Raw genomic sequence first — 72089 nt, 5'->3', positions numbered from 1 at the left:
GTCCCCATGTCTCTCTGCTTGCTTCTCTCTTTTCTTTCTCAAAAGCGATTGGTTTAAAACACAATCTAATCTTGCAGATTGAGTCCTGCCTCATTAACATAACTTCCACTAATTCCACTTCATTAGCATCATAGAGGTAGGATTTACAAAAAAGTAGGAAAATCACGTTAGATGACAAAATGGTGGACAATCACACAATACTGAGAATCATGGGCTAGCCAAGTTGATAGATATTTTGGGGTGACACAATTCAATCTATGACATTGAATATTGGAGTAACTTTGAAATTTCTGTTTTCAAGTTTAATTATATAGCACTGGTTTTCTAGGGTTATAATAACGTAAACCAAGGCCAAAGAAGAAGGTTTTCTCTACATCAATTCATAATACTTAGTCAACCTGTGGGGCACTTGACACTTAAGAGCTAGGAGAAAAGTAGAGATTGCTTCTTAGGAATATTAAATATGAACAAAAAGAGCAACAGTTATAGGTATCATAAAAAACCATGGCAATTCTAATTCTCAGGGTCACTGTCTTAGATCTACAAATTTTAAATAAAAAATTAATTTAAGAACATAAAACATATTTCAAAAAATCTGTAACTTAAAAGAATTGGATTTTAAAGGTGTGTAGTATTGTAAATAAAATTGTAAAAATAAAACCATCTATAGAATAGTCGGAAACCCTGGTGGTGTAGTGGTTAGGTGCTATGGCTGCTAACCAAGAGGTTGGCAGTTCGAATCCACCAGGCGCTCCTTGGAAACTCTATCAGGCAGTTCTACTCTGTCCTATAGGGTCGCTATGAGTCGGAATCGACTCAACAGCAGAGGGTTTGATTTTTGGTTTTTATAGAATTGTCTAGAAAATTGAAAGAAATTAAGCTACAGCACTATGGAAATATTTTGGGAAAAAAATGACAGAGAAATTACTTGAAATCCAAGCTCTAATTTTTTCGCCAGTGAGTTTATAAATTCAGTGATTATATTTTTTACCTCAAAGTTTCTTTGTTCTTCTCAGACTATCCTAGCCTGCTCTTATTTTATGAGTATAAATACTCTTATGTCTCTTTTATTTTAAGAAATAATATTGTTGTTGTTGTTAGGCACTGTCGAATGGGTTCTGACTCATAGCAACCCTATGTACAACAGAACGAAACACTCTCTCATCTTGCACCATCCTCACAATCATCGTTATGCTTGAACCCATTGTTGCAGCCAGCACGTCAATGCATCTCATTGAGGGTCTTCCCCTCTTTCACTGACTCTGTACCAAACATGAAGTCCTTCTCCTGGGACTGGTCCCACCTGATAACATCTCCAAAGTATGTGTGACGTAGTCTCATCATCCTTGCTTCCAATGAACTTTCTGGTTGTACGTCCTCCAAGACAGTTTGTTCTTTTGGAAATTCATGGTATGGTCAATGTTCTTCTCCAACACCATAATTCAAAGGCATGAATTCATCTTCAGTCTTTCTTATTTGTTGTCAAGCTTTCGCATGCATATAAGGCAATTGAAAACACCATGGCTTGGGTTCAGCATACTTTTGCCCTCAAAGTGATATCTTTGCTTTTTAATACTTAAAAGAGATCTTTTGCAGCTAATTTACCCAATGCAATGCGAAGTTTGATTTCTTGACTGCTGCTTCCATGGACATTATTTGTGGATTCAAATAAAATGAAACCTTTGACAACTTCAATCTGTTCTCCATTTATCATGATGTTGCATTTTCTTTGTTCTTTGTTCTTAACTTTATTCCAATAATGCGTAGTAGTATGCCAATGGGGTGTGTGTGTATATATAATATATATGGAGCCTGGTGGTGTAATGGTTAAGACATTGGCTGCTAACCAAAAGGTCAGCAGTTGGGATCCACCAGCCACTCCTTGGAATCCACTGGGGCAGTTCCACTCTGTCTTATAGGGTTGGTATGAGTTGGAATCCATTCAATAGCAACTGGTTTGGTATAAATTATATATATATATATTTGTTGTTGTCATTAGGTGCTATCTTAGTCAACTGTGCTGCAATAACAGAAATACCACAAACGGATGGCTTTAACAAAAAGAAATTTATTCTCTCAGTCTAGCAGGCTAGAAGTTCAAATTCAGGGCGTTAGATCCAGGGGTGGCTTTTTCTCTCTGTTGGCTCTGGAGGAAGATGCTTATCATCAATCTTCCCATGGTGTAGGAGCTTCTCTGCACAGGAACCCCAAGTCCAAAGGACGTGCTTTGCTTCTGCCATTGCTTTCTTGGTGTTATGAGGTCCCCAACTCTCTGCTCACTTCCCCTTACTTTTATCTCTTGTAAGATAAAAGGTGATACAGGCCACACCCCAAGGAAACTCCCTTTACATTGGATCAGGGAAGTGACCTGAGTAAGGGTGTTATATCCCACACTAATCCTCTTTAACATAACTTAATCTTGCCTCATTAACCACAGACAGAGATTAGGATTTACATCACACAGGAAAATTATATCAATCACGTCAATTACATCAAAATGGAGGATAATCACGCAATACTGAGAATCACGGCCTAATCTAGTTGACGCATACTTTTGTGGGACACAATTCAATCCATGACAGGTGCTATCAAGTTGGTTCCGACTCACAGGGTCGCTATGAGTTGGAATCCACTTAATGGCATTGTTGTTGTTAGGTTGCAACTCATAGCAACCCTATGTACAAGAGAACAAAAAATTGCCTTGTCCTGTACCATCCTCACAATCATTGTTATGCTTGAACCCGTTGTCGCAGCCACCATGTCAATCCATCTCATTGAGGGTCTTCTTCTTTTTTGCTCACCCTCTATGTTACCAAGCATGATGTCCTTCTCCAGGGACTGGTCCTTCCTGATAACATGTCCAAAGTACATGAGACGAAATCTCACCATCATTTCTTCTAAGGAACATTTATTTTGTACTTCTTCCAAGACAGATTTGTTCATTCTTTTGGCAGTCTATGGTACATTCAGTATTCTTTGCCAACACCACAATTCAAAGGCGTCAATTCTTCTTTGGTTTTCCTTATTCATCCTCTAGCTTTTGCATGCCTATAAGGTGATTGAAAACACTATGGCTTGGGTCAAAACTATCTATCTATATATATTTAATTTTAATATATATTAAATTATATAAATTAAATATATAATTTTCTTTTTTGTTGTTGTTGCTTTCCCAGTACAAAGTAGATAAGTAAACTCCATGGGACTAAGGAGACATCATGGGAGTAGGGACATTTCGATCACTACCTGTTGTTGTTAGGTGCTGTCAAGTCAGCTCCAACTTAAAGCGACACTATGTATAACAAAACGAAACCACAGCCTGATACTGCACCATCCTCACAGTCATTGTTACATTTGATCACTGCTTAGATCATAGTAAGTGCTCAATTAAATATTTGTTTAATAAATGAATGAATTCTGCACAAAATCCTTTAGCTATTTTGGATCACAGATTTATGTTCTTAGGCAATAAACTCCACTGGTTTTAAATATTATAAGGTGTTTTAGTATTACAGGATTTGTTTTATGTTTTTAAATATACACTAAATATAAGCAACCCATTCTTTTAGAGAAATATAGTTAGCAATGAAAGGTGGAAGTCTTCCTTATATAAAGTTAAATTTGTGTCTGCTTGTCTGTTGGCCTATAAACTAATCACATGAAATTTCAATAAATTTTCAGGGCATGTTTAAGATGTACTAATTTACAGTACAGACTGTGATGTATGGATTGCACAGACATTACCATCCTCTACAGCAGCTGGCCCAGAGGTACAAAGAGCTTATGTGAGATGTCATCCACAGTGAGATGATGTGGAGAGAGAAAAAACAATGAATTTCAAATAAAAGCACAAAATTGAAAGTCAGAGGGAAGACACTAAACTACCAGGCTTATCTTGTCTAGGCTTAATTTCATGGTCACTTTTATGCAGCATGCTCCAGGAGGAGTAAAGTCAGATTTATTTAAGAAGAGTTAACAAGTCTCTTAAACCCTATTGAGGAAGCCAGATAGTCCAGAATAATTTGGTTAGCTAATTTTTTCATAAAGTAAAATTGACATTTGCTGAAAATTATATAGCCATGATTCTAATTGTATTGTAAAAGTTGGATTTTATGCCTTTAAATGATTTTTTTTTTTATATCTTATTTGGTACCAGAATGTAAGTACTCACGAAGCATCTAAGCAATTAAAACTGTCTTAATCACTTTTATATTTAATATTGCCTCTTTTTTTCTTGTAGCTTAAAATGGCTATTTGAATTTTTCAAAAATCTTATTTATGTTGAATTTTTGAAAATCTTTTGAATTATTCTAATGGCTTTTAAAAACATAACCTTGAAAGAGTTTCAACTTATTAGAATTCCTTCATATTAACTACACAAGGTCTGTGATTGTTCAGGGTTAGAAAAACCTAATTATTAATAATTCAACCCACTGATAATAATTACCTCCCAAATAATAATACCAAAAAATAATACCAAGTAATAATAATTATCTACCAAAAAAACCAAACCCAGTGCCGTCGAGTCGATTCCTACTCATAGCGACCCTATAGGACAGAGTAGAACTGCCCCATAGAGTTTCCAAGGAGTGCCTGGTGAATTCGAACTGCCCACCCCTTGGTTAGCAGCTGTAGCACTTAACCACTACGCCACCAGGGTTTCCAATAATTACCTACAAATACTCTAATTTACATATGATTTCGTGGTATTTAGTACAGAATTTTCAAAAGTTCGACACCAACCTTTTCAGAGTGAATGAGCAAAATTGCATGTATTATTGATTATATCTGTAACTGGCTAATTAGTAACATAAAATAATTGGCTGATTATACTGAAATTAATCAATAGAAAGTAAAATTCACATAAGATTATTTAGGTCTAGCTCAGAGCTTTTCAATCATCAGCAGGTATACGCATCATAGGGATCTTGTTAAATTGCAGATTCTTAGTAGTTCAGTGAGCCCTGGACATCTACACCTGTAAGGGGTTCCCAGGTGATGTCAGGCACTGCACATTGACTGACTAGGGTTAGAGTTTCTCCTGCTCTGGCTTCCTCACTAAAAGTTGATAAATATATAGTATGAAATCCAAGTAATTATTCAGGTATTTTCCAAATTATTAATGGTTTAATATCATCTAAAAAAAAAAGGAATTCATCATTTCATCCAGCTATTTAGTGTAAGTTAGATATAGTTATGCCCATTCATCTAGACCTTGCTGCCTCATTTCTCTTTCCCAGGAGGAAACACACACTTTTTCTTCAAATTGAAAAAGAAGCGAATGTGTAAGTTATCAGCATTTTCCTCTTTATATTCTAGTATTTAGAGCTATTTTTATGGTATAGCAGAAAATGCAAACAGCATTACAATTTATATTCATAAGTAGGTTGGTGGTTTATTTGGCTGGGATGAAAATAAGGAGCGTCCAGGGAATATAGCTATTCGAAAGTTGAATTTTTCATGGGGCCTGATGCATAAAAGCGCTAAGCACCTTTCAATATATGCTAATTGAATTGAACCTACAAAAATGTTTCAGGAATAAAAAATATATGTAGACATCCAACATGCGATTCCCTTCAGATGCCACTCATTTCACAATCTTACCCTAGAAAATATACCTAAAAAAAAAAAAAAAAAGTTGGTGAATTCATTTTCATAATAAGCCTACATAAGATGATGGTATGAAAACCATCAACACAAGCACTGTCTTAAGGTCTTATTTTTACAGACAATACATGCATAGAAAAAAATATTAACTGTATTGAAATGCTAGTGGTTTGCCAATCATTTCTTGATAGCTATAAAATGTATTTTCTTTGGTGTATTTACATTTTTCTGATATTTTCAATGAATAATTACAAGGCTGTCATTCCTTTCCTAAAAAAACCTACCATTAAAGAACCAAAGATCTACCAATGCTTTGTTGACACAGAGTTAACTGAGGATACTTGAAATGATTTCAACAAAGGCACCTTTTGCTATTTAAAAGCAATTACTGTGTTGTTGCTATAGCAATTGCTAGAATATGCACATTTGCCCTATTAACAGCTTATGGGTCAAAGATATGTCACAGATGTTCTTGATTTTCATTTCTAAAGCTGTTAAAGCACCCTTTTCACTAATAAGTCTCAGATATAAACAATGTGCTACAAGTAGAGTGTTAAGGATGGCCCCCTATGCTTGAAGTGGGTAGTTAATCACTGCTTTATTTTTATATACTTTATGTAGAAAATTTTAAATAATACCTATGATACTGTCAGTGTAAAGATAAATTTGATGTGCGATATCAATAGGCGGTTGATGAATTGAAACTACAATTGCCTATTATGCTAATAATAAATATGAAGCTCCCTGGTGGAGCAGTGGTTAAGAGCTCTGCTGCTAACAAAAAGGTCAACAGTTGAGTCAACCAGCCACTCCTTGGAAACCCAATGGAGTAGTTCTATTCTCTCCTATATGGTAGCTATGAGTGGAAATCAACTCAATGGCAATGGGTTTGGTTTGGTTTTTGGTTTGGGCAATTTTTTGTTAATGCTTTACATTTCCTGATTTTTTTTTTTTTAATCTAGGTTTATTTGGTATGCACATAGTCAGAAAAATAAGTCATCAGATGTGAATCAACAGTTACTAAACATCCTAAAACCAGTTTCTCCCTTCCACCTCAGCAATTGGTTGTTGGATTCCTCTGCCATTGCAAAAAAAAAAAAAAAGGTGCTTTTTTTTTTTTTTTAATGCAATCACTTAAAAATAGAATAAAACCAAATTGAGTTATGAGGAAGCTACCACATAAAATCAGTTGTCATTGAGTTATTGGGTCGACTCCGACTCATGGGGACATTATGTGTGTGAGAGTAGAACTGTGCTCCACAGGATTTTCAATGGCTGATTTTTTCAGAAGTATAACACTAGGACTTTCTTTCAAGATGCCTCTGGGTGAACTCAAACCTCCAACATTTCAGTTAGTAGCCAAGCAAGTTAACCATTTTCACCATCCAGGGACTCCATCTATTGCACAGATATTTTAAAAATCTATATTCTTTTTTTTTTTCATATTCAAAATATGCCTTAAAATGCCTACAAATAGAAAAACAAATTGTGACTCTACCATGGAAAGACTCTTCTGCTAAGCACTTTAGTCCAAATTTTTGGACTGACTAGGATTGGCAGTTATCAGTAGCGATGAGGGCAGTATTAAGATATTTAGTATGCTGTAGGAAGGCTTGAGGCGTACTCGTTGGACCTTTCCTATTTGTACATTTGGAATCACTCGAAAAAGGTCAGGCATATTTTGAGAACTTTTATTTTCCATGACTAGCCATGAGACCTCAGAAGAAGGAAATAAGAATTTGCCAGTGGGCAGGAGATGTTTATCCAGGCATGTCAAACGTGTGGGGAGCCCTCATGGCACCGTGGTTAACAACTACACCGAGCTATGACTGCTAATCAAAATGTCGGCAGTTCAAATCTACCAGCGACTCCCTGGAAACCCTAGGGGACATCGCTACTCTGTCTCATAGGTCACTATGAGTCGGAATTGACTTGACGGCAACTTTTTTTTATTTTTTTAAATAAAAGGTGTGTAATTGGTGTAGAGGGCATCTGTCACATGTGGCACCTTGAGCATGGGGAAGAGAGGAGGGATTGCTTATTTAAAAATTTGTGATGGAAAACAAAATGACACTGTAAAAAATGAACTAATTGGGAGACATGACTTGAAGTTTTATTTGTTCTATAACTATGGTTACATTGTTTAAAATAATAATTATAGTAGTGCCATTGACAGTATTGCACTAAGGTGTCAGGGTTTCCCTCTTCATTTGAGAGTCCTCTGCTGGTGATACGGGGATGGTGATGGCAGGTCAGATCTTATGCTTTGAGTGCATCAGTGCCTATGTATGAGAGTCTGTGTTAAGAGGGTATGATTATGGATATCACCCACCCCAATAAAGAAAAGTAAGCTACTCATTCTGCCTTTGGAGAGTATTTGTTACAGCTGTGGAGTGCTTCATACTTCATTAGCAAAAGTAAGCTCCTATTTTGGTATACTGGATGAGTAAGTGATCTGAGTGAGGCAGTGGTGGTTCAGTGGTGGAATTCTCACCTTCCATACAGGAGACCTGGGTTTGATCCCCGGCCAGTGCACCTCGTGCAATCACCAGTCATCTGTCGGTGATGGATTGCATGTTGCTATGATGCCGATGAGGTTTAAACGCAGCTTCCATAATAAGACAGACTAGAAAGAAAAAAGAAAGAAAGGAAAGCCTAGTTATCTACTTCTGAAAATCAGCCAGTGGAAACCCTATGGATCACAATAGTCTGATCTGCAACGATCGTAAGGATGGTACAGGACTGTTCCTTCCATTGTACATGGGGTCAGCCTGAGTCAGGTGTCAACTCCATAGCAGCTAACAGCAACAACAGCAAAGGTGATCCGAGGGCTTCTCATATCAAATATGTATGGAACAACAATCGTAAATTAAGGAGGCTGACTCAGCCTCCCAGCTCCCCTGTTTCCTGAGTTCAGCACATGAGAGATCATGGTTGGAACTGGCAGGACAGAGGGAAACACTGAGTTATTTTTCCAACTCCCTTTCTACACTGAAGCCCTGGTGGGACAGTGGTTAAGAGCTTCACTGAGGTTGGTAGTTTGAATCTACCAGCTGTTCCTTGGAAACCCTATGGGGTGGTTCTACTCTGCCCTGTAGGGTCACTATGAGTTGGAATTGACCCTACAGCAATGGGTTTGGTTTTTTGGTTTTCTCTGCCTTAGCAACTGCTCTAGGAGGAGCTGCATATCCTCCATGGCTCCAACACCCACCAGATAGGCTCACTAGGGCTCCAGCTTCCACCCAGGGACTGGTCTTATTTTAAGTGACACCATCATTTCCCTTTCTCTCTCCAGACTGGGAGTGGTAGTAGGTAATTTCCTTCTGTTACTAATCTCTGGGCATTCTTAACTTCCTCTGGTTTGTTTTCAGCTCCTTCTTTACCTCTGTAGCCAAATCCTTGAATTGGATTTCCTTTGTTGCTACCCTTTCCTCTCCTGAATATTCTATCACTGAAACAGTGAAAGCTCAACTAGTTATAGTATCATGCCTGCTTCTATAAATTGGTTCCAAATGTATTTTCTCTCAGTTAATATATGGATTAAAAGGAAAAAAAAAAAAAAAAAACTCAAATTGAGTGGAATGCTGTGGTTTGATCTGAGTCTCAAATGGTCATACCCAGCAAGAGTTACATTAACAGGTCAATAATGCAAAACAATTCAACATATTATGATAGTTATTAGAGTTTCAAATGTAGTTTTAAAGACAATAATCAGTGTATAGGAGACATCACTTACATGTCCAGTGTATTCTAGTCATGAATGAGGAATTAAGAAATCTAAGTGGCGTAGTGGTTAAGTGCTACGGCTGTTAACCAAAAGCTCGGCAGTTCAAATCCACCAGGCGCTCCTTGGAAACCCTATGGGGCAGTTCAACTCTGTCCTATGAGTCAGAATCGACTCAATGGCAATGGGTTTGGTTTTGGATTCGGGTAAGCCACTATAAGTGACTATGTGCTTATAAAGTATTATAACGTAAAGAACGTGGAATATAAAGTAGAATTCCATGAGTCTGAATCCTAAACCTATGACATTCTCTTTGTGATATCTTAGATCACTTAGCCTCTCTAGACTTTGATTTTATAGAAACAGAACAAAGATCATTTCTACGAGGTCCTATGATACGACTGTTATTATTCCATTTATGGACTAGAAAACTGACAAATTATTTTATTCTCTGAACCTCAAAGTCCAATAACTAGTGTATAGCAGTTTTGATTTTTAATGGAGATTTATACAACTCCAAGATTCTTGCATGTATAAATGTTTATTTGAAAATACTGTTTTCTAAAATTATTTAACTAGTGTTCTTTTTTTTTTCTCTGCTGCCTATTTTGTTATTCCTATTAATTTTATAAGGAAATATTGTGTCATAGACCCTTCAAGCCATTTTCAGAGGAAGAAATATTTCAAATAAATACAGTCCAAATTTATGATCCCATAAATGTCATTTCAATTTTGGAAAAAAAAAAATCACAGATTCAAATAAACTTTGTCCAATGAGATTATTTTTCTATAAAAAAGAATTATTACAATTCTAGGAATAAGCCAGTTTCTTAAGTGACTATAATCGAGTCCTTACAAAGTAGATAAAGATGACTGGCATGTATTTTAGCAGCAAGTCCTTAAAAGCCTGTTTTTTTCATAATTAATAGTAGATTTTATTTTCTCAATTCTTTCCTTGTCTGAATATATGTCAAGATTTAGATGATGCTGAGCATTCACAGCAGAAGCTAATACTTAAAAAAATAAAATAAATCTGGTAGTAACTTATCATTCTCCTCTGAAACTTAAAGCTGTAAATTAATGGCAATAAAAAATAAATAAATTACCTGTTCTTTATGGTGATGTGTCAGTTGGTGGACTTTAAAGGACAGAATGGTGAAAGCCAAAATCTACTCAACCATGGAAATTATATGACTCAATTAAAGAGCCATTACAGCATTTCCTTTTGAACTAAGACATCAATTTCTTAGACAGAGAGGTGCTTATATCTAAAGCAGTTAATTGTTGTAGTCTATAATTGTAAGTACAATGCTTTCTTGGTAAGAAGGTGAAAGTAAAGAATGAGCCAGAAATCTTGCCTCAGAACTTTTCTAAAATATGAAAATATGATAGTGAAATCATCTTTAAGGAAATTGCTTTGGGGAACTGTTATCATGTACCTCCTTAGAAGTATAGGAACAATGTCTCTTTCATGAAGAATGTTCTTCCATCCCATTCAATAAATGTTGATGTTCTTGATAAGTGCTTGATTATTTTTCTGTCTTTTTATATATATTTATTCATCTTAAATGTGAAAATGGACACTGCTTTAATCTCACTTTTGGAATGGCAAAGGGGACAATTACTCTGATAATGCTTATATCCCAAGTCAAATTAATATGAGTATTCAGCAGTAAATCTTATGTGTCTAAAATCCCCCATTGAACTATGTCTTCCTATTCCAAGGCTTTATATTCAGGTTTTTAAATGCTAGAGTTCATGTCTTAGCTAATAATACAATATAATTGTAAGGCTTTTCTTCCCTAAGGGAAAAAGCATCATATAAACATGGGAAATGCTAAGATTTCTAAATAGAAAAATAAATTGGTAAGCATGGAACACTGTTCTGGGGTACATTTTGGTAGATGATGTTTACATATGTTGCTTTAAGATTCAGTGATAAAGGTCACTGTGACAGCAATATTAATTTAGTCATATCAATGGGGGAAAAGTGTTTGAGAAAGCTCTTTTTCTTTCTTGATAGAAAACTGAACATGTTGATTTGCTCATCAAAATTCATAGGTGAACTATTTCATTATTTTTCACAATAAACAGTTGAAGCTTTCAATTTTCTATTTATCTTTGCTTTTTGACAAACTATGAGTACAGGCTCAAAGAATGTATTTCTTACTGGGAAAAAAGTGATGACACTCTTTAAAATGGTGCATGACTAGGCAAATATAAATGCAAAAATCTTTCTGAGAGCAGTTCACTTTTTAGTAACTGGTTTCTTACTGTAAAAATGAAAACAGGATAGATCTCTAGGAAATACATAAAACTTTACAATTTCTAAATGCCTTTTTTTTTTTCAAATACACATTACTGTATTCTATTCTTACAAATGCAAATGAAGTAAAAAATGTGAATGTTGAGGTGGGACCAAGTTGGCGGAGTAGTCAGACGATTCCAGTGAACCCTCTTACAACAAAGACCCAAAAAAACAAGTGAAATGATTATACTTATGACAAGCTAGGAGCCCTGAACATCAAAGACAAAGTTAGAAAATGGACTGAATGGCAGGGGGAGAGAGAGACAGTTCAGAAGCAGAGAGGAGTTGCCAGATCTGAATCACTGGGAACCCTCAGGTGCCATTTCACAGAGCGACTTAATTGGGCTGGTAGTAGCGTTCAGCCACAGTTTCCTCAGGGAGAAACAGCCAACTGCACAGCCTACTCAAAAAACACACCTCTGAAATCAGAGAAGAACAGTGCTCTTGGCAAAAGCTAAGTACTTGCATAAATTTTACTGCACCCCCAGCCCTCAAGATGGCTTCAGTGACTGTTGATTCCCTGGGACTGAGATAGGACCTGCTGTGCACTCTGAGCCATTCTCCCAGCCCTGGAGAAGGAATAAATTCACAGTTGGGGGAAAAGATAATCTGCCAGCTCCACTAACCTGGGGAGCTCAAGACAAAAGCGGCTCCTGTCCAGGCATAAATGGTCCGTGGACTTTGAATACCTTTCCCCCATGCATGGACCTGTGTGGGCCTATTTCAGGACAATAGGCACTTGCTGGCAGACTGCAACCATTTCAGCTGTGCAGTAGAGAGGTGGATGTTTGATGTTTGACACAACTTTCCCTCCTAAAAACAGGATCTTCACCTACCCACATCAGGGGCCTAAGGAATGGTGGCTCCACTCAGGTCACCCAGCCACCTGCAACAGGGGTCCGAGGATAACTGGTACCTCCCAGTCCTTACAACCAAAACATTGGGTGCCCATAGTCCATTTGCAGAACCCACCTAATTGTGTGCTCTAGGGAACAGGGACACACTTTCCTCACAGACATTTGGGAGACGGTTGTCAGCCCCCTGCCTTGTTCGGAGCATGAACCTCTGCTGCAACCAGATACCAGTGCCTACATCAATCACCCCTGCCCCTTTAAGGCTGTAGGACAGAGCCTGTACCACACACTCGATGACCAACTACCTCGACACCTGAGCATATGAGAAAAGTGAATGGACTTCTAGGCCCATATACTGGATAACAGCCCTAGCTATCTAGTGACAGGATGTTAGAGCTTCAAAGGTAAAAATTATCAAGGTAGCTCACTCAAGCTACCTATTTGGGCATAACACAACAAAACAAAGCAAGAAGGTATGACACAGTAAGCAAACATAAAATAAACTAACACAATAACTTATTGATGGCTCAGAGACAACAGTTGATATCAAATCACATAAAGAAGTAGAGCATGATTGCTTCAACAAGCTCTCAAAACAAAGAATCAAGGAATCTTCTGGATGAAGGTGCCCCCCTGGAATTACTGGATGCAGAAGACAGAAGATTAACATACAGAACTCTTCAAGACATCAAGAACAAGATCAGGAAGGAGGTAAGGCAATGTGTAGAAAAAGCCAAGGAACACACAGATAAAACAGTTGAAGAAATTAAAAAGGTTATTCAAGAGCATAATGAAAAATTCAATAAGCTGCAAGAATCCACAGAGAGACAGCAATCAGATATTCAAAAGATTAACAATAAAATTACAAAATTAGACAACTCCATAGAAAGTCAGAGGAGCAGAATTGAGCCAGTGGAGGGCAGAATTGGTGAGTTTGGGGATAAAGCACATAGCACCAATATATTTGAAGAAAAATCAGATAAAAGAATTAAAAAAAAATGAAGAAACCCTAAGAATCACATGGACTCTATCAAGAGAAATAATGTACGAATGATTGGAGTATGAGAGCAAGGAGGAATAACAGAAAATACAGAGAAAATTGTTGAATATTTGTCAGCAAGAAACTTCCTTGGTATCGTAGAAGATGAGAAGATATCTATCCAAGATGCTCATTGAACTCCATGTAAGGCAGATTTTAAAAGAAAGTCACCAAGACATATTATAATCAAACTTGCCAAAACCAAAGATAAAGAGAGAATTTTAAGATCAGCTAGGGATAAAGGAAAAGTCACCTACAAAGGGGAGTCAATAAGAATAACCTTGGACTACTCAGCAGAAACCATGCAGGGAGGAAGGCAATGGGATGACTTATATAAAGCACTGAAGGAAAAAAATTGCCAGTCAAGAATCATATATCCAACAATACTGTCTCTCAAATATGAAGGCAACACTAGGACATTTTCAGATAAACAGAATTATAGGGAATTCGTAAAAACCAAACCAAAACTAGAAAAAATGCCAAAGGGAGTTCTCTGGTTAGAAAATCAATATCAGCTATCAACCCAAGACTAGAACACTGAACAGAGCAATCAGATGTCAACCCAGAAAAGAAAGTCACAAAAATAAATCAAGATAAAAAAATGCTCAAAACAGGGAAACAGCGATATCATTATGTAAAAGAAGACAACATTAAAACAATAAAGAGGGGCTAAGAAAAGTAGTCATAGATCTTCCATCTGGAGAGGAAGACAAAATGATATAAAGAAATAAAAGTTAGGTTTAAACATAGAAAAATAGGAGTGAATATTAAGGTAACCCACAAAGGAGACTAACTATCCTAATCATCAAAATAAAATACAAGAAAAAAAAAAAAAACTCAGCAGAAACAAAATCAACAATAACGAATAAGAGAAAAAGACAATATGTAAAGATAAACTACTCAACACAAAAAATTAAGTGGGAAAAAGAAACTGTCAACAACACACAAAAAAACACATTGAAATGACAGCACTAAACTCATACCTATCCATAATTACGCTGAATATAAATGGACTAAATGCACCACTAAAGGGACAGAGAGTGGCAGAATGGATTAAAAAAAAAAAGAATACGATCTGTCTATATGCTGCCTACAAGAGACATGTCTTAGACTTACAGACACAAACAAACTAAAAGTCAAGGGATGGAAAAATACATATAAAGCAAACAATCAAAAAAGAGCAGGAGTGCCAATATTAATTTCTGACAAAATAGACTTTAAAGTTAAATCCACCACAAAGGATAAGGAAGGACACTGTATAATGATTAAAGGGATAATATACCAGATGGATATAACTGTGTTAAATATTGATGCACCCAATGACAGGGCTCCAAGATACATAAAACAAACTCTAACAGCATTAAAAAGTGAGATTGATAGCTCCACAGTTATAGTAGGAGACTGCAACACACCACTTTCGGTGAAGGAAAGTACATAAAGACAGAAGATCAATAAAGACACAGAAGACCTAAATGCCACAATAAACCAACGTGACCTCATAGACATGTACAGAACACTCTACCCAACAGCAGCCAAGTATACTTTCTTTCTTAGTGCATATGGAACTTTCTCTAGAATAGACCACATATTAGGTCATAAAGCAAGCCTTAGCAGAATCAAAAACATTGAAATATTACAAAGGATCTTCTCTGACCATAAGGCCATAAAAGTGGAAATTAATAAACAGAAAAAGCAGGGAAAAGAAATCAAACACTTGGAAGCGGAACAATACCCTGCTCAAAAAAACTGGATTATAGAAGACATTAAGGATGGAATAAAGAAATTCATAGAATCCAATGAGAATGAAAACACTTCCTATCAGAACCTTTGGGACACAGCGAAAGCAGTGCTCAGAGGTCAATTTATGTCAATAAATGCACACACCCAAAAAGAAGAAAGGGCCAAAATCAAAGAACTATCCCTGCAACTTGAACAAATAGAAAGAGAGCAACAAAAGATAACCTCAGACGCCAGAAGAAAGGAAATAATAAAAATTAGAGCAGAACTAAATGAAATAGAAAACAGAACAATAGAACAAGGCCAAAAGATGGTTCTCTGACAAAATTAACAGAATTGACAAACCGTTGGCCAAACTGACAAAAGAAAAATAGGAAGCAAAGAACCCAAAGAAGAAATGAGATGGGTGATATTACAACAGACCCAACTGAAATTAAAAGAATCCTATCAGATTACTAAAAAAAGTGTATTCTAACAAATTTGAAAACCTAGAAGAAATGGATGAATTTCTAGAAACACACCACCTACCTAAACTAACACAAACAGAGATAGAACAAATAAACAAACCCATAACAAAAGAACAGATTGAAAAGGTAGTCCAAAAACTCCCAACAACAACAACAAAAAAGCCCTGGCCCGGATGGCTTCACTGCACAGTTCTACCAAACTTTCTGAGAAGTTACCACCACTACTACTAAAGGTATTACAGAGCATAGAAAAGGACACAGTATTCCCAAACTCATTCCATGAAGCCAGCATATCCCTGATACCAAAACCAGGTAAAGACACCACAAAAAAAGAAAATTACAGATCAATATCCCTCATGAACTTAGATGCAAAAATCCTCAAAAAAATTCTAGCCAATAGAATTCAACAACTTATCAAAAAAATAATTCACCACGACCAAGTGGGATTCACACCAGGTATGCAGGGATGGTCCAACATTAGAAAAACAATTAATGTAATCCATCATATAAATAAAACAAAAGACTAGAACCACATGACCTTACCAATTGTTGCAGAAAAGGCATTTGACAAAGTTCAACATTCATTCATGATAAAAAGTCTCAGCAAAATAAGAATAGAAGAAAAATTCCTCAACATAGTAAAGGGCATTTATACAAAGCCAACAGCCAACATCATCCTAAATGGAGAGAGTCTGGAAGCACTCCCTTGAGATCAGGAACCACACAAGGATGCTCTTTATCACCACTCTTATTCAACATTGTGCTGGAAGTCCTAGTCAGAGCAATTAGGCTACATAAAGAAATAAAGGCATCCAGATTGGTAAGGAAGAATTAATAGTATCTCTATTTGCAGATGACATGATCTCATACACAGAAAACCCTAAAGAATCCTCAAGAAAACTACTGAAACTAATAGTTCAGCAGAGTATTGGGATACAAGATAAACATACAAAAATCAGTTGGATTCCTCTACACCAACAAAAAGAACATTGAAGGGGAAATCATCAAATCAATACCATTTTCAGTAGCCCCCAAGAAGATACAATACTTAGGAATAAATCCTAGCAGAGATGTAAGAGAATTATACAAAGAGAACTACTATACACTTCTGCAAGAAACCAAAAGAGACCTACATAAGTGGAAGAACATACCTTGCTCATGGATAGGAAGACTTAACATAAAAACGTCTATTCTACCAAAAGCAATCTATACATTTAAAGCAATTTCAATCCCAAATCCAACAACATTCTTTAATGAGATGGAGAAACAAATCACTAACTTCGTATGGAAGGGGAAGAGGCCCTGGGTAAGTGAAGTATTACTGAAAAAAAAGAACAAAGTGGGAGGCCTCACTCTACCTGATTTTAGAACCTATTATACAGCCACAGTAGTCAAAACAGCCTGGTACTGGTACAACAACATATACATAGACCAATGGAACAGAATTGAGAATCTATACATAAATCCATCCACATATGAGCAGCTGATATTTGACAAAGGCTCAAAGTCAGTTACATGGGGAAAAGACAGTCTTTTTAACAAATGGTGCTGGCATAACTGGATACGCATCTTCAAAAAAATGAAACATGACCTATACCTCACACCATGCAGAAAAACAAACTCAAAATGGATCAAAGACCTAAATATAAAATCTAAGATGATAGAGATCATGGAAGAAAAAATAGGAACAATGCTAGAGCTCTAATACTTGGCATAAACAGTATACAAAACATTAAAACAATGCAGAAGAAAAACTAGATAACTGGGAGCTCCTAAAAATCAAACACCTATGCTCATCCAAAGACTTCACCAAAAGAGTAAAAAGATTACCTACAGACTGGGAAAAAGTTTTTAGCTATGACATTTCCAATCAGGGACTGATCTCTAGAATCTACATGATACTGCAAAAACTCGACTACAAAAGAACAAATAACCCAATTAAAAAATTGGCAAAAGATATGAACGGACACTTCCCTAAACAAGACATTCGGGTGGTTAACAGATACATAAGGAAATGCTCACGATCATTAGCCATTAGAGAAATGCAAATCAAAACTACAATGAGATTCCATCTCTCTCCAAAAGGCTGGCATTAACGCAAAAAACACAAAATAATAAATGTTGGAGAGGTTGTGGTGAGATTGGAACACTTCTACACTGCTGGCGGGATTGTAAAATGGTACAACCACTTTGGAAATCAATTTGGCACTTCCTTAAAAAACTAGAACTACCATATAATCCAGCAATCCACTACTTGGAATATATCCTAGAGAAATAAGAGCCTTTACACGAACAGATATACGCACGCCCGTGTTCATTGCAGCACTGTTTACAATAGCAAAAAGATGGAAGCAACCAAGGTGCCCATCGAAGGGTGAATGGATAAATAAATCATGGTATATTCACACAATGGAATACTATGCATTGATACAGAAAAATGATGAATCTGTGAAACATTTCATAACATGCAGGAATTTGGAAGGTGTTACAGTGAGTGAAATCAGTGATTTGAAAAAGGACAAGTATGGTTTAAGACCACTATTATAAGAACTCAAGAAGTAGTTTAAACAAAGAAAACACACTTTGATGGTTACGAGAGTTGGGAGGGAAGGTGGGAGAGGGGTTTTCACTAATTAGATAGTAGGCAAGAACTATTTTAGGTGAAGGGAAAGACAACACACAATACAGGATAGGTCAGCACAACTGGACTAAACCAAAAGCAAAGAAGTTTCCTGAAAAACTGAATGCTTCAAAGGCTAGCGTAGCAGGGGTGGTGGTTTGGGGACCATGGTTTCAGCAGACATCTAGGTCAACTGGCATAATAAAATTTATTAAGAAAACATTCTGCATCCCACTTTGGAGAGTGGAGTCTGGGGTCTTAAACACTAGCAAGTGGCCATCTAAGATGCATCAATTGGTCTCAACCCAACTGGAGCAAAGGAGAATGAAGAACACCAAAGACACAAGGTAATTATGAGCCCAAGAGACAGAAAGGGCCACATAAACCAGAGACTATGTCAGCCTGAGACCAGAAGAACTAGATGGTGCCCAGCTACAACTGATGACTGTCCTAACAGGGAACACAGCAGAGAACCCCTGAGGCAGCAGGAGAGCAGTGGGATGCAGGCTTCAAATTCTCCTAAAAAGACCAGACTTAATGGTCTGACTGAGACTAGATGGAGCCCATAGGTCGTAGTCCCCAGACCTTCTGTTGGCCCAAGACAGGAACCATTCCCAAAGCCAACTCTTCAGACAGGGATTAGACTGGACTATGTGGTAGAAAATGATACTGGTGAAGAGTGAGCTTCTTGGATCAAGTAGACACATGAGACTATGTGGGCAGCTTCTGTATGGAGAGGAGGTAAGAGGGCAGAGGGGTTCAGAAGCTGGCCAAATGGACACGAAAATAGACATTGGAGGGAAGGATTGTGCTGTCTCATTAGAGGGAGAGCAACTAGGCATATACAGCAAGTTGTATATAAATGTTTGTGTGGGAAACTGACTTGATTTGTAAACTTTCACTTGATGTACAATAAAAAACTTTAATGTGAATGTTTTTAATTCCTATTTGTAAATGTAATAACTATGGTTCAGTAGTAGGGAGTCACATGCCACATGGTAGAAAATAGCAGAAATGGGGTAAGAACCCAACTCTTCTGAAATATCAGGGGCTGAGAATGCTAAGGACAACGTTGAAAGTTTAGAAAGCAAATATAGAAGAAAAGGAAAAAGATAGGATGGTAATTTGAGAAGGAAGAATAGAGAACTCAGGATGTTTGAAGCCTCTGAAAGTATGCAGTGGAAAAGGAGAGATTGCTCATTGGTAAATCAGAGATATAGGTTAAAAGCACCGTGGTGGTGGGGTACAGTTTAGAGAGATGGAAGACAACTATTTTCCTTAAGCAAATAAGTGGGAAAACTAGGTAAATTTAAATGTTCTCAAGAGTTACCTTTTTGATTAGATAAGCATACAATCAAAAAAGAAAATACTTCCATAGACCTATGTAATATGAATAATTAAGCCTAGTATTTGAAATTTCTTCTTGAAAATGAAGTACTCCTACCTATCTACAAAACAGAGTGGCCCTTGCGTACAGGTGCCATGAACACTTGACGGATTACTTAATCAGAGATCTGGCTTCAGCCTCTGTGGTCAGCTCTGACTCATCATTGGCAGAGATCATAGCTTTAGTTTGAACCAGACACTGTCAGATTTATTAAGACTCTATAAACACAAAAGACTGTGTGAATTAGGCATTTTCGTGTTGCAAGAAGTCAAGATTCACTCAGATTATTTCAGTTAATGGGAATATATTAGAAAAACACATAGGAAATTAAAGAAGAATAAGAAACTCAACGGCCACAGAGCAAGGTTTTACCTTCAGGGCCAGTGTAGCTCTAGAAATAGAATTAGCTCTTCATTTTGTTAACAGTGGGCATCACTTGTTTCTCTACCATTCTATGGACTCTCTTTTCATTATATTCACACTTCCCCAGTCAGAGGATATTGTTGATAGGATTCTTGACCATGTGATGTAGAAGAACTTTCAGGTGAAGTCACCTCAGTGGATACTGGAAAACTTGTGGATAGCCTTTGGCATGATTTTTTATCAAATATTAGTAAGTTGAGGTTTACAAGCCAGAACAGATTATCTGTAAATAATGACCTGAAATTGCCTCCCGAATAAGTACCAGTTAGCATGGTTTCCTCAGAAGAAAATTATGGGAGTGCCAGTTACAGTGAGAGCTATAGGTCCTGCTAAGTTTTGGCATGCTACTTGAGCACCAGTAAACAGTTAGTGTCAAGTCGATTCTGACTCATGGTGACCCCATGTGTGCCAGAGTGGTACAGTGCTCCATGAGATTTTTGATGTCTGATTTTTCAGAAGCAGGTGACTAGCCTTTTCTTCTGAGGTGCCTCTGTATGGACTTGAACCTCCAGCCTTTTGGTTAGGAGCCAATTATGTTAACTGTTTGTACCATCCAGGGGCTTCACTATTTGAACAGAGGCAAGAAAAATAAACACATGAGGCAGAAGCTTGGAACCTTCTGGACTTGGACTGAGACAACAGTAGAAAATTCTCCCCCCAGGTTTAGTTGCTTCTTCAGTTGCAGGCAGCTGACAGTAGCCTTTTATCTGGAAAAGATTTTGCCTGATGTTTTCTTAAACTCTGGAAAATTATTCAACTTGTCAGTGAAGCTGAAAAGACAGGCTCTTTGATATATAGCAGCAGCTTGGAGACTGTTCCTCTCTTCTGAGCTGTCAGGGTGGAAGGAAACTTTTCAATGTGTATCATAACAGAAAATATTTCAGGACCCGATTATCTTAGATGTTTAAGATAAAGATGCTCCCAGGCCAAAGGTATTAGATTTGAAAGCGTTAGTGAATCGAAGGGCATCAGAAGCAAAAAACATACACTTTTTGCCCATTCATTCTGGGGACGTGCACATCAGTTAACAATGCTGTATGATGCAGGGAAGAGTTTTACAAAGGGTTTTGTCTCACATGCCAATTCAAATCTAATGGCAGTGGCTTCTTTTGCGGAGGGGTAGGGGAAGTGCTGATGGATATGTTTATTATTTTGAATTTGGTTCATGATTTTATAACCAGTTAACCATTTGCCATTGAGTTGTTTCTAACTCATGGCAACCCCATGTGTGTCAGAGTAGAACTGTGCTCCATAGAGTTTTCTTTTTTAATTTGATTTGTTTGTGTTGTTGCTGTTGTTGAGAATTAATGGAGGAGGAATAACTCAGAAAAGGACAGTGAGAACGGTTGCACAACTTGAAGAATGTCACTGAATTGTATATGCAGAAACTCTTGAATTGGCAGTAGCTTCTTAAAAAAAATTTTTTTTTTTTTTTCTTAGAGGTCCTCCTTGAGAAAAATATCTATGATCTTGTTATTTAAGTGGTGGTTTGTGAACCGGCACCACCAGCATCGCCTATTACACATACAAAATCATATACCTCACCCCAGACTACTGAATGAGTATCTGTATTTTAAAAATATCCCCAGATGACTTGTTTGAACATTGGAATTCAACAAGCGCTAATCTGGCCCACATCTGGGCCCTGTAAGAATGAGCGTCACATATGGGAACAGCACAATTACAAGGCATTTTATCCCCCACAGGGTAGAAGGAAGAGGACATTGGTAGTTCAGTGGTAGAATCTCACCTCCCATGTGAGAGACCAAGGTTTAATTCCTGACTAATGCACCTCATGTGCAGCCATCATGTCTGTCAGTTGAGGCCAGCATGTTGCTATGATGCTGAACAGGTTTCAGCAGAGCTTCCAGACTAAGAAAGACTAAAAAGAAAGGCCTGGTTATCTACCTCCAAAAATCAGCCAATAAAAACACTGTGTATCACAACAACTGATCCACAATCGATCATGGAGATGGTGCAGGACCAGGAAGAATTTCATTCCATTGTACATTTCATTCCATTGTACATTTCATTCCATTATACAACTCAAAGGCAGCTAACAACAACAACAGGTAGGAGGAATATGAGTTTGGAGTTCACATAGACCTGTGTTATAATGCTTACTAGCCATTTGATAATGGGAAGTTCTTTACAATGTCTAAGTCTCTATTTTTTATAATCTGTAAAATTGCTATAATAAAAACCCAAGTCTTTTCTCTCACTGATTGACTGGTGGATTCAAACCACTGAACTTTGATTAGCAGCTGAGTGCTTAACCATTGTACTACCAGGGATCATATTTTAGAAATTAGTGCTGTAATTATTCCCATAATAAATAAAACTATAATTCATTCTTTAATCCCTATAGTGCTAAGCAAGTAAGAGATGTCCAATAAATATTGAATTAGACTTCAGTCACTTATTTAACTAATACACATATATTAAATACCACTGATCTTGGAATTTATTAGTTTCTGTGGATTACAAACATGCATAATCCAGTTCTTAACTTCATAATTAATTCTGGGATAATGACACAAACAGGATAATGACTGCTTTTCCTAGAGGGTGGGTATATATCAGGCCATGATCAAGTGCGTGGATTTTCTATGAATTAGTCTGTAATCATATGCAGATATGCAGTAGACTGCTAAGATGAATTTAATTATTCTAAGCAAAGGAGGCAAAGAGGCGGAAATCACAAAGTTTCGTGCACCCAGACCGTAGAATGAAGTACGTAAGCAGAGTAAGAGGAGGTAGGCAGGGGTTTCTTTGTAGATTGCCTTCCAGGCTACACAAAGCAGTTCAGCTTCCAGTCCTGACCTAATGTTCTGTGTGGTGCTTCACAGAACCACAAACTAATTTTTAAAAAACCCTGTGTACTATATCTTGCAATTAGAGACACAGAGCATATAAATATATTAAAAGTTTTTAGAAACACTGAGGCAAAAGGAACTTTCTGTTGTTGTTTAACACAACAATATCTATATTTATTTGAGCACAGAACACATTTTGAGTAATTTGTTTAATATCCGTAGAACAGTTTTGAGGGAGCAATGTCGTAAAATATTCACTGAAGTTGTGTCACATGATCTGACTAGTATTCTAGAAGGATATGCATGGTGGCAGTGTAGAGACAGATTGAAATTGGCAAGGTAATAGGCAGGGAGAGTAGTAGGAGTTATTTCCTCATTAGGTCCCCAGGAATAATCACCAAGGGAGAGACGCTGAGGGCTATCTAAGGTGACTGAGATGGATGGGAGAGATACTTTTAAAATACACAGCACACAGCATTTAGAAGTAGAAAAAGAAAATAAAAGAGGCAAGCAATAACTCTCAGATTTTTTACTTGAATGACTAGATGGATCTTTTGCAATAAATGAAGGTAGGAAATTCAGGGTAAACCACATTATAGAAAAAATAAAATGATTAAATATTGACATATGAATATGCATCTATGTCGAACATCTAGGTAAAGCAATTCAACTGGCTCTAAAGGAGTGAGTGAGGTCACTCAAGGGAGAAATAATAGAAGAATTTTAGAATTTAGAGCTATAAAGGAGGCTATCCAGTGGCAGCTCATAACATCAAAAGAGGTGCAAGAACTTGTCTTGACAAAGAAACAAGGAAGGAGAGGGTTTCTGAGTCAATGATGCTGGGATAATTAAGGGCTGGAAAGTCCTGGTATCTAGATGTCATTGAGGAGAAATTCTGGGAGGAGTAAGGCATGGTCCTTGTCTGTTAATGAGTGTAAGCTGTGAAAGTGAAAACATGGAAGAACTTGAAACATGTAGCAATCTATTTCTGTACTTAAGAAAAATATATTCAGGATTATTTCTTAGAATCGTTCAAATTGCTGATATTCTATAGTTGAATCTATTTGTTACCACATGACCTAATTTTTCGTTCGTTGTAGGCCTATAGTTCTGTGAGCTTCTATGTGCTTATATCCATAAAAAAAAAAAAAAAACCAAAAAAACCAAACCCAGTGCAGTCGAATCAATTCCAACTCATAGTGACCCTACAGGACAGAGTAGAACTGCCCCATAGAGTTTCCAGGGAGTGCTTGGTGGATTCAAACTGCCAACTCTTTGGTTAGCAGCTGTAGCACTTAACCACTATGGCATATAGTCGATATTTGGGAAGTCCATCTTGCCTAAAGATTCCCTATATGAAAGAGTTCTCAACTTTTAGGCAAACAGTATGTTTTGCTCTAAACTATTCATTTTCAGTAAATGGGTATTCTCCTTGTGATCCTTTCTCTTTTTTCCAGTCTTTACACTTATTCACTTATCTATATGTGTGTGTGTGGGTGTGGGTGTGTATACATAAATGAGATACAGGTAAAATTTTGCACATATATTTTCATTTTCCTTTAAATCTTTATTTTTGGTTTCTGTTCCTCATTAAATATCATATACAAAATGAAATGTACTTGTTCTATGACATTTTTTATGTACGGGAAATATTAGAATATTCAACGTGAAAGTCCTTCTTGATTACTGTAAACATTTATTTCATAATTATATTTTTATTCATAGCTCACAACAGATTTTTTTTTTAGTTAAAAGAAAAATGTACCTTCTCAGGGTAAGTATTGAGATATCAAGACTAGCTGTATAAACCATAAAGTGTTCAAAATATATGTAGTTCGGAAAGTAAAAATGCCTCCAATAGTCTATAGTTAGGACAGTTCAAACCTACATTTTTATTTGCAGAAGTTGGCTTGCGGGCATCATCCTATTTTATTAAAACCATTGCATAAAAAAGGAACAGAAGAAAGCCCCTGGGCCTGGCATATTTACTTCATTTTGTTTTGCTCATTTCCATTTTTCTATTCCCCTTTTGTTTGTTATTTAAAACAGACAAGAGAACCCTGCCATACGTTGAACCCATGAGCTCTCACTGAAATGTGCTTCTGTTTCAAATATAAGATCATTGTTTGACTACTGAAATAGTTAGTAAATCTCTAGATTTTATGTAGCTCCTGGTCTTCTTGTAGCTATTTCCTTTTAATCTAGGTATTTTCATTTATCTCTAGCAAGAGTATCCAAAAATTCATCAGAGAAAGACTTTTTTTTTTTTTGCTTTGCTCAAAGGGTGATCAGGTATCCTTGAACTATGATCCCCAGCATGGAATCTGTTTCTTTTATGTCTTATTTATAGATGGTAGTCTAAAAATATAACAAATTTGATCACTTAGAACTTAAGAGTAAGTCAAAATAGTATATAACAGAGTATTTGTACACTTTAAGAAATATCCTCTACTAATAGGGAGTAGAAGAGAAGCTTGTAAATTGGGAAACTTGGCTACAATAATTGATTAAATAAACATTTTATTTCCTTTCCTTTATTTAGAGACCTAAACTGACAAAGAGAAACAATTATATCTGCCTTCACTTCTTACTTCCCAGATCTTCTTTTCTTTCCTTACATCTTCCCAAGGATTATCTGACTGGAAGTAGGATAAAATTTCAGGTATAATACCATGAAAAACAAAATTAACAACCTTTATAAAATTTAGGATCCTATGAATACCATATACACATAAAATAATGTGATAGACACAGTACACCACACATTAAATTGTCAATATGCAATTTGGCCAGCATCAATTTTTAAGTGACTACAAAAATATATGTTTTTAAATGAATTAGTTAAATATATTTGATTTTTATCTTAGCATTTTTTAACCTTGAATGAATTTTAAAGATATCATAGCTAAACCCAAATATATGGAACCATTGTAATTGTATTTTTACATATTTTTTAATAATTTAGGCCACTATGGCAAAAATTTTTTTTTTTTTTTGGTACAAAGCATGTATTTATATTATCTGTAAATTAGGAAAGCTATTTTCTTAGCCCTTGTTATATTTATATCTCAAAGTTAAGGTTTTATAAACCTACCAATAGCTGGGTATCTCTTTTACCATGTTTCCCGGAATGTAAAAAAAGAAAACAGTTGCACACATAACAGAAAAAAAAAAAGAGGTATAAACACTAAACAGAAAAATAAATAATCAACCACCCAATCAGGGCAATCTGTTCTGTTTAACGAAATAAAAAATTTTGATCTCATTAATTGGCTCAACTCTTAAATGGATGGTTTCCTAAAGACTTCACTGGGAGAAAGGATGAGAGCCTCTTTGAATCATCACAAACAACAAACAGAATAATATTTACCACTATTTTAAACCTGGTTTTTGGAGGCTTTTCATTCAAGGAGTTTCACCTGACCTGGATACCGCATCTCTTCCTTCTCCTGGGTCCTTTCCCCCTTTATTCCCTTTCCTTCTAATCCATCCTCTCTGAAGAAGCAAATAAATTGTTTTTCTTGTCTTACACAGAATAATAGCTTTTGCCCTCCTTAATCAAACCTGGAAACCAGATAACACTCATGACTGTTGAATCATGCCTTTTATCTCAAGTATTTAACAAAGTCATTTTCTAAATACAATGTAACTTCCCTGAATAAAAATGAAGAAATATCCTGGTTTTTTAATAATTGTGTAAAAAAGAAGTAACAAATGAAATCCTACTATCACATGGCTTTATATGTAGATGTAAATCTCAGTATAAATTTCAGAAACTTTAATTACAAAAAACTGACAAAGTGAAAACATTATTTGATTTAATCAGGTCAAAGGGTTGAGCTGAAAGGAGATAGAAAATTGCAAATTAACTTAAAAAAAAATGAGATCCTTACCGATATTCTTATATGTTGGAATGCATTTTAAATTCTCATAACATACCTGTTTTAATGAATCAGTTTCTTGGTAGACCAGAACTATCACAAGTAAAACAAGAACTTCATGTCAAGAGATTTAGTTATAAGCTAATGAAAAAAAAAAAAAGAAAGAAAAAGAAATTTACTATCGAGTGGATTCCAACTCATAGCACCCCTATAGGACAGAGGAGAACTGCCCCACAGGGTTTCCAAGGACCAGCTTGTAGATTTGAACTGCCGACCTTTTGGTTAGCAGCCAAGTCTTAACCACTATACCACCAGGCCTCCAAAAGCTCACATAGTCCTGTTTAAATGCTAAAACTGTTAACCATTTTTCCTGTAAGAAATAACCAACTTACACATTTAACTAAAAGTACATGTCATGCCCTGACATTTTGTTCCTTTAAAAAAGCACTACAAAAGAAATATCTTCTAGGTTTAAATATGTAATTGATCATCCAGATATTCCTTTGATCACCCAAATAACTGAGCTATTTTCTTTTCATCTTTAAAATGTGCTCTTCACATCACTGTCACCTGAAAAACTTAGCGTTCAGATATACTTAATGATATATTGTACTTTCCTTTGACATTTGTTTTGTTTATAAATTGTGCTTTACATTTTAACCTTCAGAGATCAAGTATATTTGAAAATGAAAATACCTGAATATCTGAAGAAAACAGTAATTCTGGTGAGGGTCAATCAGAACATAGTGTGAATGAGACTTATTAGTGGGGCCCAGACACCTCCTGCCCATTATCTAACCCCTAGGTCCCTGCTGTCCACGTAAGTACTGAGTTGAAATATTTAAGGAGGCCTTGGGGTTATTGTGAATTTTTTTATCAAGCTGGCTTCACAAAGGACCTGAAGCTCATACAGATACATTCAATTTGTCATTAAGCACTAAGCTGCCCTCCTTCCAGCACACTTAGTTTCTCTGGCTACATGTTGAACTTTGGGGGTTTCTTTCTACTCTACCCCATCATTTATTCAAGTCAGAGTTTTTGTCTTTTTTGTAATGTGCCCACGGTAGTTGCAAGTGGTGGGTTAGAACATGCTCTTAGCTGCCATTGACTTGGCCCCCTACTAACGGCCACCCCATGCCCAATGGAACAAAATGCTGTGCGGCCTGCAGTATCTCCCTGATTTTTTGTTAATCAAACAACTGTAACCCATAGGGTTTTCATTAGCGGATTTTTGGCAGTAGATTTCCAGTCCTTTCTTCTTAGTCTTGGAGCTCTGCTGACACCTGCTCAGCATCAAAGCAACAGGCCAGCCTCCATTGACAAATAGGTAGCTGTTGCATATGAGTTGCATTAGCGAGAAATCAAGCCCAGGTCTCCCACACAGAAGGTGAGAATTCTACCATTGAACAACCACTGTCCCCCACTTCCCACAGTATGACTTATTCGAGTTCTATTGCTCTGAGACATAATCATGGTTCACATAGGCTTTGATATGTGCTATATTATGGTATCTCCCCTTTGAATGGGCAGAAAATGAAATTACTTTTCCTTAACTCTAAACAACCAGCATCACCAATTGCAAATGAACACTTGAAAAAAAAAGAAAGAAAAAGAAATTGTGCAGCACATATGTGCCCCATATGTGAATTTATGGTCTCAATTTTTCAGCTTCTGCATTCTGTACACTGATGAGAGTATCTTGCCCCAAACATCTTCCTGAATGAAAAGTTACAACATTCTCCTGTTCCAGAGATATATGATTGTTCACTGCCTACATATGAAAAATATGTGATTATGTATTTGTTTATGTATTTATTCACTCATGGACTCTTTCAATATATACTTGAGTGTTTCTTATAGGCAAACTAGTGAAGGGGATATGAAGACTATGCCTCTGAGAAGAACCTGTGTCTCCCCACTCCATGTGCTTGGAACTTAGCAGAGAGATTAAATGATAGTCAAAGCTCCATTATATACTGAGTGGATAAATGAACAAGTGATTGACTCAATATGGCACCTGCCTTCAGGAAATATAGATTATCTTTCCTGAATAACACACTTACAAATATAAAATATGAATTGAACAGCTGTATTTTATAATAGTAAAATATGTCACCACAAAATATGTCAAAGAAAAAGGATATACATACTTATGTACCAAATGAATTGTGCTGGTTTGTGTTTTGGGAGCTTGGTGTCACTGTACCCTCTCCAAGAACTGTATTTCTTAGATTTTTCTTGATGTTTTCATGTTAAAATCTTCAGTGAGTGGCACTCATGGATAATTTGGAAGGTAGAATAGAAGAAACACCCATGATTCCTGCAGGTACTAGTAGATCCATTGGTGAGCTCCTTGGATCGTCCACTTTAGTGTTATAAGTAGCTAGGATAACAGGAGGTTGCTTCAGAAGAATTACTCCTTCTGGCACTGCAGACGATCTCTTGAGGCCTTTCTGATACAGCTGAAATTCCCAACCTGCACTCCTGCATTCCTCCTAATGGTGGTGTAAGCCTCTAATTTCCTGAACTTAAATTCTTCATGCCTGGAACACATAGAGTGACTTCTCTGTCTTGACCAAATTCTGACTTGTATATTCGTTTTCTAGACCCAAACCCAGTGCCGTCGAGTTTTCCAGAAAAGGAGAGTTTTAAGTTCCAAAGCAGAAGATGATATTGAAGTAAACAATTTTGCATGTCCTATGTAGAAGATCACAGTGCCTTTAAGCAGATTGAACTGGTTCATTAAATCAGTAGAAATCTCAGGGTAAAAAAAAAAAAAAATTAATGCATTACTAATTCTTTTCTCCTGGTGAAATCTGTGCATCTATTTATTCTCCACCATCCATCTGTATGAAATAGGGAGACATTTCTTGACGTTCTCAACTAATAAAAATATCCTGCAATAAGTTTATCCCCTACAGTGTCTCAGTTCATTAATATTTATATCCAATTCAATATTATAATAAAAATTCAAACTTCATTCAAAATCAAGTTCTCCCTTTCCACAGCTCTGGCCCCCTGCAAGCAAGAAGTCTATAGTGGAAAAAGGGACATAGCTGGCTTCTTTGATTTTTGTGTTTAGCTGCTCTCGGCTGACTTCTGACCCTTTTGGTATTGGTAGAACTATTAATATAATAGAAGAAATTGTACTCGACCAGCATCAATCTGGAACATGTTTCCTATGGGTGTGGCTGGTCAAAGCTCACTCATATGAGCATTTTTGTCAGTTCTTCAGGGACTTCTCTTTCCCCATTACTGAGTTTCTCACCAGCAGTTCTGAGAATGGATTGAGAGCTTTCCGACCACTAGATCACTTCCACATAGACACAGGCAGATTTGCTCTGCTGGGGTCCCATCAACTCTCCAAAAATATCTCCTGGCCAGAACTTGGAAGTCTAAGGCTAGTTCTCATTTCTCTCCTTTTCTAGAGGCCAATCTTAGGTCCACAGTAAACATACAATTTTGAACCATTTTGGGTGGGAGTATAGCTTCTTATGAAGCTCGACGTTCTCTTCCTTTTTGCTAGATGGCAATAGCTTCAGCCACTCTCTCTTGCCTTTTAGATTTCCCAGGTGTGAGTTAGAGATTGCCTATCCTTTTCAAAAATTCTGACAGATACATAGGAAACACTGTGAGTGGTTTCTTTGAACCCTTCCCCAGTTTGGTTGGGATAGGAGTGCAGAACCATTCCTCCTTCACAGCTTTGAAAGACTCACAGCACACAGACAATACTCTCCAAAGACATCTACCAATCTCAGCTTCATTTAACCTCTGACTTTAACCCCTTGATGTCCTCATTGGTAAGGAGACAATGGTATAAAACTTGTTTATAGCCACTTCTTTTGCAAAGCCTAGAAAGGTAGCTTACTCTGGTTTGTAAGGATAATTGATACTTATTTTCTTGGAAACTTGGACAAAAGTGAAACAAAGTCACAGTTTAATATCCATAAATACGTTGAAAGGCCCCTAGCTGTTCATTCTTCTTCATCACGGAAAATATCTGTGTTTTTTCCTTTTTGTTCATTATTTATTTTTCTAAATAATTTGTGTTAACCTCAAATTAGGAGCAGGAGAATTTGCATATCAGAAACTTACACTAAAAATTAAGATCCCTTGCCATTTCTTTCCTCAAGCAACTTCCAGCACCACTTGTGGCAAGTCTCCCTCTGATGGATCTTGGTGACTTACAGCATCTCCAAAATGTACTCAGCTGATCCTCTCGGCTTCTCTGAGAGCTGAGTGATACTTCCCTCACTGCTGGACTGCTCTTCCTGTCTCCCACATCCCTGAACCTACCCAGCAGCACAGCCTCTTACCACAGTACCCTCCCTGGGGGTTCTGCATTCAGGACTTCCTAACCCAAATGTGTGTGTTTCAGCTCTCTGGCAGCTCCTGATTGTACCTCTTTCCTGACAAAATATTTCCTTAAGCTTTTATGGTCAAGAGTAAGTTAGGTTATGTTTAAATGTGACTGTCAACTAAAAGCAATTTTTAGGAAAAAATATTTTTATTCATAATCATGTAGTAAAGGAGGAAAATTTTAATATGCAAGACAGTTCTTCGGTAGTAAGTATACCACACTTTTCATTCCATGGAATGAAACGAAACATGGATAAAGAGAACACAGAGCATACATGACAGAGTAGTGAGTGCCACTCTCAGAATGATTGTACACAGCTACAACCAGAGATGGATCACATGGTGGAAATCACCCACAGGACAGAAGGGCAGGGCTCCAAACTAGTCTGTGAATTTTACTACCAGGTTTTTTTTTTATAATGTTCTTGCTTCTATATACAATAACAGTTGGTACTCTTTCTGAGATATACACAGGGAAAGATGGGAAGGTTTGACAATTACTTTCAGAATCTATACTGATAGTATCAGGGATTTGGATTTTTTTTATGTTGTTTTGTTTGTTTTAATAAGTTAGACATCAGCTTTCCAGAATATGTGTTTATTAATAGTATGTAAAAATTTGAAGCAAGTTCAGCTTTCTAGGGCCTTTAGGTTAATCAGATAGATAGATTGCAAAGGAAAGGTATGTAACTTATGGAGGACACGTAAAGTCACATAGGCAGCATTGTCTGGAAGAGTAAAAGACTAAATGTGCTATATGCTTTGCCGAATAGGGTCTTTTCATGATTGCCGCAAAAAAGGGAATGAAAATTTAATTAATGATACAAATTGGTTTATGTATAATTTTCTGGGAAAGTACTGAGGTGCTCTGAGAATGTGTACATTCCTACAACTGGAAGAACACATCTACCAGAATGTAGAATGTACTGGTGAAAGTAATTACTTTATCAGTGTTCTATCCTGAGAACCCCCGAGGCTTCCAATGGAATTTAACTAACTATACTGTTTGATGTGCCCCACCCCAGCATCTGCACGCACGTTCTTTCTCTTGGCAGGAGAAATGGGGGAACCATTTTAACTGAGATCTCCACTCTGTTTATGTCTTACAGTTCATGATCCACTCAGTTTATGTCTTACTGTTCATGATCCACTTGTCATGCTTTGCATCTTTTATGGAAACCGAGGAATCGCATTGCCCCCTATACCTCTAGTTCAGTTCTTGGATTCTCAATTCCTACCAAACTGTTCTTGTCTAAAATTTCTAGTTCCCATGATTATAGTTGTCTGCCTCTGTGTCCATGCATGTATCCAGATTCTTGAATCCCACTAGTTTCCTGGTTGCCTGTCTTGTGTCTTTTCAATTTATGAGGTTCCATTCATAACTAATTTCTTCATCCCTCTTTACTGAAACCAGAAATGACTTATTGTACTACATTGATAAGAAAGACCAATAAATCCAAATTAGTGACTTTGAAGTTGATAGCATATAATCTTAAAAACGAAGAAATGAAGATTATTTGATGAGCTTTCTCCAATTAACCTGTAGGAGTATTTAATTTTCTCACAGCTATCTATCCTAGGCTAGTATTAAGAAGATTTTTTTTTTTTTACAAAAGGGTGACATTGTTATTAAAACAAATTGATATTTGAACTTATTTATATAGTGTACCTTTGTATAAAGTTCAAATAATTTTTATCATATATAGTCTTCTTTTTTCTATTTGAATTAAATTAAAAACTTGTTCTTTATGATGTTTGGAGTTAGTTTTCAACACTAAAGTGAGATATAAAACTGTTCAAATTAAATATTTGGGAGAAAAAAAATTTTATTAGATTAGACATCTATGAAACCATTGTAATTTTCCATTTAATCAATTATAAATGTGAATTTTTTATTTTTCTCAGTATTGTACCCTAACAGAATGTATCTGGGGCTATACTCGTGTAGAGGAAGGGGTTTGGGACCGGTGAGATCCAACACTCTAATTTTGACTCAACTCCTGCTTAAGTATGCAACTTTAAGATGATTCACAGTTTTTTTACCCTTTTCACAGTTCTGTTTTTATGTAGATATAACTCATTCAACTTTTGAATTTTCATAAACATTAAAAATATTTTAAGTGTCTTTGATCTTCAGTATTTGATTTAATGTTTATAAATTCATTTAATGGCACCAAGGGTATAAATTCAGAATGTATGATGCAATTATTATAAATTAATTACATCTTAGGTGACTTTTAAAAGCTGGAATTTAATGCATATATATAAAAGAGGAAACCTAGTTAATATACAATAAAATTATATGAGAATTACTTAACTTAGGCTATAAATGTAAATTACATTCTTATTAGCATATAAAACTTTCAGTATTACCGTTCTCAAGACATTTAGGCACTGCCATAAAGCATAATTACAGCTAGTGTTAATTTGTTTTAAAAAATAAAAACAGTATTATGTTTATTATGTCTTTTGGTGGTACTAAAATATATTTAATTAACATCTTAAAAATAATTATATTAAGTGGAAATTAAGATTTAAAAATTATGAGCATTGCTTAAAGATTTTACCACAGATATGTATATTTATATACATATATTGTATAACATACATATAAATTAAAAACTGATTAATATAATAATACCAACATTTAAATAAACTGTCACTTGACAATTGCATAAGTTACTATCTAACTGCAAAAGTAGAATGATTCAATGAGCAATAATTTTTAAAAGGTGTCATAATTTGTTTTACTGGGTGCTGGCCCCTTCAGTGATCTCAGTGGCTGCAGTCCATCCTACACCTTCCTGCGAACATGATATTCTGAAAGCACAGCAGCAACCATGTACTTCTCTGTTCTAAGACCTTAATTGTTATTCTTTTACAATTGTGGAATAATATCTGTAGTCTTTATCATTGGATTTAAAGTTCCTCAAGATCTAGTCCTCATTGGCCAGTGATGCTAATCAGAACTCTTAATCTTCAGGTACCCTGGAAAATTATGCTTATTACAACATTTACTGAATGAATGCCTTTACTCACACTCTGCCCTCCACCTAAAATATACCTGTTCAATTGTTCCTTTAAAAATCTTATGTATACTTCAGATATCCCTGATGATTCACAACCATCCTTGATCAGTCTGGCCTGAGAATTACCCTTAGAGTTTGTTGTTCTATAGTACTTATCCTTTATTTTAGGATCAGCAATAATATTTTCTTCTTATTTCCTGCTCAGTGTCTCACACACATAATAGCTGCTGCAAGTTTATATATCTCAAAATTAAATAGTAAGTTAATCTTTTTCTCCCTGTTTAACATACTAGTTTATCACTTTACTTACATTTGTAAAATATAAATATAAAGTATGAATGAACTATTCAATAAACATCAACAGGGTATCTTGATAAAGAAAAAAAGTAGATTAAACAATGACAGTTTCACTAATTTGTAAATTTTTATGGGTGGAGAACAGAACATCTCACACATAGTTAATCCATTTTTAATTAAATTATGTACCGTTTCATAAATTTTATATTGCTTATCATAAAAAAATCTACCTTGATATTTTATAATTAAAATTAAATTGAATTTCCTAATAGGTTTAACACTAATAAGCACCTTATAGCAAAACTATATTAAAATTTTTTCCATAAAAGTATGAGTAGGAAGAAATATACTATACAGGAATATTTGGATTATTCCTTCTTAGGTTTCTTTTTTCTTTAAAGTAGAATAAAGTGATATTGTATTCAAATTGATACATCCATTGCTTTTTCAAACTGTCTTTACTTTCTCAGAAAATATAAAAAAAAGTTACACAACCACGTGCAAGTATAACAATTGAGAGTCCATAAAGAATTCTGGTGTTTTTTTTTTTTTTTTGAATTATTTAAAACATCATTTTTAATGTGTTTTATATATATAGTAATATATATATACACATATATATTATATATGGACTCGATGGCACTGTTTTTTTTATATATACATATACACAAGCATACATATATAAATATATACATACATATATACAATTGCTCTGGTGATGCAGTGGTTAAGAGCTCGGCTGTTAACCAAAAGGTCGGCCGTTCAAACCCACCAGCTGCTCCTTGGAAATCCTATAGGGCAGTTCTACTCTGTCCTACAGGGTCACTATGAGTTGGAATGACTCAACGGCAACAGGTTTTTATACATATATATGTACATACACATATATAAACACACACACGCACGCACACACACGCACAGGCACACACACACACACACACATATAAAGAGAAAGAAAGGTGGGTGGAGATATATAAACTTACAGCATCTATTATGTTTTGTTCTCACTTCATGAGAAAAAAAGACCTGCAGATCTGCTCCATAAAGACTGTTGTTAGGTGCCATCAAGTCAGTTGGGACTCATGGTAACCCTGTGTGCAACAGAACAAAATACTACGCAGTCCAGCACCAACCTCACAATTGTTGCTATGTTTGAGCCCATTGTTGCAGCCACTGTGTCAGTCCATCTCATTTAGGGTGTTCTTCTTTTTCACTGGCACTCTTTTTTTCCAAGCATGATGTCCTTTCCAGAGACTGGTCCCTCCTAATAACATGTCCAAAGTACATGAGACAAAGTCTCATCATTCTTGCATCTAAGGAGCATTCTGGCTGTACTTACAAAATAAATGTGTTTGTTTTTCTGGCAATCCATGGTATATTCAATATTCTTCATCAACGTCAGAATTCAAAAGCTTCAATTCTTCTTCAGTCTTCCTTATTCGTTACTGAGCTTTCATGTGCATATGAGGTGACTGAAAACACCATGGCTTGGGTCAGGCACACCTTAGTCCTCAAAGAAACATATTTGCTTTTTAATACTTCCAAACACTTTTGCAGCAGATTTGATCAATACAGTACCTCATTTGATTTCCTGACTGCTGCTTTGGGGTTGATTGTAGACCCAAGTAAAATGAAATCCTTGACAACCTGAATATTTTCTCCATTTATCATAATGTTGAATATTGGTCCAGTCATGGGGATTTTTGTTTTCTTTATGTTGAGGTGTAATCCATACTGAAGACTATAGTCTTTGATCTTTATCAGTAAGTACTTTGTGTCCTCTTCGATTTCAGCAAGCAAGGTTGTATCATCTGCATATCACAAGTTGTTAGAGTCTTACTCTAATCCTGATGCCATGTTCTTCTTCATATAGTCCAGCTTGTTGAATTATTTTCTCATTATACGGACTAAGTATGGTGAAAGGATACAGCACTGACACACACCTTTTCTAATTTTAAACCACTCAGTACCCTGTTGTTTTATCCGAATACTCCCTGTTGGTCTGTGTATAGGTTCCACATGAGCACAATTAAGTGTTCTGGAACTCCCATTGTTCACAGTGTTACCCACAATTTGTTCTGATCCACATAGTGGAATGTCTTTGCATAGTCAATAAAACACAGGTAAACATATTTCTGAAATTCTCTGCTTTCAGTCAAGATCTGTCTGACGTCAGTAATAATTTCCCTTGTTCCATGTCTTCTTCTGAATTCAGCTTTAATTTCTGGCATTTCCCTGTCGATGTGTTGCTGCAACTGTTTTTGAATTTTATTGAGCAAATTTTACTTGTTTGTGATATTAAAGACGTTATTTGACAATTTCCGCATTCTGTTGGATAACATATCTTCGGAAGAGTACAAATAGGGACCTCTTCAAGTTGGTTCTCCAAGTAGCCGTCTTCCAAATTTCATGACATAGCAAGCTAGTCCTTCGAGTGTTGCATCCATTTGTTGAAACATCTCAGTTGGTATTCTGTCAATTCCTGGAGCCTTGTTTTTCACCAATGCCTTTAGTGTAGCTTGGACTTCTTCCTTCAGTACCATAGGTTCTTGATCATATGCTACCTCTTGAAATGGTTGAATGTTGACCAATTGTTTTTGGTACAGTTACTCTGCATATTCCTTCCATCTTCTTTTGAAGCTTCCTGTTTTATTAAATTTTTTGTCCATAGAATTCAATATAACAATTTGACATTTGAACCTTTTCTTCAGTTCTTTCAGCTTGGGAAATGCCAAGCATGTTCTTTCCTTTTGATTTTCTATCTGCAAATCTTTGCACATTTCATTACAATACTTTGCCTCCTTGAGCCACTCTTCGAAATCTTCTGTTCTGCTCTTTAGTTCATCACTTCTTTCATTTGCTTTAGCTACTCTGTCGTCAAAAGTTAGTTTCAGAGTCTTTTCTGACGTCCATTTTTGTCTTTTCTTTTTGTCCTGTATTTTTAATGAACTTTTGCTTTCTTCATTTATGATGTCATCCCATAACTAGTCTGGTCTTTGTTCACTAGTTTTTGATGTGGTAAATCTATTCTTGAGATATCTCTAAATTCATGTGCGGTATACTCAAATTCATACCTTGTCTCTCTAGGACTTGTTTTAATTTTCTTTGGCTTCAACTTGAACTTATATATGAGCAATTGATAGTCTGTTATGAAGTCAGCCCCTGGCCTTGTTCTGTCTGATAATATTGAACTTCTCCATCATTTCTTTTCACAGATGTAGGGGAGTTGATGCCTGTGTATTCCATTTGGCCAGGTCCACATGTACAGTCACTGCTTATAGTGTTGAAAAAAGGTATTTCCAATGAATAAATCACTGGTCTTGCAAAATTCTATCACATGATCTCCAGCATCATTTCTATCACCAAGATCCTATTTTCCAACTACTGATCCTTCTTTTTTTCCAACTTTCCCACTCAAATCAACAGTAATTATCACTGCATCTTGATTGCGTGTATGATCAATTTCAGACTGCAGAAGTTGATAAAAAATCTTCAGTTTCTTCATCTTTGTCATTAATGGTTTATTTGTAAATTTGAAATATAGTCATATTAACTGGTCTTCCTTGTAGGCATATGGATATTATCCTATCACTGATGGTGTTTTGCTTCAAGATAGATCTTGAAATATTCTTTTTGAGGATGAATGTAATGCCATTCCTCTTCAATTCGTCATCCTAGGCATAGTAGACAATATGATTGTCCAATTCAAAATGGCAAATAACTATCTATTTCAGCTCACTAATGCCTAGTATATCAATCTTTATGTGTTCCACTTCATTTTTGACTACTTCTAATTTTCCCAGACTCATACTTCGTACATTCCACATACTGATTTTTACTGGATGTTTGCAGCTCTTTCTTCTCGTTTTGTCCTGCCACATCAGCAAATGGAGGTCCAGAAAGTTTTATCCCATCCATGTCGGTAAGGTCAACTCTACTTTGAGGAGGCTGCTCTTCCCCCATTGTATTTTGAGTACCTTCCAACTTGAGGCACTCATCTTCTGGCACTATGCCAAGGTTCTGCTGCTATTCATATGATTTTCGCTGGCCAATTTGTTTAGAAGTAGATTGCTAGGTCCTTTTTCCTAGTCTGTCTTAGTCTGGAAGTTCTGCTGAAACCTGTCCACCATAGGTCACCCAGCTGGTATTTGAAATACTGGTGGCATAGCTTTAAGCATCACAGCAGCACACAAGCCATCACAGTATGACAAACTCTCAGATGAATGGTGGCCCTTAAAGATTACATCTTAGGAAACCCTTTGTGGCACTTTTACTCTGACCTGTGGAGTAGCTATGAGTTGGAATGGACCTGAAGACACAGAACAACAATTTATACATATATACTCATTTGCCATTTCAATGTTTTTTGTTTCATATACTATTTAGGAAATTTAGTTATATTCGTTTATGTCATGCAACTATCACCACTAAAAACCTTTATGTTAAAAAAATTCAAAAACCTGTAAATGTAGGATGCTTTACTGTATCATTTTGGTGTTTCTTCTTTTTTCCCAGGCTACTCCCTACACCTGTGTCATGTTACCTTCTCCATTTTTTTTATACCCTTTTTACCCTTTATAGGATTCCCTGGCTGGTTCAAATGGTTAAGCCCTCAGTTCCTAGCTGAAAGCTTGGCAGTGCAAACCCACCCAGAGACACTTTGGAAGATAGGCCTAGCCATCTGCTTCTGAAAGGTCAAAGCCTTGAACACCTTATGGAGCACCATGCTCCTCTGCACACATGGGATCACCATGAGCTGGAATCACCCAGAAGAAAACTAACAAGAATATCTTATAGTCTCCTGTTCCATCTATCGTGTCTTCAAATTCTTCCTCTGTCTTTTTTTTCTTTCCATTTATCTCGAATTTCTCAGATTAATCACATTAATCTTCATGGCGGAAACCCTGGTGGCGCAGTGGTTAAGTGCTACGACTGCTAACCAAAGGGTCAGCAGTTCAAATCCACCAGACGCTCCTTGGAAACTCTATAGGGCAGTTCTACTCTGTCCTATAGGGTCGCTATGAGTTGGAATCGACTCCACGGCACTGGGTTTGGGTTTGTTTGTTTGTTTGTTTTTTCGGTAATCTTCATGGCTGCCTCTTTCCTGTGTTGCTGATTTTCGCATATTCCTTAACTTCGTCTTCTTTCTTTCACTCCTGAATCCAGCGCAGTCTAGCTGACTGCTTTCCTGCTTCCCTCTAGCCCAGGCTCATCAGCATACAGAAACTTCTCTGACGACGATCTTCATCTTCATTTTTAAAACAATCGACTTTTTCATTCTGATTTTGCTTTACCCCGTATTTATTTCCCTTGTACTCCACCTGATTTTTTAATCTGTTACCCATTTTGGCCAGCACTATGCTTCTCACATTTTCTTTACATCTCTTTGGACATTATTTGTTGGTGAGATTTTCCATTGACTCCTCTTCTATAGAATAAAGTTATTTTTAACTCTTAAGAATTGCATTGTAATTACAGATCTTATAGCCAGTGGAATCCAACTCTGGATAATTTAGCAAACACACACATATGTGTGCACACATGCATGCACACATACACGTGTGTGTGTGTGTGTATATATATCCTTTATCAGAAGGATATTGAGGGAAAAATCTGAAGAGGTTTTATAAAGGAAAAGATATGAAAAAGTCAAGAACAAATAGCAAGAACTACTGATGGTTTCTTTAGATACTTCCATCCCCATGAGCGTGTTCTAAACATTTTCCAGTTTGTATTTCCCTTACCTGCACATGTAAATTTTAGTATTTGATTAGTATAGATGCAGCCTGGAGCGATAACACACTTATTTAATGACCCCCCTAGAACTTAGTATCCAAAAGCTAAGTTATAAAAACAAAATTCTGTTGTTATGAGAATAAGAAAAAATACAAACTGGGCCAGCAGAAACAGCAGCCAGCGCTATGTGTGCCTCCACTTGTCCTCTCAAGAAGACTTCCCTCCTGTGAGGGAATAGTGGAGGGGAAAAGGGGCAGAAAAATTGACTGAGGTGGGGTTTGTGTACTGAATGTCTGGTACCTATAGTTCTGTACATCCCTCCATCTTTAAACTGTGGCACAACATAAAGTGGCTGAAAAGAGAAAACAACACAGTGTGAGTCTCCCAATGGACGCTCAGTTGTTGTGTACCGCACTGAATGAGTAAAACTAAAGCATAAAGAATATAACCTATTTCCCAGACTCTTTGGGTTGGGTACTATTCCTTGTCTTAAATCATCCTGAGAGTTCCTCACAAGAGGCATGTTAAAGACAAATAAAAAGGCAGCAAACCAATAATTTTTTTTTTTTTACTATTAAGAACCCCTCGTTTGGGTTCTTTTTTTTTTTTTTTTTTAATGTATAAATGTACATATACTTGTGGTAACTCTGTTGTCTTTTTCTTGGAATCTTCAACTGCATTACGACCTTGACAAGGCAAACAGGTTTACATAAGCAATTATTATTGGTTTATAGAAATACTTTAGAAATATTTTTAGAGGATTTTTTTTTTTTTTTTAACCTACTATATGTCACGGAATCTGTCATGGATAAAAACCCAAACCAAATCCATTGCCATTGAGTCGATTCCAACTCATAGTGACCCTATAGAACAAAGTATAACTGCCCCATAGGGTTTCCAAGAAGCGGCTGATGCATTTGAAGCGCCGACCTTTTGGTTAGCAACCGAGCTCTTAACCACTTCACCACCAGGGCTCCCTGCTATTAATAAATAACAAACAAAAAAACATTGCCATCAAGTCAGTTCTGACTCACAGCGACCCTATAGGACAGAGTAGAACTGCCCCATACGGTTTCCACGAAGCGGCTGGTGGATTCGAACTGCTGGTCTTTTGGTTAGCAGCCGAATGCTGAACCACTGCACCACCAGGGTTACCTACCATCAGTAATGCTCCCTAAATATGCTACCCAGAAACAAAAGACCTAGCAGGAGAGAAGAACAGAATACGTGAGGATGAAGTGCCATCCAAGAAAGAATGGCATCTGGAAGTTTGAACATACCTCTAGGTGGGAAGCCAAGTGGCTGTGGTGACATACAGTCTGTTCTCACTTTGTGTAACTGAGCTCAGATATTGGTGAAGAGAGAGCATACTGATTTTAAGACATTCTAGAAATAACCTTTAATATTTTTTTCAATATACGTAGAGGTGAGAGATGTACACACCCTCTAAGAGACTAAGTCAAAATTGAACATCTGATGAAGTTTCCCCCTAATCTGATCAAATGTTGATGAAGTTGGCCAGTGTTTTGATAGTATTCAACAGAGATATTTGTAATTTTGATATGACCTATGATTTTAAACCATAATAAAATCTAGAGCAATTTACTCCATGTGCAGTGCATTGGTAATCACTTTTTTATCAGATTATGTACAGGGGTGTTATAAATTTTTAAATAGTTATGTTTTTAATAAAGTCTGGATTTTTAAGTATTATGTCAACTTTATATTTATGTGCTTAAAGCAGAACTGAGTGAAAAGCATTCTTGAACGAATTTTCCTTTATAATTTTAGAAGTTAGTTGCAAATATTATATAAAAATAATAAACTTTTGAGAATGGTACTAAATAAAAAACAATGTTGGATAGTTTTAAAGATTTTTAAGAAGAAAAGAAGTTTTACAAATTAATATCTCAGCTTTTTTCCTAATAATTTCATTTTTATTATGAATATTTCAATAGAAAAGATATATGAAAAATGAGCTAATGCACAATTTCAATAATATTTGAAAAGTAACAGTGGCTGAAAATTAGTCATGAGTATTTTTGTTGAAAAATATCCTGTCCCTGAAATTTCATCTAGAGATTAGATTACTGTATGATAATTTATCATTTTATGCTTTCTCAGATCTGAATAATTCTGATTTATTTGACTTTTCCACTTTTCTTCAAAGCAGTTGTCAAATTATCACAACCAGTACTTAATTATTTACTGCTAGACCAAACATTTCCACCAGAGAGATCTGAATATTCATAATTGCATTTGGGAGAACAAAAGAATAGAAGAAATGAAACAGCAATTGATTCTCAATATTCACAGAACAAAGTAATGCCCTCACCAAAATTTGAGTGGAAGAAGGGAATTACAAGTGCCTATCTGAATTGCCTTGGTTCTTGCATCTGTTGATCCAAAAGTAGCACTGACAAAAAGTTTCAAATATATTTTTCTTCTCCCTTTTATTCTATGCATCATTACAAATATTACATACATAATTGTTGCCATTCTAGAACAGAACAATAGCCATCTGTTCATGGTTATTTTATATGCTAGAGATTTGCTTCTCAGAAAGACTCAGCCCCCCTTGGCATATATAATTGCAAAATACTCTTTCACTGCAGGGAAATTATTTCACATCACACCATACCCATTAGTGTGCACCCTGTAGAGCTGAAATTGATTATTATTTTAATATAGTCATGATGGTAGGCTCTATATTTTCCTAATCACATCAAATCTATTGGATACAATTGAACTTTGTTCCCATAACAACCATGAGTGGAAGGAAAAACTACAGTGCAATTGTATGCTGTAGTTTAAGAATACAAAAATTCTTTAAGAGGTGATGAGAATGGAAGGGGAGGGGAAATTCTGACTCAGTAGTTGTGGAGAGAGGCCTAGGAATCTGCAACTGAAGACTGCGTGTTAAGAAATGATCTCCTACATTGTCAAACAAAGAAATCCTAAAGAATCAATTTCTTCCTGAACAAAATTTAACCGTTTCATGAAATATAGTGCCTTCAAGCTTCGTAGAAGGTTAGAGTACTTTTTTAAATCTAAAATTTGAGGATGAAGAAATATGGCTTTTTCCATGTGGTTAAAACAGCCTTAGACTAGACACTTACCTCAGCTCGGTGATTTGTGTAACTTGAAACAAACATTTTTTATTCTTTTTAAGTTGACAGCACAAAAAATTCTAGCCTCTTTCAGCAAGAGAGAGTAGAGGTGAGCTATGTAGGACAGGCAGGAGGAATAATATTTTGTTCATCTATTTTCAGAAAGTAGATAAGACGAGCCTGGAGAATAACCAAGGAAAAGTTTCTAAGCTCTGGATGAGAAGCATGAGAAGCAACTGAGGTCACAGAGCTTAACTGAAGGATGCTAGTAAGGATATTAACTTTTTTTCCTCTGAAGATCTGCTTGAATCAGGCTAAACCCAATGAGACCAGAGACTTTAAGGAGACCAGAGGCAGCATTTGGAGAGTGATGACTAGTATTAATAATCACTTGAGTGCACTGTAATGTAATCAAGTTAACGAACTGACCTGCTAACCATAATGTTGGAGATTGAAGTCCACCTAAAAGTACCTCAGAAGAAAGGTCCAGCAATATAGTTCTGAAAAATCAGCCATTGAAAATTCTGTGGAGCATAGTTCCACTCTGATACACATGGGCTCACTATGAGTCAGAGTTGACTTGATGGCAACTCTAACTGTATAATGTAATCCAAATGAACAAAAGCTCTTTGCAGTTCTCAGAAATTTTTGAGGGTCCTGTTGGAGGGCAGCATGAAGAGTACTATTTCCACGGTTTGCACCCCACTGTCTGTACTATTATTTACCCACTCCACATGGATAGGTAAAATTGATGAGAACCTGGCATTCATTGACCTACATTTCTTCATAATGCAGATTAATGCTTTTAGGGGCCACACATACTTGCTTCTTCTTCTTTTTTTTTTTTTCAATTCATCTTAGATTTGACTATCTTCAGGCGTAGCAACCCTTCTGGTACTAAATCTCCAGGCAGGAAGACTTCTGAGTAAGCCATCTTGCTAGGAAGGCTGCACAGTAGAGATGAGATGAGTTATGGGGCTATGCACCTTTCTCCAGCTTCTCTACCTGCAACTTGAATGTAAATGAAATGTGATGAGCCCGGTTACCATGAATTAAAGGTGGGAGATGGGAGCATGACTGTGATCTCCAATAATGCTATCCAGCTTTGTCATGAAACCTTGTACTATAATAGAGCCAACACTTGGATGCCTTTTTAGCCCTTCAGGTTGTAACCAGTTTTTAATAAAACACAGAGGGTAAGGAAAATGTGTAGTTGGATCCCTAACATCCAACAGCAAACAATTAACCAAATTAGAGAACACCAGCAAGTGTTGTTTTATTTTTACCCCACCATATAATAATTTTTAAATCAGTCAAATTTAAATTACAATGATACAGATGTCCAATTCATTCAGATTAATGTATCCATTATTTTATAAATCTATTCTTATTAAGGGACCCTGGAAACCCTGGTGGTGTAGTGGTTAAGTGCTATGGCTGCTAACCAAAAGGTTAGTGGCCCAAACCCACCAGGCACTGCACGGAAACTCCACGGGGCAGTTCTACTCTGTCCTTATGGGGTCACTATGAGTCAGAATTGACTCGACGGCAAGGGATTTGGTTTTATGGTTTGTGGTGAAGTGTTTAAGAGCTCTGCTGCTAACCAAAATGTCAGCAGTTTGAATCCACCAAACGCTCCTTGGAAACCCTATGGGGCAGTTCTGCTCTGTCCTACAGGGTCATTACAATTTGGAATCAACTTGATGGCAACAGGTTTATTATAATTAAGAGGTATTTTGGCTTCGACAATCTGACAACACAGTTTTCTCTTTGCCTATAGTAAAATGAAAATAAGCAACAGAAGAAATATTTCCAATCTGTATCAAGATCATTTCTAGTGAGTATTTTGATTCATTAACATTGTGCATGCATTGATTCTTAGGCAATCACAACGTTTGTGGAAAGAAAATAACAATGTTTCTTTCCAATATATACCTGTCATTAAGACTCCTTCAGTTAACTCATGCTGTGTGTTAGAAAGCCTAATCAAAGTGAGATTTGACTAAAAAGAGCAGTCAATGTTCTTGTTCCCCAGTGAGGCCTAAAGCTGTATTAAATGAGACCGTAATAAATTATTACTCATCAAACACATAAATCACTGAGGGTCAGGTTTTACAGAACTTTCACATCACCAATTTGGAAAATCAATGCTAACTTCTTCCTATAAGTTGATGATCACGGAAAAATGTAATTAAAAAATCATGAGCTCAAATCCTTGAGGGATATCTAGTTCAAGTCACTTTTGAGAAGTAATTGGTGACAGAAAACCCTTGATAATGGGAATCTATAAATTGTATAATTTATTCTTTTTTACTTAGTAAAGCTAGAGAACACCTCTAGTATTCATTAGGTAAGACACTTTTAAATCGGAAAAGCACAGGAAGTTGAGGTACTTTGAAATGATCCCTTGACGAGACATTTACCCTTCAGCAGAGAGCTAAGAAAAATTTATAAATTATTAAATTTTGTCATGACAACAGTGACATGACTTTTCAAATGTGAATAACAAAATTTGTTCCATGAAAAGCATAGCTATGAATGTTTTTCACTTTTACGTGAGACTAGTAATAATTCAGTTTTATCATTAAAGTAGCAAATTTAGGAAACGGTTGATTTTCAAACCAAATATCAAATAATAATTATTTTTATCTTCTGTTCAAGTTCTATTCAGGATAGAGTGACAAAATATATTTTTTATAGTGAGAATATTAAATTTATAGTAAACTCTGTGATGGTATATCAAATGCGATATACTGTAACAATAATTTCTATGTTTCACTTATATAAATGGTAAAACAAATAGAGTGTGTTTTATATTAGGATGACTTTATATATATTGTATTAATTTTTAAAATACTTATTTGAGATATAATTATTTCTGTCATAAAGATGAGGAAACAAGTCTTTCAGTAATTGAGTAACCTGCCCAGGTTAGACTGTGAGTTGCTAAAGTTTTGTTGAAAGGATCACATGTCCTGATTTCAAAGTCATTGCTATTTTCAACCTACCATCGTGATTATCCTAAAGCACACCAGCATGTTGAGATGCCTCTTACAATGCCCAAAACAAAGTTTGTATTACTATTTATCATTTATTTTTATTGTATTAACAAGAATGCTCAGATCACAGGTATTGATAATTAATATCTTTATATGGTTACTCTTCATGGAATAGTCTGAATAGCATACAGATTGCCTTTAATTCTTCCTAGATCATTAAAGTATAGTTGACAGGGAATCCCAGAAGCCCAGAGTTTGGAAAATATCTATATCCTTTTTCTGAAACAGGTTTAGGAATTATCCACATGACAACTTAATGCTTATTGTTATTTATTTATATATTAATTTTTATTATTATGATTTACTTTTTATTGTTTATTATTACATATTTCTGAAACTGTGATAATTGAAAATACCTGTGAGCAACATTAGGGGAACAAAAGGACCCCGGAGGTCATTGTCCCCAGACCTTCTGTTAGCCCAAGACAGGAACCATTCCCAAAGCCAACTCTTCAGACAGGGATTTGACTGGACTAAAAGATAGAAAATGACACTGGTGAGGAGTGACCCTCTTGGATCAAGTAGACACATGAGACTTTGTAGGCAGCTCCTGTCTCGAGGGGAGATGTGAAAGCCATGGGGGACAGAAGCTGGCTGAATGGACACAGAAATACATGGTGGAGAGAGGAGTGTGCTGTCTCATTCGGGGGAGAGCAACTAGGAATATATAGCAAGATGTATATAAGTTTTTGTATGACAGACTGACTTGATTTGTAAACTTTCACTTAAAGCACAATAAAATTAAAAAAAAAAAATTCACCCAAGGATGAGTAAGCTTTGATTCATACCACCCTGAGTTTCATAACATAAAGTGTTGAAAGGACAATTTCACCAGGTATTTTTTCCTCCCCAAAATCAAGCCAGCTTCCTCAGTCTGAGAAAATACATCTCAAGGACTATCTGTCTTTGAAATGCCTAGTACTCCTGCCAGGAGAATTTGAGGGCCAAATGTTTCCACAGGTACCTGAAGAAATTGGCTTACTTTATGAAATTACTTCTCATTGACTATTGAATTTAGTAAAGTACCTAACAAAGGCTAAAATTCCAGTTTTGACAGAACTTATAGGTTTTTTCCCTGACACAGTGAAAAGCCTTAACTGATATTTATGTTTTGTTTTAGATAATAAGCTAGTATCAGCAACCTAAAGGAGATATTTATATCCCTACCTCTTGTGGCAAGAGGAAGTAAGTTAAGCTCGTTTTAAAAATGAACAGATCATTAAGGGATTACATTACACATAAGGGGCTAAAATAGCTCAGATCTATGCCATGAGAAATTAGGCTTTGGTCTGCTATAAGAATATTCTTGCCTGTCTTTGTTCTTAAAATAATTTTAAATTCATCTGTTGCAAAAATATCAGATACCTATTTTAAGCTTATTCAGTTTTAGCCAAAATAGATTTGTTTGTTTGTTTCAAAGACTGTTGACAGATCAATTAATGTTAGACTTTTCCTGTGAGAGTCCTACATGGAAGGAAAGAAACTTGTTAATAGCATGAGAAAAACAAAACAAAAAAAATGCCTGAAATTCATTTACTCCTAACCTAAGATTTAAGGTTGCATTTTCTTTTTAGAAAAATAGAGATATGAATAGAAAAGTGTATTTGAAAATGAGTGGATCATTAATATAGAAGGAAGAGAAAAATGTCCTTCATAAGATATTGGGTTATGTTTAGTTTTGCCATTACTTTTAAATTTTTAGGTCTGCCACGCATGCTCATATACCCACTCCCACCACATGGGGCCATTAACACAAATATAAGATAATCATAAAAATAATCATTATAATTAGCTTTTTATGGAACTGCTGTAAACACTTAGCATATATTGATAATTTATTCTTTATGACCACTTTACAGATGAGAAAACTGAGGCATAAAGGTTAGGTGATTTGCCCAAGTTCCAGAAGTAGTGCTTAGAGTAGACGCTCAGGTACCTTGGCGGTCTGACTCCACTGTCTTTCTAGTCACATACTACAGTAGTGGAGACGTGACAAGGAAAGAAGTTAGGTCTGCTAGGCTTTTACTTTTTTTATCCTTTTATGCCAGGGATGTTCAGCTGCACATTTACGCCTCCCATGCTCACCTACCCATTTCTTATAATACTAAGGCTCTCCAGACCTATGCCTTGGAAACCTGGGCCTTTATATGTATACTTACAACCTTCTCAGTAGTGATTACTAGTGTTTATTTAGTTTAATTTCTAAAAATTTGTCATTTCTTCATTTTAGTTTGGGTATCCAAGAGAAGCATCTGGAAGTGAGAAGACCTGAATTAAGGCGTACTCCCCTCTTTCCCCAAACAGCACATTCAATGACCACTCTGTAGTCAATATTTTCAACTTTTTTCTATAAAGGTGTTTTTAGAATCTTGTTTTGTTTTTGACTATCTAAGATACATATTCCATAACCATATAGAATAATGGGACTGCAGAGCAGAGAGAAACAATGATATCTTTTCTGTTGTTATTGTTTTTGAAGCAGGCTGTACCCAAAAAATTTTTTGCTATTCTTTAATAGTTTCAGATACTATAACTTATTTCAGTATTTGACAGCCCAGGATACCACAAGGTAAAGGAGATAGTCATTTGTCCCCTTGTTTCATTTATGTTTACTACTGTTTAGAAGAAAACACATACCACTATGCTACTCATTATTTTCTTATGAAATAACGTGCTCAATCATAGGATACTAATGACTGGGTGTTTCTAAATTCAGAAGCAATTAAATTAATGAATAAAAAGTTAACATAAGGGGGCCAAGATGGCGGACTAGGTGGACGCTACCACAGAACCCTCTTGCAACAAAGACTCGGAAAAACAAGTGAATCGATCACATACATAACAATCTATGAACTCTGAACAAAAAACACAGATTTAGAGACGGAGAATGAACAAATACGGGGAGACAGCAATTGTTTTCAGAGCCAGGAGCCAGCGTACCAGGCAGGTGACCTTCGGAGCCCGATTTGGGGCAGAGCCCAGGGGGGCAGACGGCACAGACAAGGGGCCCAGCCCTAGCCCCCGAACTCATGCCGGGAGGGAGCCCAGCCGGTTGGCGCGGGTGGAGTGGTGGCGCAGCCGGTGGGAGAAGTCCCCGGGAGGCAGTGACTGGTCTTGGAGTGGGGAGAGCAGCGTCCCAGCTGGGGAAACGTCCCGCCGGGAGTTTGGCGGGGAGCGGGCGTGGCACAACCGCGGGGACCAGCTACATTTCCCCGAATTGACCCCGGGGGGGCCCAGTCGTTCATGCGGGCGGCGCCCACCCAGTTCGCGCGTGCGGCATGGCGCACCTGAGGGAGAAGTCCCTGGGAGGAAGTGACTGGTCTTGGAGCGGGGAGAGCAGCATCCCAGCCGGGGAGCTGTCCCGCCAGGATTTTGGCAGGCGCGGGCGGGGCGTAAGCTTGGGGACCAGCTATATTCCCCTGAATTAACCCTGAGGGGGTCCCACCCGTTTGTGTGGGCAGGACCCACCCAGTTCGCGTGAGTGGCGCGGCACACCAGAGGGAGAAGTCCCCGGGAGGAAGTGACTGGTCTTGGAGCGGGGAAAGCAGCGTTCTAGCCGGGGAGCCGCCCCGCCGGGATTTTGGTGGGTGCGGGCGGTGCATGAGTGTGGAGATCAGCTACATTCCCCTGAATTGACCCCGGGGCAGTCCCAACCGGTTCGTGCAGGCCCAACTGGTTTGTGCGGGCGGTGTGGCGGAGCAGCCGGTGGAAGAAGTCCCCGGGAGGCAGTGGCTGGCCTTGGAGCGGAGAGAGGGGCACCCCAGCCAGGATGCGCAGTCGCAACTCAGGCGTGGGGACCTGCTCCGCTCTCAAGAGCTGACCCGGGGGGGAACCCACCTGGTTCGAGAGAGCGGTGCGCAACGCGGCTGGCGGGACGGGGAGTCCCTGGGAGGCAGCAACTGATTTTAGAGACGGGAGTGCACTGTCCCAGTAGGGGAGCCTTAACCTTGGGAGTGGGGCTGACAGCGGAAGATCTGACCATGACGCCAGCGGGCCAGACCCCCCGGGGGGCAATCTCCACACAGCCAGTACATATAGGCGACGCGCCCCGTAGAAATCTCAGATATAAGAGTCATTCCCAGTAAGACAAACAACTCTGGCTATATTCTGAGGTGCTACACTCCTAGCTCTCTGATCCCCCCCCAACCTCCCCAGGCGGCTCCATTAACATCCGAATAGCCTGAGCCAGAGGGAGAACTGTGATAGGGCTCTGACTGCATTGTTTTTTAGCGGATTTTCTGGAAAAACTAGTTTCCCAGTGATGCCTTGGAGACAGCAGTCCATATCAAATCACATAAAGAAGCAGACCATGACAGCTTCTCCAACCCCCTAAACAAAAGAATCAAACTCTTTCCCAAATGAAGATACAATCCTGGAATTATCAGATACAGAATATAAAAAACTAATTTACAGAATGCTTCAAGACATCACAAATGAAATTAGGATAACTGCAGAAAAAGCCAAGGAACACACTGATAAAACAGTTGAAGAACTCAAAAAGATTATTCAAGAACATAGTGGAAAAATTAATAAGTTGCAAGAATCCATAGAGAGACAGCATGTAGAAATCCAAAAGATTAACAATAAAATTACAGAATTAGACAACGCAATAGGAAGTCAGAGGAGCAGACTCGAGCAATTAGAATGTAGACTGGGACATCTGGAGGACCAGGGAATCAACACCAACATAGCTGAAAAAAAAATCAGATAAAAGAATTTAAAAAAATGAAGAAACCCTAAGAATCATGTGGGACTCTATCAAGAAGGATAACTTGCGAGTGATTGGAGCCCCAGAACAGGGAGGGGGGGACAGAAAACACAGAGAAAATAGTGGAAGAACTCCTGACACAAAACTTCCCCGACATCATGAAAGATGAAAGGATATCTATCCAAGATGCTCATCGAACCCCATTTAAGACTGATCCAAAAAGAAAAACACCAAGACATATTATCATCAAACTTGCCAAAACCAAAGACAAACAGAAAATTTTAAAAGCAGCCAGGGAGAAAAGAAAGGTTTCCTTCAAGGGAGAATCAATAAGAATAAGTTCAGACTACTCAGCAGAAACCATGCAAGCAAGAAGGGAATGGGACGACGTATACAGAGCACTGAAGGAGAAAAAGTGCCAACCAAGGATCATATATCCAGCAAAACTCTCTCTGAAATATGAAGGAGAAATTAAGATATTTACAGATAAACACAAGTTTAGAGAATTTGCAAAAAACAAATCAAGGCTACAAGAAATGCTAAAGGAGATTGTTTGGTCAGATGACCAGTAATATTAGATACCAGCACAATACAAGGTCACAAAACAGAATGTCCTGATATCAACTCAAATAGGGAAAGCACAAAAACAAACAAATTAAGATTAATTCTAAAAAATAAAGAAAGAAAGAAAATAATACACATAACAGGGAATCATGGAAATCAATAGATAAAAGATCACAATAATCAAAAAGAGGGACTAAATATAGGAGGCATTGAACTGCCAGATGGAGAGTGATACAAGGCGATATAGAACGATACAAGTTAGGTTTTTACTTAGAAAAATAGGGGTAAATAATAAGGTAACCACAAAAAGGAATATCAACTCCATAACTCAAGAAAAAAGTCAAGAAAAATGTAACGATTCAACTAACATAAAGTTAAACATTATGAAAACGAGGACCTCACAATCTACTAAGAAAACTGTCTCAGCACAAAAAAGTATGTGGAAAAATGAAATGGCCAACAACACACATGAAAAGGCATCAAAATGACAGCACTAAAAACTTATTTATCTATAATTACGCTGAATGTAAATGGACTAAATGCACCAATAAAGAGACAGAGAGTCACAGACTGGATAAAGAAACACGATCCATCTATATGCTGCCTACAAGAGACACACCTTAGACTTAGAGACACAAACAAACTAAAACTCAAAGGATGGAAAAAAATATATCAAGCAAACAATAAGCAAAAAAGAAGAGGAGTAGCAATATTAATTTCTGACAAAATAGACTTTAGACTTAAATCCACCACAAAGGATAAAGAAGGACACTATATAATGATAAAAGGGACAATTGATCAGGAAGATATAACCATATTAAATATTTACGCACCCAATGACAGGGTTGCAAGATACATAAATCAAATTTTAACAGAACTGAAAAGTGAGATAGACACCTCCACATTTATAGTAGGAGACTTCAACACACCACTTTCGGAGAAGGACAGGACATCCAGTAAGAAGCTCAATAGAGACACGGAAGACCTACTTACAACAATCAACCAACTAGACCTCATTGACTTATACAGAACTCTCCACCCAACGGCTGCAAAATATACTTTTTTTTCTAGTGCACATGGAACATTCTCTAGAATAGACCACGTATTAGGGTATAAAACAAATCTTTGCAGAGTCCAAAACATCGAAATATTACAAAGCATCTTCTCAGACCACAAGCCAATGAAACTAGAAATCAATAACAGAAAAACTAGGGAAAAGAAATCAAATACTTGGAAAATGAACAATACCCTCCTGAAAAAAGACTGGGTTATAGAAGACATCAAGGAGGGAATAAGGAAATTCTTAGAAAGCAACGAGAATGAAAATACTTCCTATCAAAACCTCTGGGACACAGCAAAAGCAGTGCTCAGAGGCCAATTTATATCGATAAATGCACACATACAAAAAGAAGAAAGAGCCAAAATCAGAGAACTGTCCCTACAGCTTGAACAAATAGAAAGTGAGCAACAAAAGAACCCATCAGGCACCAGAAGAAAACAAATAATAAAAATTAGAGCTGAACTAAATGAATTAGAGAACAGAAAAACAATTGAAAGAATTAACAAAGCCAAAAGCTGGTTCTTTGAAAAAATTAACAAAATTGATAAATCATTGGCTAGACTGACTAAAGAAAAACAGGAAAGGAAACAAATAACCCGAATAAGAAACGAGAAGGACCACATCACAACAGAGCCAAATGAAATTAAAAGAATCATTTCAGATTACTACGAAAAATTGTACTCTAACAAATTTGAAAACCTAGAGGAAATGGATAAATTCTTAGAAGAACACTACCTACCTAAACTAACACATTCAGAAGTAGAACAACTAAATAGACCCATAACAAAAAAAGACATTGAAACGGTAATCAAAAAACTTCCAACAAAAAAAAGTCCTGGCCCGGGTGGCTTCACTGCAGAGTTCTACCAAACCTTCAGAGAAGACTTAACACCACTACTACTGAAGGCATTTCAAAGCATAGGAAAAGACGGAATACGACCCAACTCATTCTATGAAGCTACCATCTCCCTGATACCAAAACCAGGTAAAGACATGACAAAAAAAGAAAATTTTAGACCTATATCCCTCATGAACATAGATGCAAAAATCCTCAACAAAATTCTAGCCAATAGAATCCAACAACACATCAAAAAAATAATTCACCCTGATCAAGTGGGATTTATACCAGGTATGCAAGGCTGGTTTAATATCAGAAAAACCATTAATGTAATCCATCACATACATAAAACAAAAGATAAAAACCACATGATCTTATCAATAGATGCAGAAAAGGCATTTGACAAAGTTCAACACCCATTTATGATAAAAACTCTTACCAAAATAGGAATTGAAGGAAAATATCTCAACATAATAAAGGGCATCTATGCAAAGCCAACAGCCAATATCACTCTAAATGGAGAGAACCTGAAAGCATTTCCCTTGAGAACGGGAACCAGACAAGGATGCCCTTTATCACCACTCTTATTCAACATCGTACTTGAAGTCCTAGCCAGGGCAATTAGGCTAGACAAAGAAATAAAGGGTATCCAGATTGGCAAGGAGAAAGTAAAGCTATTACTATTTGCAGATGACATGATCGTATACACGGAAAACTCTAAGGAATCCTCCAGAAAACTACTGAAACTAATAGAAGAGTTTGGAAGAGTCTCAGGTTACAAAATAAACATACAAAAATCACTTGGATTCCTCTACGTCAACAAAAAGAACACCGAAGAGGAAATAACCAAATCAATACCATTCACAGTAGCCCCCAAGAAGATAAAATACTTAGGAATAAATCTTACCGAGGATGTAAAAGACCTATACAAAGAAAACTACAAAGCTCTACTACAAGAAATTCAAAAGGACATACTTAAGTGGAAAAACATACCCTGCTCATGGATAGGAAGACTTAACATAGTAAAAATGTCTATTCTATCAAAAACCATCTATACATATAAGACACTTCCGATCCAAATTACAATGTCATATTTTAAGGGGATAGAGAAACAAATCACCAATTTCATATGGAAGGGAAAGAACCCCCAGATAAGCAAAGCATTACTGAAAAAGAAGAAGAAAGTGGGAGGCCTCACTCTACCTGATTTCAGAACCTATTATACAGCTACAGTAGTCAAAACAGCCTGGTACTGGTACAACAACAGGCACATAGACCAATGGAACAGAATTGAGAACCCAGATATAAATCCATCCATGTATGAGCAGCTGATATTTGACAAAGGACCAGTGTCAGTTAATTGGGGAAAAGATAGTCTTTTTAACAAATGGTGCTGGCATAACTGGATATCCATTTGCAAAAGAATGAAACAGGACCCATACCTCACACCATGCACAAAAACTAACTCCAAGTGGATCAAAGACCTAAACATAAAGACTAAAACGATAAAGATCATGGAAGAAAAAATAGGGACAACCCTAGGAGCCCTAATACAGGGCATAAACAGAATACAAAACATTACCAAAAATGATGAAGAGAAACCTGATAACTGGGAGCTCCTAAAAATCAAACACCTATGCTCATCTAAAGACTTCTCCAAAAGAGTAAAAAGACCACCTACAGACTGGGAAAGAATATTCAGCTATGACATCTCAGACCAGCGCCTGATCTCTAAAATCTACATGATTCTGTCAAAACTCAACCACAAAAAGACAAACAACCCAATCAAGAAGTGGGCAAAGGATATGAACACACATTGCACTAAAGAAGATATTCAGGCAGCCAACAGATACATGAGAAAATGCTCCCGATCATTAGCCATTAGAGAAATGCAAATTAAAACTACGATGAGATTCCATCTCACACCAACTAGACTGGCATTAATCCAAAAAACACAAAATAATAAATGTTGGAGAGGCTGCGGAGAGATTGGAACTCTCATACACTGCTGGTGGGAATGTAAAATGGTACAACCACTTTGGAAATCTATCTGGCATTATCTTAAACAGTTAGAAATAGAACTACCATACAACCCAGAAATCCCACTCTTCGGAATATACCCTAGAGATACAAGAGCCTTCACACAAACAGATATATGCACACCCAAGTTTATTGCTCTGTTTACAATAGCAAAAAGCTGGAAGCAACCAAGGTGTCCGTCAACGGATGAATGGGTAAATAAATTGTTGTATATTCACACAATGGAATACTACGCATCGATAAAGAACAGTGACAAATCTCTGAAACATTTCATAACATGGAGGAATCTGGAAGGCATTATGCTGAGCGAAATGAGTCAGAGGCAAAAGGACAAATATTGTATAAGACCACTATTATGAGATCTTGAGAAATAGAAAAAACGGAGAACACATACTTTTATGGTTACAAAGGGGGGAGGGAGCGAGGGAGGGAGAGGGTTTTTTTATTGATCAATCAGTAGATAAGAACTGCTTTGGGTGAAGGGAAAGACAACACTCAATACAAGGAAGGTCAGCCCAATTGGACTGGACTAAAAGCAAAGAGGTTTCCGGGATAAAATGAATGCTTCAAAGGTCAGCGGAGCAGGGGCTGGGGTCTGGGGAACATGGTTTGAGGGGACTTCTAAGTCAATTGGCAAAATAATTCTATTATGAAAACATTCTGCATCCCACTTTGAAATGTGGCGTCTGGGGTCCTAAATGCTAACAAGCGACCATCTAAGATACATCAATTGGTCTCAACCCACCTGGAGCAGAGGAAAATGAAGAACACCAAGGTCACACAACAACTAAGAACCCAAGAGACAGAAAGGGCCACATGAACCAGAGACCTACATTATCCTGAGACCAGAAGAACTAGTTGGTGCCCGGCCACAATTGATGTCTGCCCTGTCAGGGAGCACAACAGAGAACTCCTGAGGGAGCAGGAGATCAGTGGGATACAGACCCCAAATTCTCATAAAAAGACCATACTTAATGGTCTGACTGCGACTAGAGGAATCCCGGCGGCAATGCTCCCCAGACCTTCTGTTGGCACAGGACAGGAACCATTCCCGAAGACAACTCATCAGACATGAAAGGGACTGGTCAGCGGGGGGGAGAGAGATGCTGATGAAGAGTGAGCCAATTAAATCAGGTGGACACTGGAGAGTGTGTTGGCAGCTCTTGACTGGAGGGGGGATGGGAAGATAGAGAGAGAGGGAAGACGGCAAAATTGGCACGAAACGAGAGACTGAAAGGGCTGACTCAATAGGGGGAGAGCAAGTGGGAGAAGGGAGTAAGATGTATGTAAACTTAAATGTGACAGACTGATTGGAATGGTAAATGTTCACTTGAAGCTTGATAAAAGTTAATTAAAAAAAAAAGTTAACATAAAACTGAATCTACTATTAAAGGTGGGGGAAATAAATATTAATTTTTTTAAGATTCTCTCCCTGAAAATGGTCTACCTAAACAACAGAAATAAAAAGAAATTCTGTCAGTGTCAATCTGTTATTTTAGCAATTTTAATAAGAAAATTGGAGCTCTGCACAGTCGACGTAATCAATGTTATACAGCCAATAATGAAAATAGCCGAAAATACTGACTAAACCTTGCCATGGCCAATTTATTCCCTTCATCTTGACACAATCACATTGGTTTTCTAATACCTTTTTTGTCCTGATGAATGCTCTGAGAAAGGAAAATAACCCATTTAAGACTCTACAGTAACAATTCACCTCACTTTGCTTTTGACTGGAGCTTTAGTGGGGCAGTGGTTAAGCATTCAGATGCTAACCAAAAGGCTGGCAGTTGGGATCCCCCAGCAGCTCCTTGGAAACTTGTGCGGCAGTTCTTCTCTGTCCTATGGGGTCGCTATGAGTTGGATTTGATTTAACAGCAGTGGATTTGGCTTGGGTTTGACACGTTCTGTGCAATCTAGAAATGCATTAGTTTTTAACGTTTGCTGTTGTTTTTAGGTGCCTTCGAGTCAGTTCCTACTCATAGCTACCCTATGCACAACAGAATGAAACATTGCCCAGTCCTGCACCATCCTTACAATCATTGTTATGCTTGAGCCCATTGTTGCAGCCACTGTGTCAATCCACCTCATTAAGGGTCTTCCTCTTTTCCATTGACCCTGTACTTTACCAAGCATGATGTCCTTCAGGGACTGATCCCTTCTGACAATGTGTCCGAAGTATGTAAGACACAACCTCACCATCCTTGCTTCTAAGGAGCATTCTGGTTGTAGTTCTTTCAAGACAGATTTTTTTGTTCTTTTGGCAGTCCATGGTATATTGAATATTCTTTGCCAACACCATAATGCAAAGGCATCAATTCTTCAGGCTTCCTTATTCATCGTCTAGCTTTCAAATGCATATGATGCAATTGAAAGTACCGTGACTTGGGTCAGGCACACCTTAGTCTTCAAGGTGACATCTTTGCTTTTCAACACTTTAAAGAAGTCCTGTGCGGCAGATTTGCCCAATGCAATGCATCTTTGATTTCTTGACTGCTGCTTCCACAGGTGTTGATTGTGGATCCAAGTAAAATGAAATCCTTGACAACTTCAATCTTTTCTCTGTTTATCATGATGTTGCTCATTGGTCCAGTTGTGAGGATTTTTGTTTTCTTTGTGTTAGGGTGTAATCCATACTGAACGCTGTGGTCTTTGATCTTCATTAGTAAGTGCTTCAAGTTATTAACCTTTAACAGCTGCTAACCAAGAGGTCGGCAGCTGGAATCCACCAGCCACTCCTTAGGAACACAATAGGGCAGTTCTACTCTGTCCTGTAGGGTTGCTATGAGCCCGAATCAACTCAATGGCAACAGCATCAGGCTGCCTTTAACTTAAAAATGTTAATGTATCTTCCACTAACTTCCTCCTAGTAGAAACTCACTTCCTGAAGCATAACAAACTGTGGCTAATCAATATAATAAGCTTAACATTACTGCCTTTTTGAAATACACAGTAAAGATGTTTTAAGAGCTATTAGTATTCCATCAAAACAGTATCTTTGCCATATCTACAAAATTCCTTGTCTGAGAGATGCACATTATTTGAATGTATTATTAAATCTTTTAAAATCAGGGCATTTGATTAATAATGAAAAATAAATCATTCCAATATAAATTTTAAGTCTATCTATAAAGTTGCAAAAATTTGCAAGTGCATGAATGCCAGCTTAATACAGCCTCATATTTATATTATGGAGATTATGCTGTACCTTAAGTAAATGTAAATTTGCTATTTCTAGGAATTTGTCAAACAGATAAGCACCCCATAAATAAGGAAAATTAGTGTACTTCAAAACTAATAAAATTTTGCAGATCTCCTATTAAAGAAAAGAGACCTATACTGGTTATTTTATATTTAAATTAAAAATTGTTAAAATATCAAAATTTTATAATACAGGTAACAAATACATCACTTTTTTAAAAATAAGATAAACATTGAAAATTAAGTAATATTGGATTTATTTTTATTACTTTACACTTCAGTAGTCATCATTTATATCTTTAAAAAAGGTAGTGTGGTGGTCATTGTGGTATGCCTCCCAGATTCCCCTTCACAACTAAAAATGGAACTCCCCACCTATTTATTGCCACAATAAGTCCTCAGCTATTAGCTTCTTATGGGGACTGCCTCAACCAAGGTCAAGCCTCAGTTCTGGGGAAACCCCATCCAGTGAATGGTTAAAGTCAGAGTACAGAGTTGTCTGCTCAACTACATGAAATTTTGAAGGATTATTCCAGCTTCAGAACTTCCCATAGGTTTAACTGAGGCTTCCATTGAGACTATATCATGGCTCAAATTTTCCTTTTGCTCAGTCCTCCTTCCATCCCACGGGTACTTGCTAATAAACTTACGGCACAATAATCCCATCTTAGAGTCAGCTTCCTAGGGAACCCAACCTGTAACAGAGAGAATGTTAAGATCATGAAAATTTCATAAAATAAATCACTTTCCTAATTTTTTATCCACATAATGTATTTTGTAGATAACATAATATTAATATTATAAATAAAAAAAAAAAACAAAAACCTGTTGCCCTCAAGTCAATTCCAACTCCTGGTGACCTTATAGGGCGGAATAGAACTGCCCCATAGGCTTTCTAAGGAGCAGCTGGTGGATTAGAACTGCCTGTCTGTTGGTTAATAGGTCTAACTCTTAATCACTATACTACTAGGGCTCCATAAGTGCAAGAGCTGTCAACTAATATAAGATATTGTTGTCGTCTACAAGGAAGACCAGTTATTACAACTATTATTCAAATTTACTCATAAAACACTAATGCCAAAGATGAAAGAATTGAAGATTTTTACTAACTTCTGCAATCTGAAATTGATCAAAAGTATAATCAAGATGCATTAATAATTACTGGTAATTGGAATGGGAAAGTCGGAAAAAAAAAAAGGATCCGTAGTTGGAAAATAGGCCTTGATGATAAAGACAACACGAATAATTGCATGTTACACTTTTGCAAGACCAACAACTTATTCATTGGGGAGAACTTTTTCAACAACATAAGTGGTGACTATACATGTGGACCTCACTGAGGGAATATACGGGAATAAAATCTACTACATTTGAGGAAAGAAATGTAGAAGCTCAATATCATTAGTCAGAACAAGGTCAAGGGCTGGTTATGAAACAGACCGCCAATTGCTCGTATGCAAGGTGAAATGGAAGCTGAAAAAAATTAAAACAATTCCTCGAGAATCAAAGGACCAGCTTGAATATATCTCACCTGAATTTAGAGACTATCTCAAGAATAGATTTAACACATTGAACACTAATGACAAAGGACCAAATAAGTTGTGGGATGACATCAAGGACGTCACATATGAAGAAAGCAAAAGGTTATTAAATAAACAGAAAAAAAAAAAAAAGACCAAAATAGATGTCAGAAGAGAATCTGAAACTTGCTCTTCAACATAGAATAGCTGAAGGGAATGGAAGAAAAGATGAAGTAAAAGAGCTGAAGAAAAGATTTTAAAGGGTGGCTCAGGAAGACAAAATAAAGTATTTTAATGCAATATGCAAAGATCTGGAGTTAGAAAACCAAAAGGGAAAAACAAGTTTGGTGTTTCTCACTGGAAGAACTGAAGAAGAAGTTCAAGCCTCGAGGCACAATATTGAAGGATGTTGTTGTTATTACGTGCTTCCAACATACAGTGACCCTTTGTACCACAGAAGGAAACACTGCTGGGTCTTGGGCCATCTTCACATTCTTTGCTATGCTTGAGCTTATTGTTGCAGTCACTGTCTCAATCCACCCAGTTGAGGGCCTTCCTCATTTTTGCTGACACTCTGCTTTACCAAGCATTATGTCCTTCCCCAGAGGCAGGTCCCTCCTGATAGCTTGTCCAAAGTGAGTTAGATGAAGTCTCACCATCCTTGCTACAAAGAAGCATTCTAGCTGCACTTTTTCCAAGATAAATTTGTTTTTGTTCTTTGGGCAGTCCATGGTATATTCAGTATTCTTCACCAACACAATAATTCAAAGGCATCAATTCTCCTTCAGTCTTCCGTATTTATTTTGGCTTTTGCACACAAATGAGGCAATTGAAAATATCATGGCTTGGGTCAGGCACATCTTAAGCCTCAAAGCGACATCCCTGCTTTTCTACACTTTAAAGAGGCCTTTTGCAGCAGATTTGCCCAACACAATATGCCCTCTGATTTCTTGACTGCTGCTTCCATAGGAGTTGATTAGGGATCCAAGCAAAATGAAATTCTTGACAACTTCAATGTTTTCTCCTTTTAATATGAAGTTATGCATTGGTTCAGTTGTGAAGATTTTTGTTTTCTTTTATGTTGAGGTACAATCCATACTGAAGACTGTAGTCTCTGATTTTCATCGGTAAGTGCTTCCAGTCCTCTTAACTTTCAGCAAGCAAGGTTGTGTTATCTGCGTATCACAGGTTGGTAAGGCATCTTCTTCCAATCCAGATGCCTCCTTCTTCATATAGTCCAATTTCTTGGATTATTTGCTCAGCATACAAATTGAATAAGTGTGGTGAAAGGAGAGAACCCTGACACATACTTTTCCTGACTTTAAGCCACGAAGTATCCCCTCGTTCTGTTTGAATGACTGCCTCTTGGTCTATGTACAAGTTCCTCTTGAGCACAATTAAGTGTTCTGGAATTCCCATTTTTCACAATGTTACCCATAATTTGTTATGATTCACCCAGTCAATAAAACACAAGTAAACATCTTTCTGGTATTCTCTGCTTTCAGCAAAGATCCACCTGACATCAGCAATGAAATCCCTGAATCCAAGCCCCATTCTGAATCAACTTGAACTTTGGTCAGTTCCCTGTGGATGTACTACTGCAAGCACTTTGAATGATCTTCAGTAAAATTTTACTTATGTGTGATGTTGATGACAGTGTTTGATAATTTCTGCGTTCTGTTGGATTACCTTTCTTTGCAACAGACACAAATATGGATCTCTTCCAGTTGGTTGGCCAGGAACCTGTCTTCCAAATTTCTTGGCATAGATGAGTGACTACCTCCAGCATTGTGTCCAATTGTTGAAACATTTCAGTGGGTATTCTCTCAACTCCAGGAGCCTTTTCTTTCAGTGCAGCTTAGATTTCTTCCTTCAGTGCCATTGGTTCTTGGTCATATACTACCTCCTGAAATGGTTGTACGTTGACCTATTCTTTTTGTTACAATGACTCTGTGTATTTTTTCCATCTTCTTTTGATGCTTCCTGCATCATTCAATATTTTCCCTGTAGAATCCTTCAGTGTCGTAACTCAAGGCTTGATTTTTTTTTCTCCAGTTCCTTTCAGCTTGAGAAATGTAAAGTGTGTTCTTCCTTTTTGGTTTTCTAACTCCAGATCTTTGCACATTTTATTTTAATACTTCACTTTTGTCTTTTTCAACTACCCTTTGAAATCTCCTATTCAGTTGTTTTACTTCATCATTTCTTCTGATCCCTTGAGGTAATCTACATTCAAGAGCAAGTTTCAGAGGCTTTCCTGACATCCATTTGTTTTTTTTCTTTCTTTCTTGTTTTTTTAATAACCTTTTCCTTTCTTCATATATGATGTCCTTGATATCATTCCACAACTGGTCTGGTCTTCAGTTATTAGTGTTCAATATGTCAAATCTATTCTTGAGATGGTCTCTAAATTCAGGTGGGACGTACTCAAGGTCATATTTTGGCTTTCATGGACTTGCTCTAATTTCCTTCAGCTTTAACTAGAGCTTGCATATGAGGAGTTGATGAAATATTCTGTAGCTGACCCCTGGCCTTGTTTTGACTGATGATACTGAGCTTCTCCATTGTCTTTTTTCACAAAAGTAGTCGATTTGATTCTTGTGTATTCCATCTGGTGAGGTCTAAGTGTATAGTCATCATTTATGTGGTTGAAAAAAATTATTTGCAATGAACAAGTTGTTGGTCTTGCAAAATTCCATAATGAAATCTTCGACATTTTTTCTTTCACCAAGGCCATATTTTCCAGATGCTGATCCTTCTTCTTTGTTTCCCACTTTCACATTTAAATCACCAGTAATTATTAATGCATCTTGATTGCATGTTTGATCAATTTTAGACTGCAGAAGTTGGTAAAAATCTTCAATTTCTTCATCTTTGACATTAGTGGTTGGTGCTTAATTTTGAATAATATCATATTAACTGGTCATCCCTGTAGGCAAATGGATATTATCACTGACAGCATTGTACTTTAGGATAGATCTTGAAACATTTATTTTAATGATGAATATGCTGCCAATTCCCTTCAATTTGCATTCCACCGTCGTAGGTCATATGATTGTTCAATTCAAAAAGGCCAACATTTGTCCATTTCAGCTCCTAAGATATCGATCTTCATACATTCCATTTCATTTTTGACAAAATCCAGTTTTCCTAGATTCATACTTCGTACATTCCATGTTCCCATTATTATGGATATTTACAGCTATTCTCCTTGTTTTGATTCATGTCATCTCAGCAAATGAAGGTTCTGAAAGCTTGATTCAGGATTGGAGGAAGATTCTTTAGCCGTCTGTGATATACAGATGATACAACCCCACCTGCTAAAAGTGAAGAGGACCTGAAGCACTTAACGATGAAGATCAAAGACTAGACTCTTCAGTATGAATTTTGTCTTAACATGAAGAAAATAAACATCATCACAAATGGGCCAATAAGCAACATCGTAACAAATGGAGAAAAGATTGACCTTGTCAAGGAAATAATTTTAACTTGGATCCATAATCCATGCCCATGTAAACAGCAGTCAAGAAATTAAATGATGTATTGCATTGGGCAAATCTGCAGGAAACCTCTTTAAAGCATTAAAAAGCAAAGCTGTCATGTTGAGGACTATAGTGTGTCTAACCCAAACCGTGGTATTTTCAATTGCCTCATATGCTTGGGAAAGTTGAGCAATGAATAAGGAAAACCAGAGAAGAATTGATGCCTTTGAATTATGGTTTTGACAAAGAATATTGAACATAGCATGGACTTCCAGAAGAACAAACAAATCTGTCTTGGAAGAAATACATCCAGAAGCTCCTTAGAACCAAGGATGGCAAGACTTCTTCTCAAGTACTTCGGACATGTTATAAGGAAGGCCCAGTCACTGGAGAAGGACATCATGCTTGGTAAAGAACACAGTCAGTGAAAGAGGAAGACCTTCAATGAGATGGATCAACACAGTGCTGCAACAGTGGACTCAAACACAGCAACGATTGTGAGGATGGCACAGGACTGGGCAGCATTTTGTTGTGTTCTACATAGAGTTGCTATGAGTTGGAACCGACTGAACAGCACCTAACAACAACAACAACAGGTGCCCTTGATTCTATTTTTTACTTGTCGTTACCTAATGTGACAGAGTAGTGCTTCCCTGTAGGGTTTTTTTTTGGCTGTGATCTTTATGGAAGTAGACTGCCAGGTCTTTCTCCCAAGGAGCCGCTACATAGTTTCAAAGTGCCAACCTTTTGGTTAACATCTGAGAGCTTAACTGTTTGTGCCACTGTGGCTTCTTAATAGAAATATAGCTCTAATATAAAGAATAACAAGTTCAAAACAATAATGTGGTAACAATAGTAGACAATATTTCTCATTTTCCACAGCTTACCTCTACCTCTCTACCATATGCAAGCTGCCTTCATACAGTTCTTATGCATACTCTACAACACCTTTAAGCCAGCATCAGTTTATTTTTCAACTGGAGATTGTAGTCTGTAGAATTCTAATACTTGTAAGTTGAAATGTAGTTTACTGTACTCTTATTGACTGTTCATTGACCTTGAGGGTAATGGCTTGTTCTTTTTGTGTGTTCTACATTGTCTTATTCATAACATCTCCTGATAAGTATTAAAAATAAAAATCTTCTTCATGGTCCATAGCCTTATAAGTCAATTGTTAAAGTACATCTAGATAGCATATATCCTTAACTCACAATAGACTTAAATAAGATTACAAAATACTTTTTAAAACTAAAGCCTTTATGGAAAAGTTATTTAATTATGATAGCTATGTGGCTGACATACCGGTCAATATATCTTAGTATAAACTCTCTTCCTAAAGAAATCACTGTGTCTCAAGGCCACTGTGTGAAAAGGATCCAAAGCCAAAAATGTCATTTTCTTGTTGCTGATTCATCAGAATTAAGAAAGAGTTTAATTGGTAAGATGATGATTACTTGAATTAAATGATGTGCTGGGTTGATGCTATAGTTGGCCCAATTTAAATAGAGGAGGTAGGGTGGAAACCAAGGAGCAAGAGCCAGCAGAATGAGATAGGAATTGAGTAAAATTGCTGAGCGTTACAGTACTAGTCCTTCTGGCTACAGCCACTGAGGCCACGCTTGTTTCCTTCCTACCTGGTGCCTGAGGGCTCATCTTTTTCTTGAAGTCAGTGGGCCTGTATTCTATTTTGTTTGAACTGATTTCAATAGGTTTCTGTTATTTTTAACCAATCATGGTCTGAAAAAGACAAATCACAAACTAAAATTTACTTATACGTATGGTAAGACAAGTATGAATGCCAATTTTGATTACTACACCAAAATACATATGGAATTGGGTTGTTATCTTCCAATAATATGCCATTTAGTTCCTTGATCATCTAAATTTTGTAAATGATACACTTTCAAAAGAAAGAGACATTTTGCCATTGTATCCTTACCTGCCCCACGTGTCTGTCAGTTTGTCGTACTGTGGGGGCTTGCGTGTTGCTGTGATGCTGGAAGCTATGCCACTGGTATTAAGATACCAGCAGGGTCACCCATGGAGGATGGGTTTCAGCTTAGCTTCTGGACTAAGACAGACTAGGAAGAAGGACCCAGCAGCCTACTTCTGAAAGCATTAGCCAGTGAAAACCTTATGAATAGCAGCAGAACATTTTCTGATATAGTGCTGGAAGATGAGTCCCCCAGGTTGGAAGACACTCAAAAGATGACTGGGGAAGAGCTGCCTCCTCAAAGTAGAGTCGACCTTAATGACGTGGATGGAATAAAGCTTTTGGGACCTTCATTTTCTGATGTAGCAAGACTTAAAATGAGAAGAAGCAGCTTCAAACATGAATTAATAATTGGAACCTGGAATGTATGAAGTATGAATCTAGGAAAATTGGAAATCATCAAAAGTGAAATGGAACACATAAACATTGATATCCTAGGCATTAGTGAGCTGAAATGGACTGGTATTGGCCACTTCGAATCAGATAATCATATAGTCTACTATGCTGGGAATGACAGCACGAAGAGGAATGGTGTTCCATTCATCGTCAAAAAGAATGTTTCAAGATCTATCCTAAAGTACAACGCTATCAGTGATAGGATAATATCCATACGACTCCAAGGAAGACCAGTTAATACGACTATTATTCAGATTTACACACCAACCGCTAGGGCCAAAGATGAAGAAATAGAAGATTTTTATCAACTGCTACAGTCTGAAATTGATCCAACATGTAATCAAGATGCATTGATAATTACTGGCAATTGGAATGCAAATTTGGAAACAAAGAAGAAGGATCGATAGTTGGAAAATATGGCCTTGGTGATAGAAACAATGGCGGAGAGTGAATGGTAGAATTTTGTAAGACCAACGACTTCTTCATTGCAAATACCTTCTTTCACCAACATAAATGACCACTATACACATGGACCTTGCCAGATGGAACACACAGACATCAAACTGACTACATCTGTGGAAAGAGACGATGCGAAAGCTCAATATTAACAGTCAGAACAATGCCAGGGGCCGACTGTGGAACAGACCATCAATTGCTCATATGCAAGTTCAAGCTGAAACTGAAGAAAATCAGAGCAAGTCCATGAGAGCCAAAATATGACCTTGAGTATATCCCACCTGAATTTAGAGACCATCTCAAGAATAGATTTGAAGCATTGAACGCTAGTGACTGAAGACTAGACGAGTCGTGGAATGAAATCAAGGACATCATACATGAAGGAAGCAAGAGGTCATTGAAAAGACAGGAAAGAAAGAAAACACCAAGATAGATGTCAGAGGAGACTCTGAAACTTGCTCTTGAGCTTCAAGCAGCTAAAACAAAAGGAAGAATTGATGAAGTAAAAGAACCGAACAGAAGATTTCAAAGGGCCTCTCCAGAAGACAAAGTAAAGTATTATAATGACATGTGCGAAGAACTGGAGATGGAAAACCAAAAGGGAAGAACACACTCGGCGTTTCTCAAGCTGAAAGAACTGAAGAAAAAATTCAAGCCTCGAGTTGCAATAGTGAAGGATTCCATGGGGAAAATATTAAATGACACAAGAAGCATCAAAAGAAGATGGAAGCCACATGAACTAGAGACTACATCATCCTGAGACCAGAAGAACTAGATGATGCCCAGCTACAACCGATGACTGCCCTTACAGGGAGCATAACAGAGAACCGCTGGGGGAGCAGGAGAACAATGGGATGCAGACCCCAAATTCTTATAAAAAGACCAGACTTAATGGTCTGACTAAGACTAGAATAATCCTGGCAGTCATGGTCCCCAAATCTTCTGTTGGCCCAGGACAGGAACCATTTCCAAAGCCGACTCAGTAGACATGGATTGGACTGGACAATGGGTTGGAGAGAGGTGCTGGTGAGGAGTGAGCTACTTGCATCAGGTGGACACTTGAGACTATGTTGGCATCTGCTGTCTGGAGGGGAGATAGGAGGGTAGAGGGGGTTAGAAACTGACAAAAAGGTCACGAAAGGAGAGACTGGAAGGAGGGAGTGGGCTGATTCATTAGGGGGAGAGTAAGTGGGAGTATGTAGTAAGGTGTACATAAGTTTATATGTGAGAGACTGACTTGATTTGTAAACTTTCACTTAAAGCACAATAAAAAAATATTAAAAAAAAAAGAAGATGGAAGGAATACACAGAGTCATTATACCAAAAAGAATTATTCAATATTCAACCATTTCAAGAGATGGCATATGATCAGGAACCGATGGTACTGAAGGAAGAAGTCCAAGATTCTCTGAAGGCATTGACGAAAAACAAGGCTTCAGAAATTGATGGAATATCAATTGAAATGTTTCAACAAACAGATGCAGTGCTGGAGGTGCTCACTCGTCTATGCCAAGAAATATGGAAGACAGCTTCCTGGCCAACTGACTGGAAGAGATCCATATTTATGCCTATTCCCAAGAAAGGTGATCCAACCTAATGTGGAAATTATCGAACAATATCATTAATACCACACACAAGAAAATTCTGCTGAAGATCATTCAAAAACGGCTGCAGCAGTATATTGACAGGGAACTGCCAGAAATTCAGACTGGTTTCAGAAGAGGACGTGGAACCAGGGATATCATTGCTGATGTCAGATGGATCCTGGCTGAAAGCAGAGAATACCAGAAGGATGTTTACCTGTGTTTTATTGACTATGCAAAGGCATTCGACTGTGTGGATCATAACAAACTATAGATAACATTGTAAAGAATGGGAATTCCAGAGCACTTAATTGTGCTTGTGAGGAACCTTTACATAGATCAAGAGGCAGTTGTTCGGACAGAACAAGGGGATACTGATTGGTTTAAAGTCAGGAAAGGTGTGCGTCAGGGTTGTATTCTTTCACTATACCTATTCAATCTGTATGCTGAGCAAATAATCCGAGAAGCTGGACTATATGAAGAAGAACAGGGCATCAGGATTGGAGGAAGACTCATTAACAACCTGCATTATGCAGATGACACAACCTTGCTTGCTGAAAGTGAAGAGGACTTGAAGCCCTTACTGATGAAGATCAAAGACCACAGCCTTCAGTATGGATTACACTTCAACATAAAGAAAACAAAAATCCTCCCAACTGGACCAACGAGCAACATCATGATAAACAGAGAAAGATGGAAGTTGTCAAGGATTTCATTTTCCTTGGATCCACAATCAACAGCCCTGGAAGCAGCAGTCAGGAAATCAAAAGACGCATTGCATTGGGTAAATCTGCTGCAAAGGACCTCTTTAAAGTGTTGAAGAGCAAAGATGTCACCTTGAAGACTAAGGTGCGCCTGACCCAAGCCATGGTATTTTCAATCACATCATATGCATGTGAAAGCTGCACAATGAATAAGGAAGACCAAAGAAGAATTGACGCCTTTGAATTGTGGCGTTGGTGAAGACTATTGAATATACCATGGACTGCCAAAAGAATGAACAAATCTATCTCGGAAAAAGTACAACCAGAATGCTCCTTAGAAGCAAGGATGGCGAGGCTGCGTCTTACATACTTTAGACTTGTTGCCAGTAGGGATCAGTCCCTGGAGAAGGACATCATGCTTGGCAAAGTATAGGGTCAGCAGAAAAGAGGAAGATCCTCAACGAGGTGGATTGACACAGTGGCTGCAACAATGAGCTCAAGCATAACAATGATTGTAAGGATGGCGCAGGACCAGGCAGTGTTTCGTTCTGTTGTGCATAGGGTTGCTATGAGTCGATACCGACTCGTCGGCACCTTACAACAACAACAACATCCTTACCTGAGTCTTTCAGTGATTCGACTTGGAATTCTGTTTTATATTCAGGCTTTTTTATCTTCTCAAACCAACCTTCAAAGGACATTGTTGGATGTGGTTATTTTACATTTATCTTCGTCTATTGTAAACATTTAAAAAAAAAATTAAAGTGGTAAAAACTGAGTTTACTGATTGGCTAATACATGCAGCTAAACAAATTTGGCATAATTTTGTATAGATGTCTCTAACAATTTGTAACTATATAAAAATTAGGAACACTTATACTGTCTATTTCTACATATAGAAGATCCTGAGAAAAGAAAAACAAAAACTATGATTGACATAGCTAACAATTCCGTTTATTTATTTTTATCATTTTATTCAATTTATTTTAATCAGAACAAATTTTTTGACTCAATGTGGCCTTTCTCCTTTATCTATTTTTCAAGCTTGTGCTATCTATAACCTTATTATTACCTGTTGACTTGCAGTTATTAAGCTATAACAAAAAGTACCCTAACCACAGCACCTATCCTGCAACAGGCCAAAATAAGTGTATTTTTGCTCTATTCAATTCTATTCAACTCTAATCTACTCTATACTTTCTGTTCTGTTCTGTTCTGTTCTACTCTACTGTACCTTAACCTACCCTACTCTAATCTATTCAATTTGATTTGACACATTTTGACGCGATTCGGCACCATTCGGTTCAAATCAGCTCAATTCAGCTCAATTCAGCTCAATTAGGCTCGATTTGGTGGGATTCGGCTCGATTCGGCCCTATTCTGCCCTATTTGGCTCTATTCAACTCTTTTCTACTCTATTCATCATTATTCGACTCCATTCGACTCCAATAGATTCCATTCCACACCATTCCACTCCATTCTGCACCATTCTATTCTACCCTACCCTACCCTGCTCTAGTTTACTCTAATTGATTCGATAACTTCTCAAAGGCTTTTATTCCCCATTTTTGATGAGTTAAATATGTATCCAATTTGCAAGAATTAGTGCATTATCTAATTCACTCAATATCTGGAATTTGTTCATCTTATTAACACATTATGACTTACTGGTAAATAGCAAAAGTATGGTTCTAAATTTAGGAGTCTTGGACATGTTGATAAAGGAGGAAAGACTGGAGAGCCCTCTAAGGCCAAGGGCGTTTTGCAGGAGGTATTAGGAACCCTGGTGGTGAAATGGTTAAGGACTCAGCTGCTAAATGAAAGGTCAGTGCTTCAAATTTACCAGCTGCTCAGCTATGATCTGCTCCTGTAAGGATTACAATTTAGGAAACTCTATGGGACAGTTCTACCCTGTAATCTAGGTACACTATGAGTCAGAACTGACTCAACAGCGCACAAGAATAACATTTGGAAGCTTATACAAGAGTCATATGATTAGGTACAAAAACAGAAGCCACAAAGAAGGCAAATAAAAGTTGGGAAATGAGCAGATATTCTGGCTTAACTCAAAAATAAAAAAATAAAGCCAGGATACTAAAGAAATACAAAAACCTCAGTCTGGAATCAGTGTAATACCTTCCGTCACACAGACATGACATGGCAGCTGAGAATCCAGGTGTGCATTAAAAACTAAAACAAAACCTGGCCCAGACAGCCAGCATTTACAGGTTTGGAAGTTCCAACTATATGTAGTAGGACCCCAATTAATTATATGGAGAAAGGACTTAGGCCCAGGCAGATTATTGGCCCAAGATCTGAGCAAGGTCACAGGGCTCTGGTCAATTGTCTGCTTTCATTTCCCGGCAAGGATCTCTCATTTACTGTTCAGGAGAGTCAATCAGAACTAAGAAGGGTAATCTACCGAGGATTTAGAAGTATTTTCCCTGTGGCCTCGTTTTCAAGGGACTTATACTTCAGTGGGAGAAATCAGGTATTTAAACACATAATAGTAAAAACTAAAAGGTATTAAAATGAAAATATGCACCAAATATAGAGGAGCTAATCAATTCTGAAAGATCAAAGAGAGAGAAGACACAAGGTATAACATGGTCAGTAGCTTAGGGGTGTAATCAAGAATCCAGCTTCTTTTCATGTTTCTGCTATGTCATCAGCATCAGCAACTTCAGGCTAGTAAGCTGTTACAAGTTGGTTATGAGTAGTAAATGGTGTTACAATCTTTGCTGTGCTGGTTCAGCAGAAGAGAGAGAAAACTTTTCACCCTACCGTGGAATTTAAATTCTTCCCTTTAGTCTGATTGAAAAAGACATTTAAGATGTATGTGTATGATTTGACCAGAATCAGTCATCAGGGGATCCCATGGGTTGATTGTAATGGGTAACCATTTGTAATGAGGTGAGTGTTGCTGACTCAAACATAGCATGCTTTACAAGCATGAAAGCTGATTAGGAGTTTTCTAGTCAGCCATGGAAATTTTCTCTTCTGTTGAATTGGTACATGCAAAAGTGGAGTAGTATGCAAGAATATGCCACAGCTTAGAATGGCAGCAGATCTTTCTTCCCAGTCAGAATTTTTG

Source organism: Loxodonta africana, chromosome 1 (assembly GCF_030014295.1).
Source record: "Loxodonta africana isolate mLoxAfr1 chromosome 1, mLoxAfr1.hap2, whole genome shotgun sequence".
Classification (NCBI taxonomy): Eukaryota; Metazoa; Chordata; class Mammalia; order Proboscidea; family Elephantidae; genus Loxodonta; species Loxodonta africana.
This window is presented reverse-complemented; position numbering follows the sequence as displayed.